At 34.6% G+C, this 72,089-nt stretch overlaps 1 long non-coding RNA gene across 2 annotated transcripts; it reads left to right on the forward strand.

Moving 5' to 3' along the window:
* The first annotated feature begins 6,891 nt into the window (after positions 1-6,891).
* On the forward strand, positions 6,892-58,906 carry LOC105471081 (uncharacterized). 2 transcript variants are annotated; one of them, XR_980960.2, is made up of 4 exons: positions 6,892-7,504; positions 14,960-15,119; positions 53,332-53,427; positions 58,633-58,906. It is a non-coding gene; the product is annotated as an uncharacterized lncRNA (long non-coding RNA). The 2 variants fall into 2 exon arrangements; XR_011624251.1 differs by lacking the exons at positions 53,332-53,427; positions 58,633-58,906 and adding an exon at positions 52,575-52,669 and having other exon boundaries at positions 6,896-7,504.
* The last annotated feature ends 13,183 nt before the right edge of the window (positions 58,907-72,089 follow it).

A 72,089-nucleotide genomic window follows, 5' to 3' on the forward strand; every position in this document is an offset into this window, starting at 1 on the left:
GTAAAGGTGTCCTATACCATTAAGTGTCGCCATAAAGAACAACCAGCAAGCAATTCAGTGAAGGGAAATTGTTACGAATAGATTTCTTGCTGCATTCCAATCATATTCTTTTCAAAATCTGGCTTTATGGATTTTAAAGACATCCTGAGGGGGCACTCTTTTCCTTTTGTCCCACTGAAATATCATCATTAAACTCCTCTAAAAATGGTTTCTGATATGATTCTGCTTTCCAGCTGAGGCAACATTTTCTACAAGTAATAACAAAACAACTGAACTGAGTAAAAGCAAACTGGGCCAATAGGAATGTCAATCCTGATGGGACCAAAGGGAGCCCTGTGTTAACTTCTGAAGTATCTGAACTTTTCTGAACCAGTTGGTTTTTACTGAAATTGGAAATGTTCTTTTACTTTCAAATCCCTGCCAGAAGGGGCTGCTATGGTAGACTTCTCTAGCTATTTTTCTTCTTTTTCAGAAGAATTCAAGACAGGAGATGTCAATGTGTGTGCTTAAGCATAAAAGTGATCATTTTTAAACCAGTGGTGGGAAAGTAGTTCGCCAGGGGGGAGCTAAGTGTTGAAATCTGGCATCAATCCAGCAGAGTTGGACCAATAGATCACAGATAACTATACAGTGTATGACAGTGAGTTGCTCTTGCTTAAAATGAAAAAAAAAAAAAAAAAAATGGAAAGTATTGAGAATTGAGGCAGGAGATTTTTCAAAAGGTACACTACCCTGCTCTATTGACTTAAGCCAGCCATAAGGAAATTCAAAAACAATTTAGAGAATAGAGTGCAACTACCTCTGTGAAGATCACTCTTCATGTGAAAACATAGGTGGATGGGGAATATTCCAATATGAAATATTGTCTGGCATGTGTGTTTGTTTACCTTAAGGCTTTAGCAGATACTAGATTGCATTCTAAAAGTTTGGTGAATTTAAGCTGAACAGGCTGTTTATGTCATGCAGAAGCAGCAACAATGACACTCTGGAACAGGAAGTAGAAGTAAACAGCCAAGTGTTTTTCTCTTGGGGGAAAGTTAATACAAACAGAAATCCAATCCTTGCACCAGGATCATGGTGAGCTGTGCTTCTGTATAACTGTGGCTAAAAGCTCCAGCTGATGTGCTTTTCAGATCAGGTAACACATGTAAGCTGCTTGATATTCAAAAGTGATTATCACAATATTTGACTTAAGGAATCATTTTCAAGCGAGAAATCAGAAGGGGATTCTGAAAACAATTTGCTTCCTCTTTTAAAACATAACTGAATGATCATGACTGGAAGTGGAATTTAAAGCTCTAAATATTTGAATTTAGGAAAACACATTCCCCCAAAAATATATCTCTTAAGGTTAATCTTTAACTAAAATAGGTAGAAAACCAAAAAGCAACACTAAAACTATTATATATAAGTATTGTATATATTATATATAAAACATATATGATACATGTTTCCCATAGGTCTCCTCGAGTAGATAGAATCAAGAGAGTCAAAAGTTGAATTTTTAATTCTCATATGATAGGTGACAGATATTTTCTCTTTCTCATCTTCCTTAAGATGAAATCAGAGTGCATTTAATCATAAACATTGCTTCTCTTTACTTTGCACCATATTGATTGTTTTGAACCATGTCTTCTCAAGTATTCATTTATTCACTCAGCATGTGCTTGGTAACCATTGTGCATGATATTGAGCTTGGTCCTGAGGTAATAATAACTGGAATTCTGGTCCTAACTCTTGAGAAAGTAAAAATCAAATGTGTGAACAAACCTAAATATAACTAAGGAAGAAGAAATTGGGTTCTCAGAAACCTTGCCCATGAAACTACAGGGCATTGTTTAGGTAGTGTTTAGGGCAGTCATGGGCATTTTTTTCATTGCTAAGTTGGACCTTGGGTAGATGATTTAGAGCCCTAAGCTCTTTATTTATTTATTTTTCTAATTTTCCAATGCATTTAGAAGCAACCAATCATCTCCCATTATATTTCTTATGTACCCTGATGTTTTTACAGCAGTTACTCCTTGCTTACCTGAAACTTTCCTTCTATTGACATTTAGTTACAGGTGACGACATGTGATCGTTCAAATAACTGTTTTGCCACTGCATGCCATGAGCTACTCATGCTGCCAGGCCCATGGATGTCTCTAAATCTACTTAGATCAGAGACTTCCTTACAGATTCCCATATTAAGGCTCTGTTTCTCTGGAACCATTTCTGGTGCCAAGCTACCTTAAAACTTAATAGTTTAAAATAAGAGCTGTTTTTATATCTTAGAGTTTGCTGAGGTTGACTAGATTAATTTAGGTGTTTGTGCAGCTCTCACCTGGGGACTCCCATGTAGTTCCAGTTATGTGATAGTGAAGAGGGGATTCATCTGTGTGTGAGACTGAAATGTTGGTATAGCTGGGTTTCTTTTCATTCACTCAGTCTCAGGGCTTCCATTGACAGGGGCTCTCCACATGGTATTTCCAGTGGGGGAGCCAGACTTCCTCTGTCGTGGCTTATGAAAGTGGGTCTCCCAAGAGCAAAAAAGGATGCTGATGATTCTCTGAAAGGCACAGCCCAGAACTGGCAAACAATCACCTCTTCCACATTCAGTGAGAGAGGGTACTATGGGAGGATATATTGGGAGATGTAGTTCACTGGAGATCGTTGCTGGAGACTAGGTACCAAAGACCATTTGGAATTTCTGTTTGTGGTTGTTTGGTTAAAAAATTATTATTCTCTGTGTGTGTAATGCCAAAGCCCACCTTTTAATAATTATCATTTAATAACATCTGAATTATAAGCTAAGTTATTGCATCAGTCATGATAGTTTTGCCTCTTAAGTGTACTTTCTCATTTATTCTGGAAATCAAATTGGATTGAAAATGAGACAGATGTTTGAATGTGGCATTTTTAGTCTGAGCAAGTAAGATATCAAATCCTCATAAAAAAAACTCTTATGTTGTGAGAAATAAGATGATATTTGCTATGAGGGAGATAAAGCTTGAAAATGTGATGTTTGTTAGCTACTGTAAGGTCTAAAATGTATTTTCAATAATAGTGACTGTCATCATAAATATTTGTATATGACTCCACAATATCAGAACATATGCAGATAAGAAATGCTAGAGAAATACGTCTTTTGTCTTTATGTGTTTGTTCCTGCCTGAACTTTGATAGTTAACAATATGATAGGAATTTAAGATTACATATTCATTTTTTTTATGTTACAGTCTTACAAATGTTCTGTCCTGTGTCCTGTATAGCCATATTCGTATCTCTAATTGCCATAATTTTGAAATTCCTAATAGACGGAAAAATTTTACCTTTACTCTGGCTTTCCATTCCCACGTTATGCGTGTTATGGGCTATAGCTATAGTTTTTTACTTACCAGAATTTGTTTTCTGAAATGCAAACTACACATCTGACTATGTCCACAATTCTGTCCACTCATATTTTCTTCTAAGTTTCCTGGCCTATTCATAAGTTGGTCTTTCATAGAGGTAAAAGTTAAATCCAGACTTTTTAATTACCTTCTTTTCCCCTTCAAAGAAAAGTGGGCCGGGTGCGGTCACTCACGCTTGTAATCCCAGAACTTTGGGAGACCAAGGAGGGCAGATAACCTGAGATTGGTAGTTCGAGACCAGCCTGACCAACAGGCAGAAACCCCGTCTCTACTAAAAATACAAAATTAGCCAGGCATGGTGGCGCATGCCTGTAATCCCAGCTACTCGGGAGGTTGAGGCAGGAGAAGTGATTGAACCTAGGATTAGAGGTTGCAGTGAGCCGAGGTCGTGCCTTTGCACTCCAGCCTCGACAATAAGAGCAAAACTCTGTCTCAAAAAAAAAAGAAGTAAAGTGTACTAAACCAAGTATTCAAAGTAAATTTTTATCAAATAAAAGTTCTGTCTTCAGCAAAATGACAAATATACCTGGTGATCAAATAGCTTACACACCAATCTCTATATATCCCAATATGAAAAATATTTCTTTATTCTCAGAATGGCTAGAAAATAAATTGTGTATACTCTTCAATAATACACTACTTTCATTTATTTATTAGTTTGGAGAAGAGGTAATGCCTACTCAGGTTCTGCAGCCCAAGGTTCTTTAGAGGCGCCACTTCTATTGCTCCATTTTGTTTTATTTATTTTGTATCCTTAATGTCCCAGTCTCATTTAGATCCTGAGGCAAAATAGAACATAATGTACTGTATAACAAGTACAATTAAACGCTTAAGCTTTACACTGCATTGTTTAAGTACCAACACGTGTTAATTCACATTTAGATGAAATATCCCTATGTCAAATCTTATATGGGGAATATTTCAGACACCAGGATTTTATTGGAAAGAGAAATTCAACATGCATTGAAAAATGTCCAGGTGTTAAAATAGCCATTTAAAGTAACCAAATGGAGATCTTACACCTACAAAAACATTGTTCTTACTTAAAATTTTTGTTTGTTTGATTCATAATGAAAGGAGAGAAACTGTCAAGTAAATCCACTGTAAGTCATTTTTACTCTCATTTACATTGACTTTTACTTTGCTTAATTCGCATTGCCACTTAGCCATATCAGCTATCCTAGATATGTGAAGTAAATTATTTTCCAATAAACTAAATGGTACCCAGAGAAAAATGTTTACTTTACATGCATGAGACATTAATCCCAGAGTTTATTGATGTTTACTACAATGCTATTTCAAGTGTCCTTCTTGTTAGCAAATGACTTTTCAAAAATCATCTATTAGTTTTTTTTCTTTACCACAAAATTCTGCAGTGTAAAGCTGATTTTCCTTTTCCATGTAGATTTTAGTTTGCTCTACCTCAGCAAATTCAATTTCTAAATGGATTGCATTAACATATTCATTAATATGTAGGACCAGAATAGGGCTTTGGTTTTTTATTAGATTTTTTTTTGAAAGAAGAAAGTGAATATTCAAATTATATAAGATGGTCACAAAAACCATGGGCTTATAATTCCTCTAGCCAAGACAAGGAGGAAGGATGAGAAAAATAAATTGAGCAACTGTTTGAAAAGGATAATTTAGAGGTCTGATAATATGAAATAGCTGCAATCATTTTCAAAACATGCATAGGCAAACACCGCAGCCAAGGATTATAGCCAGGATTGCATTCTTCTAGAATCCACAGGGAGGTAATACAAGGGTGATAATGAATTCTTGTCTTTAAAAAAAAAAAAAATCTACTTCCTGCTGTTTCTCTACATGAGTAGGGCAAGACAAACAAAGGCAAGTTTTGAAAGGATAAATTTAAAAAAATATATTTTCAGTCAAGTAAAACAATAGATTTGTGTTCCCTTTTGGTAAACAATTAAAATAATTTTTCAAAGTATGCTCACAAATTTAACTATTTTATAAGCATTAATTTTCCTTCACTGTAAAGTCTATAAACAATCCCAACAGAAGGCAAGAAAACAACAGGATTAGAAAATAAAGTTTTTCAAAAAGGAAAGAGTATTTATAATAAAAACTATTGTCTACAAACAGTTCAGCTTTTTGCAGAGGAAACTTTCTCTATGTGGGATCCAAAAAGGAGCTAAAATGTTTTATTTTTTTAAGAAAGTGTTTTATTGGTCAGTTAATTTGTTGTTTGATCTGTACCAGCTATATGTTCAGCCTATACTCTTCCCTAAATTTCAGCCCTTTCACATTCCCCCCAGATAGCCTATGCTTTAACTTTAATATGTCACAAACTGTCCTTTTAATAAGCCATCTCTCCTTACCTTCTGTCTACTTTTCCTTCTATAGAACTATCAAACTTGGCAATAACCCTCTCTTTGGACCTGGGAAAACCTGATCAGCCCTTGTCTAACAGCACCCCAACTAATCCCTGTCTCCAAGCAATGCCTCTCCTTAAAATCCCTTTGAAGTTGGCTCATCTTTCTATCCCTCGTACCCCTTCTATTGCTATATTTAAGCTATTATTGCATGTTCCAAATAGCCCAAATTTTATTACTCACAGATAAATAAGCTTGGTATGTTGATGTGTATTTTTAAATGAGGTATCCCCATAAAAACTCTACAATATAATGGAATTCTAGAGGCTTCCTCAGATCCTAGTTTGGTTTTTTAAATTGATTTGTTTGACAAGAATGCTTTATAGGTATTAGTTTGGGTTTTGTTGTTTGTTTGTTTTCTTTTTTTGAGAGGGAATCTCGCTCTGTTGCCCATGGTGGAGTCCAGTGGCAAAATCTTGGCTCAGTGCAACCGCCTCCTCCCAGGTTCAACCAATTCTCCTGCCTCAGCCTCCCTAGTAGCTGAAACTACAGGCGTGTGCCACCATGCCTGGCTAATTTTTTTGGTATTTTTAGTAGAGATGGTGTTTCACCATATTGGTCAGGCTAGTCTCGAACTCCTGACCTCAAGTGATTCACCCACCGCAGCCTCCCAAAGTGCTGGGATTACAGGCGTGAGCCAGTGTTACTTTGTATTATCTTAAATTTTGAAATAAGCTGATTAACAGAAAATTCACGGTTCTCTACTCCAACCAAACTCCAGTGTGCCAGTATCTGATAGACTGAAGAGGAAGTCAGTGTCTATCAAAAATGCAGATAGCACAATTAGTATTTAATACCACCTGAATAATTGAATAGATTAATGTTCATCCCATTTCGAATATGTTTATGTGGAAGTATATATAATATAGTTATCATTATATTGTCATAATAAAAGCAAAACATATTGAGAGCTTATAATGTGCCAGTGATATTCCATGCTTTCAAGCTTTATCTTATTTAATTCTCAAGCTAACTTTATAAAATGGTTACTATTGAATTAGGAGACCTGCATGACTTGTTTTCTTTTTTCCTTTCCTTTTTATTTTTTTTTTATTTTTTTTTTTTTGAGACGGAGTCTCACTCTGTCGCCCAGGCTGGAGTGCAGTGGCCGGATCTCAGCTCACTGCAAGCTCCGTCTCCTGGGTTTACGCCATTCTCCTCCCTCAGCCTCCCTAGTAGCTGGGACGACAGGCACCCGCCACCATGCCTGGCTAATTTTTTGTATTTTTAGTGGAGACGTGGTTTGACCGTGTTAGCCAGGATGGTCTTGATCGTGATCCCCCCGTCTCAGCCTCCCAAAGTGCTGGAATTACAGGTGTGAGCCACCACACCCGGCCCTGCATGACTTGTTTCCTTGTCACAAACCTGCTGACCAAAGTAGGATCTGGTCCAGACAGGATAATGTGAATAAATCTGCTGAACCCAGCAGATGGCAAGGAAAATGATCCCCAGCTGCCCTCCTTGCATATTACCATAAGACACTTCCACCAATGCCATGACAGTTTACAAATGACATGGCAATGACCTGGAAGCTACTGGCCCTTTCCATGGCAATGACCTGGAAGTTACTGCCCCTTTCCTAGAAAGTTCTAAACAACTCACCCCTCAATTTGCATTAACACGTGCCTGATTTTGCATTAACCGAAAGGGAGCATAAGTGGATTTAAATACAGTTGCCAACAGCCCAAAAATAAGGCTCTGACACGCTGCCTACATGTGAGTCTTGCTCCACAAAGGAGAAGCTTCAGTTCAATAAAAGATTGCTATTTTAACACCAGTAATTTACCCAAGAATCCTCCCAGACTAAGCCCCCATATTTTAGTACTAGCCAGCCTGCCTGTGTCTCTACTGTCATTTTCTGTTTTATGGTTGAGGAACCTAAGACCTAAAGTGGTTCAATCATTTTCCCAGGATGAATTGCTGAATGAAACTGTAGCTAGAACTTAAGGTTTTGTTTTTCTCTGTAGCCTATAGCTTTGTTATTAGTGGCACTGCATCCTCATCATCAATATTTGATTCTTATTTATTGCTTATTAAAGCTCATTGTTACCTTTGGATTTTAACAAAGTTAGGTCCTTTCACAATATCAAATCACAGGTCTTGAAAAATGGAGACAAAATCTTTAATTGCTCTCCTTGGGTTAATCAGAAAATAAAATAACAAAGCTCTCTAGAAAACAAAACAAAAATCAAACAGAGAGATTATAATTGTTTTATTCCCAAGACTACATGTTTTTCTTCTACCATGAAAAACGTATCTGCTCTTTGAGAAACTGTGGACAAGTTTGCCACACTGTGGATGAGCACATATGCTATCCTGCGATGCTGTAAAATTAAACTGTGAGATGGAATTATCTTGTCTGCAGCTGTTAACTTTTTAAGCAGCATTAGAAAATTGTGTCAAAACAATACTGTATGTATTTATAATACATATCATAATAAACAATTTCTTCTGTTTCTATCTAAAAGTAAGCATATAGTCAAAGAAGGAGAAGTAGAAAACAAAACTGTTATCCTTGGAATTGTATTAAATTTTAATAGAACACTGTCAATTGGCTGAATAGAACTGAAAGTAAAAGATTTGGAATAAATTTATCTTACACCCATGTAACATTAAAAAGAAATGTACAATAAATATAATAGGTAGGTAACATCAGATGTGTCTCATTTCTTATATAAGATAATTGAACAGTCATTGGACAATTTTTGTTTGTTGGGCAATGTTCCAGAAAATTCAGAAATTGATTTATTTAATTTATGTTCTTTTAAAAAGTACTTAACTTTATTGTTGCCATATTACAGACGAAGCAGCTAACACTCCGATTCTGTAATCTTCAAAAAATCCAGTATATTTTCAGTGCTACAGCAAAGTTTCCAAGTCTGGTTTTATGACTCCAAAATTATTGCTCATTCCATCTTACTGATTGTGTTGCAGGCTATAAAATGAACCAAATATATAAAAATCCAAAAATAAAATTCAAAAAAAAGACATTTTATTCAATATTATTGCTGTAGTTGTTCCTTAGCACCAAAAGTTTAATTGTTTTAAGTAGTAAATAGGTAAATAAATCTAGCTAGACGTTCTGGGCATTTAAGTAGTGGAAACAACATTGGCCACTTTGAAGAATTTTAAAAACTACTGCGCCGTTTTGAATGTAGAGGTTTTAAGTGTCATCTTCTGGTCTTATGTTTGAAAGAGAAACATCTTCAAGCTTATGTTTGAAAGAGAACAAGCAGTATCCAATCCTGTGGCCAATTAATATTCAGCTGACACCTTTACCACACCTGCCACCTGCACCCTCTAACCAACTGTCTGGAAAAGTATGCCTTCATGTTATCAAATCGCCCCCACTCAGACATTGCAACCTCATGTGCGGGAACCTCGCTGTCAAATTAGAATTTTTTTTTGTTATTGTTGTTAATTTTTGTCAAAATTCATCTTTTCTGATAAAAGCACAATCTCCCAGACCCAAAATAAATGTGACCTTTTCTGATCTTTCTTTTTCTTTTTATTCGTTGTCTAAAAATCCCATTGACAGATCTTGAAAGAAAACTTCAGGGTAGATGTTTACACATGAACTCACTTCTTTAGTATTTCCCAAGCAAGATTCATAAATCAAATATCAGCTGACCCTTTGACTCAAATCCTGATATATTTTTTTTAATCTGTGAAATTTCTTTCCCTTACTGATGACACTTTGTCTTCAGCTGCTTTGCAGATTCTTTTTGGGGGTCAGATAGACAGGCAGGCAAATGCAGCAACTCCCTTTGCTCTATTCTAAACTATCAAGAAGTATCCAAAAGCTGCCTCCCGACCTTCAGAATAAATGGACACTGTTCTCTGTCTAAAGATAAAGGTAATCAAATTCCAAATTAGCTACATCAATTTTAAGAACAAATTAAAGTGTCTATAGGGGTAATCATTTCTATAATATGGAAAATACTTATTGGCTCAGACCTTATAAAGTTTGTTACTTCTACAATCGTAAGAATTCAGTTTTCAGTAAATGTCATTCTTCCACTGATCTGCCAAGCAACTCTCATATATATATTTATTACTTAGGTAGTATAAATTTTTTTCTTATAATAGCTACAGTGATAATTGAATTAAATCAAGTGATTAAAATCTGCTTTTCAGCTTTGGCTTCCTGTCAACTCCATGAGGGCACCAATAATGCTTTGGCACCTTTCAAAGGCCATTCCATTTGCAGGGTTTACTTCTATTGCTGGATATATTACTTTGTCCACCAGGTTCTAGAATGACTAGTCATGCTAATAGAGATTTTCAGAATATCAGCTCTTGAAACCTATAAAAAATCTTCAGAGTGTTATTCAGAGCATTAACATAGCATATCCCAAAGGAGGCTTTAACTGAGAGTATAAGCCTTTGTTATAAGAAGAAAGAAAGAAACAAAAAACCCCAGAAAATTGGTTTTCGAACATGGATAAGTGAAAATACCACTTTAACTACCATATCGATTAAAGTTAATAACTTCATCTGGTGTCCGCCCTCTGTTTTTGAGATAGGGTCTTATCCTGTTACTGAGACTGGAGTGCAGTGCCATAATTCTAGCTCACTGCAGCCTCAAACTCCTAGGCTCAAGTGATCCTCCTGCCTCAGTGTCCTGAGTAGCTAGAACTACAGATGTGCACCATTATGTCCAGATAATTTTTAAAAATTTTTTTGTAGATCTGGGATTCTCACCATGTTGTCCAGGCTTGTGTCAAACCCCTGGCCTCAAGTGATCCTCCTTCCTCAGAGTCCCAAAGCCACGTATATTACAGGCATGAGCCACTGCACCTGGCAATGCCCATTTTTTGACCATTCAGAATGTTTGGCATTTCTCAATATGAGAAACCTTTAATGTCTGCAAGCTATTTTGCATTAAATATCTATTAATTACAAAACTGAAAATATTGAATTGTGTTTCTGTATGTATATTATTTCATTTAATCAGCATTTAGACCTTGTAAGTTAGAAAGGAAAGGTATTATAGGTCATTTTACAGGTGAAATGGTTAAGGTACTACAAATTTAGGTGACTTTTCCAAAATCACACAACTGTACCAAATTACAAAAATGGGAGGTTTTGGAGCCAGATTCAGAGCACAGTCTTCTAATTCAATTCGTCTATTCAATAAAAAGCCAGAGATCTGTATTTCTTCTCTCACACCTGCTAATTTTAAATGGCTTCTGGAAAGACTGAATAAATTACCTAATTTTCATTGCTTCTGTTTCTCAACTGGAAAACTTTTAAGTAATTTTATTTATACAGTGAGAATTAGAGTGAAAAGATGGTGGCAAAAAGAAAAGGAAATATTTGTGTTGAAACTCAGTGATTTTATGTTTGGGACGACTTTTGAAGGTGTTTGTTTTGATTAATTTGTTTTGATTTTTGTTGTTATTGTTCTTAGTTGGAAAGTCTGTAAGAGTTGAATATGCAATAACTAGATAAATACATAAAGTCTCTGGTTTATTCATTATGCAATGCATCTCAGTGTCTGATACAGTGACTGCAACAGAGTAAGTGCTCATTAAATGGACGCTAAACTGAATTGAACATTTTCTTCCTCATCTGACCAAAGAATCAAAATGCTAAAAGCATGTGTTGTCAAATATTTTACTCAGTTCAATGATTCTGTCATCATGATAAGGAGAATAAAGTTAATGAGGTCAATTAACTAAAATAAAATGTTACACAAACTCCACATAACTTGTAGATTATCTTATGATGATGCAAAGAAACTGTGTTTGTTTTTTGTCCTTTATCATATGAATCCATGGTATGTGCATAGGTAATTAAAATTTGTCCATTTTTCATAATGGGATTTCAAGGCAAAGTATTTTATTCACATCCAGTATGTTTTCTTAGCTCTGAAACATACAATTCTTCACATTTTTACAGCAGTTCAGCACAAATGACACTTGGCAACATCATAATAAGTGGTAAACAACTATTCCAAAAGCCACATTTTAAAAATAAGAGCAGATTTGATACCGAACATTTACCTCTAAGCAGTCTGCATTCTGACAGGACCAGTTTCTCATATTTTCAAACCCTAAGGGATTGTCTCAGTTGAATACATAGGCTAGAGAGTCTGTATTCTGGAATCAGCACCACAGAAAAATATTGTAGTTGATACATGACATGACTGAAGCCCCACTGAAATCTTAATTTTTTAGTGTCTTGAGCTTTCAAATTCAGTTTTCTTTTTCTCTCATATTCTGATTATTGATTTTTCTAAGGATAATGAAGTCCTCTGAAGCTGGAAATGAAATTTAACTTGGGAGTATTTTTACTTATCACTTATTAAGAGTGGTTACGTAATTCCTAAAATATTTGGCTTTGCCTGTCAAACATGAAAAATTGAGAGTTGTGGTTAATGACATCTGTTTCACAGGTATCATACCCTTATGGGAGAAGTAGTTTATGCTTCTGGACATTGTTCTCAGAGTGCCTCTCAATACTAAATTACAAGCACTATGGACTTTTAGAAGAATAAGAAGGCAATTTATTCTCTTTTACATGCAGCCTAGACTGGTGTTTAAAATCAAGGCTGCCAACATAGCATTGTGTGGTGTTTCTTTAATGAGGGTGTTACTGGACCAGAAACACAGCTGAGACATTTAGATTTATTTTATGGCAGTCCTGAGAAACCATCTAGTCCTAATCAGAATAATTTACCCATAAACGACTTCTGACAGAGCTCCGTAAGAAAAGCAGATCTGAAATTCTTAATCTCCCAAAGCTGCAAATCCCAAGAAGAGACACATGTACCTTTGTTCAATATGTTTGTAAATTAACATATCAGTTAAATAGGTATAAACAGAATATATTTTATTAAACTTCCTCCACAATAGGATAAATAAAACTTTAGTTGGCTTTTCATTTTGATCTTCTAGTTTTAGGGATCTTAATCTTAATCAATATCCAGATGTCCAAAATACACTCATTTTTCAGTCTCTCCCACTAAATGTAAACTGTATTTAAACTATATTTGCTCAATGTGGGACATAGTTTCCAAATTGTCCAATTGCCATCCAATTTTTAAATAACAAATTTAATAAAAGTAATTGTTTTACTCTGAAAAATTCTGTGGTCTTTTTATGTTCTTTTTATTAAAAATTATAGTTTAATTATTAACTTGCATATCTCAGAAACTCTGAGTTCACATGTTTTTAACAATCAATCAAAAAATCAGGATAAGCAAAAAGATCTTTGATTCCAAAATAGACAAGAAAAGGAGAAAAAATTATTTCCAGAAGGTATGAATTGGATGGAAAGTGATGATGATAAATTTTACCTGGTCACTTTAATGGTGATGCTATGATAATAATTCTTTACTAGAGTTCACAAATTAAGTGGCTATAAAGTTTTTAGGATAATCTTTTGTAATTTAATAAATTGTGCATATTCTTTTAAAATATTGTTTTCAAATATTCTACATATGGCATATTTGTTAAATTAGAAAATAAGTTATTAATCTTTTTCTACCTTGTTATTTGATAAGAGACAACTGATCAACAATTTAGCATATGATTGGACGATGCGATTTTCAACAGGCGTAATGAACAATACTTCATCTTTTTTAAAAACCAAGAGGTTTTCCAATGCAGCACTTCACAATGAACTGACATTTGGCAGTGAACAACCTTTCTAAAGTTCAGGAACTGCATTAAAAAGAGAATTATAAAGGGCATCATTAGAATTTAGGTAGAAAACTGTTACTGAGCATTTCAATTACAAAGCTACCTGACTGGCAGTAAGAAATAATGGACACAAATTAGGACTATTGACTGTTTCTTAACTTCTTACTCAACTGGCCTGAGGAGTTACTGCTTTGGATAGTGTCATAAATTCTGTAATGTTCAGAAATTTTACTTGCCTGATTATCATCACTTTCTGACTGTGACCCTTCTAAAGAACTTTTGTTGGTGCAAAAATTATAGACCCAAAACATTCACCTTATTAGCCTAACTACAGTTCTACTTAGCATTTTCTCCACCTTTCTCTCTGCTGTAGACATACCTCATTTATTTAAATTTTACACAGTAGTTAGAGACCAAGAAAATAAGGAGGAATGCTCATTCCATAAAATGTGATACTTCTAATTAGTCTGCTGAGACATTTGGAATATGCAGAAAGCTGTGAATGTGGTATTAAATCACATTTTTATTACCCAGAAATTAATGTTTACCATGTGTATGCAAAGGTGTTAAGGATCTAAAGAGTAAATTTCAAAGATACTAATAGGTATTTTTTAATAGTATAATTCACATGCATAGTTTTTTTCCCTTTTAAAAAATTGAATAACGCATTTTGCTTTTCTTACTTTAACTTGATTTTCAATTTAATTTTATTTTGTGCTCTACTGTTCAAAAAACAGACTTTTGACTTAATTGTTGTTGTTTTTGTTGCTCTGATAAAATATTTCCTGTTGCTTCAGATAGTTTAAATGAGCTAGAAATAAATAAACTCTAAATAACAAAGAGGGCATCTTTGAGGCCAACACTTTATTTAGCTCACTAACAGAGATAGCTTTATAGATTTAAATAGTATTTGGCTGTCACATTTACTCATAAGAACTGATAAATTTGTAATAGCTGACAGACAGAAATTGATTTATGAGTTTGCAGGAACGTAACGAAACCAATGGAAATGGCTTTATTAAAATTCTGCAATTTTTCACTCAGACCAGGTTGCCATAATAAATGTGAGAATAGGTTTGATTTCATTCAGAATTAATGTAGTTTGAAATTGAAATGAGTCTCACTTCCTGCCTCCAGGAGGTCTGCTGACATTTCTCACGTTGCTTTAGAGAGTGTGCATGACAAATAGAATGCGTGTGCATATATGTGTACCCATGTATACATTATATACAGCAAAAGGACAATTAATAAAGTAATGATGTGTCCAACGCAAAGAATATTGTGGAGGTAAAACCCATACAATTTAGATAATGTCCATTTGGTAAGATTATGAAGTTTAGAATATAAGTTTAGAGTAAGATTATAAGTTTAGAATATCAATAGTTATTGATTCTATTTTAGCTGGTGAGCTTGGTTAAGAATAAATATTTGTTAATTAGATTATCTTAGACCTTTCTCACTCTTGCTCTCATTTGAACTATTCCTTATCTCAGAAATTGCCAATACCCTATTCATGTTGCAGAAAAATATCAACGTTATTCCAAAATAAGGATCGCAAAATGAAATGGAATCAATCCTAGCATTACCAACATATAGTGAAGTTTAAATAACTTCAACTTCATAGAGAAAATTCAAAGCAAGGGAAGAAACAGCATTCAGCATGAAATAATAACCCTTTTTAGGTGAGTTCTGTTTGGAAAATTAATTTCACCTTGTAGTATTGAGGGCTATATATATCTTTTCTAAAGTGAAGTTCTCAGCCATATATTCCAAGAAGTCTACAAAAATCTGGAATTTGGTACTCAGAATAAAGTAGTTAAAATCATTATTGTATATAATGTGGCAGTTGAAGTTCTATACTACTCTCTCATTTCCTTCCCCAGTAGTGCCCATGAGGCTTTTATAAAGGTCATCTGGTTTGAATTCAGTCAAATTTAAATTGATAGTCCAATTCACTGATGGATCTTTCAGCAGAACAAATCCGGTCACCAATTCATGTGGTGACAGACTTTATGGTTCCATTCAGAACAATTAGCTTTTATTCTTTGGCTGGCACTAGGTTTATATATGATATGAGCCTGGACTGTATCGCTGTGATACCTAGAAAAGTCAAATTTTTATTACTTGAGAGCCCTTTTATTAGCACTGACTACCACAAGTACCGAGAGAAACTGAGTACATATCTATTCTAATGAATGCCCAAAAGTTCTGAAACACCAAAGATAGTCTAAAATAAAATGTCTACATTGTTTATATAAATAAATAAAGATATACCATATAATTGTTTAAAATATAATCCATGGAAGTGTAACATTATTTTCAAAAACCATAGATTAAGTTAAAGTAACTCTGGGCTCAAAGTAAATTCCAAGGACAACTACGCAAAACAAAAAGGAACAGAAAAAAATAGAAAAAATAAGGCATCTGAGATTAATACTGGTGACCTAGAAGTGAATGGGAGGTACATCAGACTATTCAGACAAAAGAATAATCAGAGGCAATGATTATCTTATCATTTGACAAATGGAGGGATTCTTTCGAAGTGTAGTACTTTACGTGATAATTCTAGGACTGCATAAAAGAAAGCAAATAATATTTAATTTAGGAGAACAGTGGTCACTTTATATCAATTATTTAACTTTGGTATTCAAAACAACTTTAATTCAACAAATAATCTACTTAAAAATACTCTTTTGTTTTTCCCATGTAGTTTAGAAGAAAACTAAACTATTTAGGTTCTTAATTATGTATGAAAAATCCCTTCACAGCAGTAGCTAGATGAATATTTGATTGAATAATAGGAGAAGGCATGTGTACACCAGAGTCCAGAAATCTCTGAGGTCACTTAAATTCTACCTAACGCACTCTGTCCTCTGTTCCCAAAAAGATTCCTGTCTCTCCCAAATGCAAAATACAATCATCCTTTCCTAAGCTTTCCAAGAATCTCATTCCATTACAGGGTCAGCTCAAGTCTAACATTTCATCATTTATTAAATCTAAATTTCACCATTTAACATTTAAATGCCCAAAATTAGGACTGATTAGACCCCAAATTATAATCCATCCTCGGTCACATTTTCTTTATATCTGTGGACCTGTGAAACTGAAGATAAAATAATGCACCTAAATTATGTGCCCTTGCAACAACAGTGGAACTGGCATAGGTTAAAGTTATAGACATTCTATTTCAAAAAAGATAAAAGTGCAAAGTAAAAGGAGTCACTGGCCCAAAGCAATTTTGAAATCCAGTTAGGCCAGAGTTCCTTGATCCAGCTTCAAGACCTGCGACCAATCCTTTATGGCTCTCAGCGTCATAATCGAGGCTCTTGATTTCACGTTCTGAATCATCCTTCTGTAGTCATTAAAGGTAGCAAGCACTTGCAGTTAAGCAGTTTCATCAGCCTGCTTCTAAGCAGTAGAATTTCAGATACATGATAGCTTCTTTTCATTTCCTACTTTCTCTGTCCTTTTCAGTCCAACCTGGATGTATTTTTGTTGATATAATTTTCTCAAGAAATACATCAGTCTTCTGGGAATTGTCCTGGATTTCCTGATTTCCCCCTATTAAACAAAAGCCACAGCTATAAATCATCTTTTGGAGATTACCTCCTCTTTTTTTTTTTTCCCCCTGCTCCTGCTGCAATGGTCAGGGGACAACTCTTAAGCTTCCTACAGGTGATCTAGTCTGTTTGAGAGGATCTGTAAGGCATACTCTTAATCTATTAAAATTTCCTTTCCTGTGACTGATTTTTTTCCTTTCTAAGCTTTTGGCAAACAATTATACGGCTACACCCTTGTCTTTTACTCTATGCCATGTTTTGGAAGCAATATCTTAATTTTAGAATCTTCCACCATATGGATAGGCTACACATTTCCCAAATCATCGAATCCTTTTTTAATTTGGGAAGGCAGTCTGATGTGTTTCAGTCTTTGGACCCTGTTTTGCCCATGTAAGTATAGGAGGTGAGCTTGGAACTCAACCAAGAGATAGAGTCCTCACATCCTATACTGGACTTATGACCTTGTGTGGGAATATCTCTCCCTCTTTCAGATTCTGCATGTGCTTACACAGCATCTGGCCAACCCCTCTACTATATCTTTTCCTGCAGGGGACACTTGATTAACAATTGATTTTGTTTAACGTGTTTTTTCCATCAGTTTTGTCTCTCCTCTCACATTTTACCATAAGTAACAAGAAGAAATGAGAAAAACCTTTTGCACCTTGCTTGAAACTTCCTCTCTCTCTCTCTTTCTTTCTCTCTCTCTCCTGCCAACACATAAGACATGCCTGGCTTCCCTTTTGCCTTCCATCATGATTATAAGTTTCCAGAGGCCTCCATAGCCATACAGGATAGTGACTCAATTAAACTTCTTTTCTTTATAAATTACCCAATCTCAGGTAGTTCTTTATAGCAGTACGAAAATGGACTAATACCTCCCCTTCAATAAAAAGAAAACAACTCTGTGTTACTTCTTGAACACCTTGTTTATAACTGCATTGCACAGTAATTCACAAACTAATTCATGTGTCAGCGTCACCTGAGGTCTTGTTAGAACACTGATTTCTGGGCCCCATCCTCTACTTTCTGAATCAGTAGGTTTGAGATGCAACTTGAGAATATACATTTTTAATAAGCTCCCAGGTGATGCTGATGCTGCAATTTGAGAAACAAACTTTGAGAAACTTTGGATCATGGCCTTTACATTATTTGTCTTAAAATTCACATATCAATATGCATATATTATTTTTCCTGATCATGTTGTATTATAAATATCTAGGGAATGGGTTAGACTCTTACTCTTCATCTTAAATCTCATCGTGTCTAGAAAAGGGTTTTACGTAGTAGGTGCCCATTCAAAAATTGACTGATTATCACTACACATGAAGTGATTCAATAAAAGGGATAAGAATCTATTCTGGTAAACAAGAGTTCTTTTCCATACATTTTGAAATCAGTGTATTTTTGCCAACTGTCTCATACAATTTTCTCATTTTATGAACCATGTGACTTTCATGAAATCTTCTTAGCAAAACATATTACTACTTATTTTTTAAAATCATGAAATTTGTGTAGCCAAAAATGTGTCGTTAAACTTAGTGAAAAATGTGAAATGATAGGTAAGAGGAAAATAATAATAAAATAAACACAAACATAATCACACCAACCAGTATCCAAAGTAAATCTTACAAATCCCAGATATGGCATAAATGTTTTGGCATTAGATATCAAAGGGCAATAGTGCCCTTTGAAAAAAGCAGTCCAATTAATGATGTCTCAGGTGCTGTGCTATGCTCTGCAGACAGCCAATGGAAAGTTAAATTTTTTCCTCCCAGGCAGGGATGATTTATTCCATGTTGATTTTATTTGACAGCAGGTGCCTGGTCTGCATTACACTATTTTTTTCCCTCCTGCTTCTGAAAACCTTCCCTGAACAAAGCTGGATAGCCAAAACCTGGGCATAGCACCTGTTAAAGTAATGAAATCAAGAGAATAATGGTCCCAAATTTAGGATACCTATAAAATGACAGGAAAAATCCATTTAGAATACAGCCAAAATAGCCACATAGGTATGATGTCAGTTTTATAGAGGTAAAGAATGAGATACTTAGGATATTGTGAAGGTTAAGTAGTGACTAATTAAAGAAAGTGTTTTAATAAACCATATAGAGAATATCTCTAAATTACTGAAACCAGAATGATTTTTAGGTTCATTATGAAAGTTTTAACTCCTTGATTCATACTCTAAATAGTTTTATTACATTTCTTTTGTAAAATTACAAACGCACAAAAATGTTATTTTCTGAAAATTTTTCCAAAACCACATTCTTCGATTTAGAGCTTTAGACTCTTACAGTACCATTCAAGAACCGTTCAATTTGTTCTTTTACAATTACACCTAAATATTGATTTAGTGAGCATAATCATTTTAGGACACCTGTAGTTAAACTCATGTTTTCTTTTCTAGTTAGTACAATTTTATTTGGGAATTAAGCCTCAAAGGACTTTCTATAATTTGAAAGACAGACTTAACATTCAAATGCAGAATTTTCCCCCCATTTTAAATCCCACCCAAGACCATTCTAATGGCTCCAGCTGTGATAGAATAGTCTGGATTCTAATCACCAACAGCTTATAGTCATAGTCACGGACAGCTGAATCCATTTATACTGCACATGTAGTGTTGCTTCTCTATTTCTCTATTCTGATTTTCTGGCTCTAGGGAAACTATAACCTTTTACGACCTACAGCCTTTCCCTCTACTCTTTGACCAGTCAATATCTTTAATAACTTCAAATGTTTTTACTCTTTTACCCTAGATATTGAAAACAGATATGATTTCTATTGTTTTAATTATGTCATCTATTCTTTTCTATAATCCAGGTTCTAATACCTATCAACACCCCAGGAGTTAACAGTACTTTGCTATTAGCCTTCTGAAAGAAAACCCCAACTTACTCTATTTCATCCCATACCTTGACCCTGAATGTTGCATTGATTGGATTTTTTTTATTCTTCATTAAACTGACATGTTGATCCCTGATAGTCTCCGAAGTTTAGCTGTAATAGAGGTGTCAAATCCATATCTCCCTCTGTGAAGTTTTTTTTTTTTTTAAATTGATAGCTGTAAATTGATTTTGGATAAAGTCCAATCTCCCCACACTATTTTTTTTTTTTAATACAGAAATAGCTAACGCTTAAACCTCAGATGAGTGTGATGGCTTGTAATTTCCTATTATATAATTTTCAGCCACATGATGTATGTTAGGCTTCTCTCCTCTATTCTACCCCCTCCACCCCTGCAACCAGACTCATCTACTTTAGAGTTCATAGGCTGCCACCAAATAAATGGTGTGCAGTCGAGTGATGAACAGTGCTGAGAATCAAAATGAACAAGATGTCCCAAGTTATGTGGATTGTTTCAACATATGTCTCTAGGCAAGACAATTGCCATTTTGCAAAGAAGATAGAGATGCCTTTTAGAATCACATCAAACCTAATTCCCATTCCAATAGGTAAGAGACATTTTTAACACTCAACTCAAAGTAAACTTGAATTGTTGTTCAATTGATTTTTTTCCTGTGTGATTTTGCATACCAAAAGTTAATAAGTGATTTTTTAAAAGCTTTTACAAAAATTAACGCTCAATAAAACAAGATGTCAAACCGTATCCAACTTAATCATATTTATAATCCTCTGCAAACCTCACTCACGTTGCAAAGTGTGGATTTGCCTAAGATTAGATTAATCCCTGTTTACACATATCACATAATTCTATCTCTTTCACCCCAAGGGACACCACAGAGAATTTCTGAGACATGAATGAGCATGCTAATTTTATTCCAAATAAAGTGTAAGGACCTAACAAATGTTCATTATGATAACAGTAGAATACAGAAATACCACTCACCAGTCACCTATTACTCTCAGCCAGACATGTAATTTCATTGACAATCCTGGTTTCAGACGTACAGTCTTAGGTAATTTCATGGGCACATTCTCTATCTCATGACTTCTGAATTTTAAGAAAATATGATTAAATTTGTCAGGATTTACAATATCATTTTAAGGAAATAAATTCATTAATTTATGGTAGATGATAAAATACTACCTCTTAATATAAAGACTACATATAAACACATATTTTTCTCTAAATTTGAAATAACAATTGGTAAATTATTCAGGGAAAAATCAGTAAAAGATTGTTGAGCCCTCTATGAGATGACTAGAAAGGAAAAAAAAAGTTAACATTCCAGAAATGTTTTGAATTCTTAACACAATATCGTGATATTATGTTATCTTTATCATACAGATTATTTAAATGTACATTCATAAGAAGGATACATTTTCATATATGAAAGAGCTGGAAAGTGATAAATTCGTAATTCAAAACCAGGTTCCTGTGACTTCAATAGCTGGGTTTTCTTTCGGTTATATTTTCTTTTTAATGTTAACTGCTCCTGGGAAAATAAGAATAACTATAAAAACCTTACATAGTCTGTAAGGTTATGTATTTAATATTAATTAATTATAAATATCTCTTTTATTGTCATTAAATTGTTAGTGTGAAATAAATAGCAAGTTAACATGTCATAATGTCAGTACATTTATCTAAATGTAGGTAAAGCTAGCTTTAGATTTTGTTGTTTGAGGACAAAATCACTGTATTGTATCACAGCATGAAAGAAAGAAAAATGGTCCTGAGTTGTGATTTGAAAATAAAACAAATTACAGAAATCGGATTGTCATTGTTGTTGCTTTATGAATGAATGGAGCCATTTTGTGATGCTTATTGAAGAGCTGATCTGTCCCTTCCATCTCTTTATTGGATATTTCAAATATACCTGGATGTTTTGGGAGTTATCAGTCTTTTTTTCTTTTTATTATTACTATTATTTTAATTTTTGTTGGTACATATTAGGTATTATTTATGGGGTACATTAGATATTTGGAAATGGGCATGCAATGTGAAATAAGCACATAATGTAGAATGAGGTGTCTATTCCCTCAAGCATTTATCCTTTGAGTTACAAACAGCCCAATTACACTCTTTATTTTAAAATGTACAATTAAGTTATTATTCACTATAGTCACTCTGTTGTGCTATCTAATAGTAGGTCTCATTAATTCTATTTTTTGCATCCATTAGCTATCCCCACCTCCCCACCCCATCCAGCTCTCCCCTTTCCCAGCCTCTGGTAACCACCCTTCTACTCTCTATGTCCATGAGCTGATGATTTTTAGATCCCACGAGTAAGTGAGAACATGTGATGTTTGCCTTTCTGTGCCTGGCTTATTTCACTTAACTTAATGATCTCCAGTGCATATGTGCCACATTTTTTTATCCATTCATCTATTGATGGACACTTAGGTTGCTTCCAAAGCTTAGCTATTATAAATAGTGCTACAACAAACATTGAAGTGCAAGTATCTTTTCAGTATACTGATTTCCTTTCCTTTGGATATATACCCAGCAGTGGGATTGCCTGATCATGTGGTAGCTCAATTTTCAGTTTTCTGAGGAACCTCCAAACTGTTCTCCACAGTGATTGTGCTAATATACATTAAGTTGGGAGAAGTTTGGCTCTGAACTCTGTCCATTCTGTCCCGTATCATTAGGGCTCTAATCCTCATATTTCTAGATCTGCATTCGTAGATCTTTGCACAAGCTGTTAACATCCAAATAAATTGTCCTAGTTACGGCTGTCATTCAATCATAAAGAAACAGTTGGCTGGGTGCAGTGGCTCATACCTGTAATCCTAGCACTTTGGGAGGCTGAGGTGGATGAATCACCTGAGGTCAAGTGTTTGAGGCCAACCTGACCAACATGGCAAAATCCCGTCACTACTGGAAAAACAAAAATTAGCTGAGTGTGGTGGTGGGTGCCTGTAATCCCAGCTGCTCAGGAGGCTGAGGCTGGAAAATTGCTTGAACCCAGGATTCGGAGGTTGCAGTGAGTCAAGATGGCACCATTACACTCCAGCCTGAGTGACAAGAGCTAAACCCCATCAAAAAAAAAAAAAAGGAAACAGCATTTGAGTGCTTAGTAAGATAAAAATTTAGGGATAGGAACTGAGAAGCATGCCAAACATCCCTTTCCCTCCTTCCTGCCATATATACAAATCAATACTAGGGTAAATGGGAGTAAAACCCACCCAAACTTTCTCAAATGGAAGGCTTCTCTATGTTTACCATATTTGGAGACAGAAGGTTACACATTACAGTGCAAGTCGAATGAATGCTGCTTTATTGATTAAGGGCAATTCGTATGATTCACAGCAATGTTGTAAAGAGTCTGAGGGGAATCAGCATTTTGTTCGAAACTATAGTAGCCCAATTTTAAATTTAGCATAGTGAAAATGTGCATGGCTAGCTCAAGTCAAGACCATTATAATCAAAGCAAGAGGTAAAATTACATATTCTCTAAGCAATTTGAACATAATTAAACTAGGGTTTTAGGCTTCATCTATATCTATACTTACATATTTATAACTGTGTGTATATATATAAAGGGAGACTTTAAGGTTTTATATATATAGAGAGAGAGAGTCCAATAGCCTCTGCCCTGCATAAATGTCATTGAATAGTTACAACGACAATAATCATGTTGTTGTTTTAATATTGTATTCAACTTTATCTGTTAGAAGAGTTTTAGATTCACAGCAAAATTGAATGGAACAGGCATGAGCCACCATACTTGATCTTAAATAGGTGTTCTAACCCTTCCTTTGTCTCTTTATTCTCTGGGGGGTGCAAATAATTGTGATGTTAAATTACATTATATTGTTCTAAATGTCACAAAGGCTTTGCTCATTCTTTGTAATCTATTTTCTTTCTTTTTGTCTGACAAAATTATTTCAAAAGACATGTCTTCGAGTTCTGAGATTCTTTCTTCTGCCTGATCTAGTCTATTATTTAACCTTTCAAGTGTATTTTGTATTTCCTTCAAACAATTTCTTAGTTCAAGAGTTTCCATTTGGTTCTTTTAAAAAACATCTATCACTTTGTTAAATTTCTAATTGATATACTGAATTGTTTTGCTGATTTATTTGTATTTTTTTCGGAATTCTCTTATAGCTCACTGAGCTTCTTAAAAATTCATATATTGATTTTTTTTCAAAAATTCCTTTTTTATTAAGAATTTACTGCTAACGAATCATTGTGTTCTTTTGGAAGTGTCATATTTCCTTGCTTTTTAAAATGTTTTCTGTGTCTTTACATTGACATCTGCACATCTAGTATAACAGTTGCTTCTTGTTTCTGAATTTACTTTCATAGAGAACATTTTTCTGAAGATGTATTGGTGGTGTTGGTTGTATAAAGCACTTTGGCTTTAATTCTGGGTGTCTGTACTGGTACAGTCTCTGTAAGATCTATTTAGCTGTAAAGAGTGTTGGTGCTTTCTGTGATTTCCTCAGAGGGTCAGGGTGTGGTTATTATTGAAGGCTATGATAAGGTTGTGCTAGGGACTAGGAAGCCAGGTGGGCCAGTCTTTGGGTCCTGGTGGTTGCAGAGGTGGCCTGAGCTTGCCTATCTTTGTGCCCAAAGGCAGCGCACAGGGGATCTTGTGTTGGTGGTTACCAGTGGACTGATTCTTGGCTCTCCAGGTGGTTTGCATGAATTCTAGTCATGGCAGGGGTGGGCCAAGTGGGTGGGCTGGTGCTCAGATCCCTGGGCAGCCAGCATGGTGTGGGATACAGTAGTTGTAGTGGTAGTATGACTCTCTTGAACCCAAGTGATGCAGGCTGATTTAAGTGGTGGCTGCAGTGTGGGGTCACTGCCCACAACTCCAGATATGCAGCTCTCAGGAGCTCCTGCTCTCTGTGGCACCCCAAATAGGCAGCCCTCCAGTTCACTTGCTAAAGCATCCAGTAGTGGCAGGAGTTAGGTGTTTTGAGGCGGAGGAGAAGTCCTAGTCTGTACTTCTGAGCCTTAGTTCAGAGGCTAATCTTTCACTGGTAGGATAATTTACTCTCTGCTTACAAAACTAGGCACAGAGTTTGTGCAATTGTTGCGGGCAGAGTAACTTCTCATAGTCCCAGACAGAGAGCTCTCAGGCTCTGGGAAGCACATACTTTGGTTTCCTTTTCCCACAGGCTACCATTTTTTAATGCTGCACTGTCCTTTCCACACTGGGTAGTAATCCCTGTGAGCTAGAGTCCTGGGGACATGCAACATCTTTGGGTCTAGCCAGTGCAATGCCACTATAGTCCTCCAGGTAGACACTGGGAAATCTCAGCAGGATCTTCTAGGATGTGGAGACACCAGGGCTGTAGTTCCCGTGGTTGGATGTAATCCTGTGATGGCTATGCTCCACAAATGGTGCCTTGCCACAGCACTCAGGTCTTGGCAAGGGGTTGGGTAACCCTGTATGAGTTCTCTGATGCTATGACCTTGTGTGGTCTCCAAATCACCACCCATGCTAGTATCACAATTCATTAGGTTACAGGAGTCTTCCCATGGTTCAGATTGCAGAAGTCCATAATGGGGATGTGAACCACTGAAACTCCCTCACTGATGCTTTTCACACAATACCAAGCCCCTTCAGGCTCCCAGCCAATCAGCCAAGCTGGCCCCTTGCTTTTTTTCTCCTTCTGTGTCTCGGATGTTTTCCATGATTTTTGTTATTGGTCTCTAGTGTTCCGTCCTAGATGTTCTATTAGAGATATGATTATGCATTTATAATTTTGCTTCTTTTACCTGGGAGGGTGGGTGTCTGATGTCTCTAGTCACCCATCTTGAAATAGAATGGGACAAAGCTTTTTAAAGGAGCCTGAATGTGTCTTTGTCCCTGTTAGTATAATGTGAGAAGGTGGGTGGGGAGACCAACCTACTACCCCCATGTCCATCATACTGCCCTGTGTTTCTTCCTTGATCATCTTTCCTGTTCCAGAGAGGTGGGGCTGAGGTGTCTCCATTTTGACTCAGTTTCATGGTGCATTGAGCTGCAACTTCTTGCTTCTCTGTTAAAATTAAAGTCTGAGTATAAATTTACTTTTTCAAATACTTGGTATTAGAGGTTGATGGGTTAATTAAAGGAGGAGATTCCTAAAATTTGAGAGACAAAATAAATGGGGGACCTGAGAATCTTCTAGAATAAAAAAAAACTTTTTAACATTGGTGTAGGCAATAATTTTTTATATGACCCCAGAAAACACAAACAACAAAAGCAAAAATAAATGGGATTACATTTACTTAATGAGTTTCTGAAAGGCAAGAAAAAGAATGAATAGAATGAAGAGATAACCTACAGAAGGGTAAAAAATATTTTCAAGGTATACATCTGATATGGGATTAATACGCAAAATATAAAAGAAACACAAGCTGTGTAGCTTACATACAACGTATCTAGGTGCCGTTTTTTTACTTGATGTTCTTTCAACTTCCAGCATGGTCTGGTGTCTACCATTAATTTGGGGAGATTCTCAATCATTATTGTTCGAAGTATTTCTTCTGTTGCTTTCTTTCTTTACTCCACTTTTGGTATTCTCATCACACGTACATTACACCTTTTGTAATCGCCCCATAGTTCTTGAATATTCTGTTCCGGTTTGGTTTTTGTTTTCATTCTCTTTTTTTTCTCATTACTTTTTAGTTTTAATGGTTTCTATAAAGATAGCTTCAAGCTAGAGATTTTTCCTTAGTTGTATCCATCTACTTGCAAGCACATTAAAAGCATTCTTCATTTCCATTACATTGTTCTTGCTCTCTCCCATTTCTTTCTGGTTCCTTCTCAGAATTTCCATCTGTCTGCTTACATTGCCCATCGGTTCCTGAACATTGTCTACTTTATCCATTAGAGTGTTTAGCATATTAATCATAGTTGCTTTACATTATTTGATCGTTAATTCCAAAATATCAGGCATGTCTGAGTCTGGTTCCGATGCTGTCTCTCTCTCTTCAAACTGTTTCATTTTGTTTTTCCTTTTACTATGCCTTATAATTTTATTTTGATTGCCACACATAATCCACTGGCAAAAGGAATGGCTGTAAATTGGAATTTAGTAATGTCATGGTAAGGTGTGGGGGAAAGGGAAGCATTTTATAGCCCTATGATTATTTCTTATTCTTATATTGTGTCTATGCCTCTGGACTGTGAATGTCATCATTACTTCTCAGTTACCACCCTCCTTTAGGTACAAAAGGATGGCTAGAGTGCATTGGAATTAGGTTTTCCATTCTCCCCTGTGGAAGAGTAGTGGGACCTAAAATTTGGTATTTCCCTTCCTACACATGAAAGACTAGAGTTGTGTAGACTTGGATAATTCCCTTCCTCCAGATCTGTTAGGCTCTAATAAAACTTAAGTAGGTCAGGCCTTGGTTAAATAGTTTATCCTCAGGGCCACTCTTGTTAAGAAGAACAGAATGCTATAGTTTATTTCCAGATGGGTCATTTTCTGTCACCTGCCAGAAACATAAGGGAATTTTCTCTGCTATTTTTCTGTGCTGTTCAATGTGAGAACCTGGTAGCACTCCAGGAGTTAAAACTCACAAAACTGTCAGGGGTCCCTGATGACTAGGTCACCCTAGAGTTTTTATCTTTTAGTTTTTTCACACCAAGCCTCCAGCATTTATTAGTTACAGTTTAGGTTGTTCTACTAACAGTGATTCCCACAGAGGTTTCTGCTCTAGTAAATTGTGATTCTCTGTTTTTGTCTGTTTATCTCTCTAATTTTGGGGGCAGCCATTTGCCTTGTGATCTCATTTCTCTTAGGGGTCTAAGAAGAAATATTGATTTTTCAATTTTTAAATTTTTTTTTTACATGTTTGTAAAATGGATTGGCAACTTCTAAGCTCCTTATATGACATACCAGAAACAGGAAATCCAATAGCAAGTGCTATTGTATTCATAAATGTAGATTGATTGATAGATAGATGATAGTTAAATGATTCAGACTACACACATTTTACCCTTTTTATTTTATTTAGTCTTTGCTGTACTGTATATATCATTTCCAAGGTTCACTGTAAGATATTTTGTAAGACAGATATCTGTATCCCTTGCAGTGAATAATGTAAGGCCAACAAAAGTAAATTTGGTTGGGGATAAAGGTCTATATTTATATTAAATATAGTTCCAACTAAGTTAAGCATAATTTTCGGTACATTAAAGTAATCATTTATGTGAAAAAAAGACGGAGTTCAAAATACATAGAAGTTTGTCAAGACAGCAATGAGAAAATAAGACAATAAAATAATTTTAACTTGTATTAGTAGAAGTACGTGAATACAAGTATTTGTATTTTATCATTCAAATCTAAAATTCTTCAATTCTGTACATTATCACCTCACAGGAATACAGAACAGGCTGGCCAATGTTAGGAATCAACATAACATCAAATTAGGAGAAAAAATAATTTAGTTTTAATCTTACAGAAGGTGAATAAATTTTTTAATCCAGAGAGTTGAACATTCAATGTGTTGTGAACACTACAAACATTACGTGAAAGCCCATATAAAATTGTTTACACTATTTCTTTTTGCTAATATTTTCATTACTGTTTAATTTAACAGTTATAAAATCTCAATGTCACACAATAATTTGGTTTTATTCTTTTCTTTTTGTAACAAATTTAACAAGAGGAATATTATTCTACATTCTTTGATAGCTAGATATATATACATCTAAATGTATCTTTCTATACCATATCCCTAATTGACAATGTTTTCTAATGATATGCTCAAAATCTATGAATATTATTCAATGAAATTTTCAGGTAAGATAAAGGCATGTTTTTAACTACCCCATTAACTTTAACTTACTTCTATTAGATCAAAATTCATGCTTAAAATGAATTGGAGAAGGTCTTTACATTTTTTAGTAACATAAACTGAAACATGCTTTCCAAAACTTGGGAAAATAATATTTAATGATATGCCACTAAAATGATAGCTATTAAATTTGTGATGCATTAAAAACTGTAAAAAGTATGTTTTCATTGATGTTTATAAATTGATTCTGCCATGTGTACCTGCAAAGTAATTAAAATTTTAAATTACATTCATGTTTTATTAATGCCCTCTATTTAAAGGTTGGAAGAAACAAAGGCAGGTCTATAATAAATGAAAAATGACTAAAAGCAAAATTAAGAGTTACTGTTAAAGAAAATTTGGGATAATTGGCTTGCTACAACAATGGAGTTGGCTATCCTAAAGTATATTGAGCTTTCCATCCTTAAACTTGCTCAAAAATAGGACAGATGACTTGATTCATATTATTTCACATGGGACTTATGGGTAATTTAGGGAGATGTAATACATAATCTTGAATTTTTTTGTATTGTCTCAATATTAATATTCCATGTCTTTATTAAGAAAAAAATTATGGCATAATAAAGAAATAATGCTGAAACATCAGTGGGTTTCAAAAGAGCAGGGTTCTGAGTAACAGTAACTTCATACATCAAGCAAGTAATAGGGCTATCAGAGATTTTATAAACCTGTGTTTTCTGAAGCCTAAGATATTCATACACTCCCTTCCTTGTCCTTTCTTGGCACATATCACATTGTACTCTAACTCACTGTTTATGTATTAATCTCTCTTACTAGACTGTGAGATTCTTATTTCAATAAGGGAATACATTTATATTATTCATTTTTGAATGCCCAGTGTAGCCACTAGTATTTGAAATATGTTAATAGTATTTGTAAATGCATGAAGGTGAAAGCCAGTACAAAATGTATATCTCACCTCACCTGTTCTATAGTCCTAAAATCCTTAATTATTGGGAGGCGCTTATACTGTAGAAAATGAATCAATGTGTTTTCAAATAAAATTTTAGTAAACAAAGTATAATAAAAGCATAAAATTTTAAAATAAATAAATTTAGGGAATTTCAAGTTTTCTAGATTTCATTTATTAAATATTTGTTCTTGTTTACTCCCTTGTGTATTACATTTATTTTTCTCTGATATGTTGAGAATATTACTTACGTTTTCTGTTTTACTTTGTTTATGAAATTTTAATTTTTTTTTATTTTGAAACATTTAGATTTACCAAAAAGTTGCAAAGGTGATGTAGAGAATTCCCACATATTCCATGCATAGTTTGTTATTATGAATATTTTACATTCATATAATACAGTTTTTCACAATAAATAATTATTATTAAATATCATCAAATAAAGTCTACACTTTATTTCCTTAGTTCTTACCTGATAATTTTTAAATTTTTTTTTCCCTAATGTCTGTTTTAGGATACCATATTACATTTCATCCTTGTGTCTCATTAGGCTCCTCTTGGTTATAACATTTTCTAAGGCTTTTTTCTTTTTTATGATGACCAGGCAGTCTTGAGGAGTACTGACCAGAGTTTTGTAAAATGTCCCTCAATTTTGGTTTTTCTGATGTTTATTCTCATGATTATACTGAAATCATAGGTTTTAGCCAGGATGAACACAGAGGTAAAGTAACATTCTATCACATAATTTCAAGAGTACATACTGTCAATATCACTGTTAAATGTTAACTTTGTTTACTTTGGTGAGGTAGTGTTTGTCAGGTTTCTCCACAGACAAAAGGTTTGAAACTGTAGGATTGGGAAAAGGCATACAAACTTCAGCATTTGGGGGTACTTTCCTAAAGAAAACAAATAGGAGGCTGTAAATGCTTGTCCTGGTTATGCAGTAGAATACGTATAACCTTAAGAAATCCACACCCCAAAGAAGGAACAAAACATAAAGTAAATGAAACAATAGAATACAGTCTAAGAAGCCTCGGAAGTTTTAGCTGGGTTGTTTTGTAAGATTGTTTTTCTCCTGAAGACAATTGGTAAAGACTGGAGGCGATGACTCCTACTTCAATTGCAAAAACAGCAGTGCAAGACTTCAAGGTGCACAAAATCCTAAGGAAACATGATACCACCAAAGGAACATACTAAAATCTTGTAAACAATCCCAAAGAAATGAAAATCTATGAATTACCTATGAAACATTCAAAATAATGCTTTAAGGATGCTCAATAAGCTGCCAGAGAACAGAGATAGACAACGTGACAAAATATAAAAACTAACACAAGAACCAAATAAGTTTAATGATGAATAGAAGTCATAAAAAGGGATCAAAACATACATTTTGGAGTTGAATAATACAATGAATGAAATGAAAATGCAATAGAGACTGTAAACAGCAGACTTAATCAAGGAGAAAGAAGAACCTATGAGCTCAAAGACACATCGTTTGAAAATACCCATTCAGAGGAAAAATACAAGAACAAAAAACAATGGAGAAAGCCTGTGGGATTGATGCACACCACCAAGAAAGCTCTATTTCACATAATAGAAGATACAGAAGAAGAAGCAAAACAGAAAGGGGCAGAAAGTTTATATAAATAAAGACTGGCTAAGAATTTTCCAAATCAGGGACAAACGTGGACATTTAGATACATAAAGCTCAAAGATCAAAACTCAAGTTCAGTTAAAAAAAACTTCACCAAAACATATACTCAAACTGTCAAAAATTGAACACAAAGTGGGAATCTTGAAAGCATCAGGAGAAAAGGGGTTCCTTACAATGAGAGCAACTCCATAAGGCTATTAGTAGACTTCTCAGCAGAAAATTTACAAGCCAGGAAAAAGTGAAATGAAATATTTACATTGTGGGCAGATAAACTTGTCAACCAAGAACACTTTACCCTGCAAACTGTCCTATAAAGGAGAAATAATGACTTTTACAGACAAAATCTGAGAAGTTCATTACCACGAGACCCTCATTATATGAAATGCTAAGTAGGGTTCTTCCAGTTGAAATAAAATGACACTAATTAATAACATGAAAACATATAAAATATAAAACTCACTGGCAAAAGTAAGTATAGATTCAAATTCAGAACACTCTAATACTGTCGTGATGGTGCATAAATAAATCGTATCCCTAGTATAAAGGTAAAAAGACAAAAATAATAATAACTATAGCTACACTATTTTTAAATGGATATGAAATATAAAGAGTTGTAAACTGTGACACCAAACCATAAAATATGTAGACAGGTAGAGTAAAAGTGTACAGTTTTTGTATGTGTTTGCAGTTAGGTCATTATCAGCTTAAAATAGGCTAACCATACAATGTTTTATATAAGCGTCATGGTTACCACAAAGCAAAAACCTATAGTAGATACACAAAAAAATCAAGAGAAAGAAAACACACCACTACAGAAAATTATTAATTCACTTGAAAGTAAATGGATTAGATAGTCCAGTCGAAAGACATAAAATAGATATAAAAGAAGACCCATCTATACACTACCTACAATACACTCATTTCAGTTTGAAGACACAACATACACAGAAAAAGTGCAAAAAGCTATTCCATGCAAATAGAAGATAAAAGAAAGCAGAGGTAGCAATACTTATATCAGATAAAAAAGAATTTAAGCCAAAAACTGTGAAAAGACACAAAGGTCATTATTTAATAACAGAAGGATAAATTAATCAAGAAAATACAAGAATTATAAATACATATTTCCCAATATCATAGCACCTAATATATGAAGTAAACATTGAGAGAACTGAAGAGGATAACATGCACCACCACAATAATAGCAGGAGGTTATCAGAGTGAAAAGGAAACCTATAGAAAGAGAAAATATATTTGCACACCATATATCTAAGAAGTGGTTAATCTCCAAAATATATGTGGAACTCCTTCAACTCGATAGTAAAAATCACTTAATTGCCCGATAAAATTTGGTCAGCCAGACATGGGGAAGCATACCTATAATTCCAACTACTCAGAAGGCTGAGGCAAAAAGATCCATTGAGGCCAGGAGTTTAAGGCTGCAGTGTGCTATAATCACACCTATGAATAGCCATTGTACTCCAGCCTGGGAAGCAAAGTGAAACCCTGTCTCTATGGCTCACGCCTGTAATCCCAGCACTTTGGGAGTCCAAGCTGGGTGGATCACGAGGTCAGGAAATCAAGACCATCCTGGCTAACACGGTGAAGCCCCATCTCTACTAAAAATACAAAAAATTAGCCAAGCATGGTGGCACACACCTGTAATCTCAGCAATTTGGGAGGCTAAGGCAGGAGAATTGCTTAAACCTGGGAACAGAGGTTGCAGTAAGCCAAGATCATGCCACTGAACTGCACTTCAGCCTGGGCAACAGAACAAGACTCCATCTCAAAAACAAACAAACAAACAAAAACAAAAACAAAAAACAAATGTAGGGGAGGGGCCAAAGACTTGGATAGACATTTTTACAAAGAAGAAATGCAAATAGCCAATAGGTACATGGGAAAATTCTCAACATCACTAATCATTAGGAAATGCAAATCAAAATCACTAAGAGATATCACCTCACACCTGTAAAAATAACCGTTATCTAAAAGACAAAAGATGACAAGTGTTGGCGAGGGTGTGGAGAAAAGGGAACCCTCATACACTAATGGTGGGAATGAAAAATGGTGCAGCTTCCATAGAAAATACAATGAAAGTGCTTCAAAATTTTAAAAATTGAACTACCATATGATCCAATAATACCAGCTCTGGTATTTACTCAAAGAGTTTGAAATCAGGGTTTGAGATATCAGTGCTCCCATATTTACTGCAACCATGTTCACAGTAGCCAAGATGTGAAAACAACATATGTTGATCAACAGATGAATGAATAAAGAAAATGCGGGGTATACATGCAATGGAACATTATTCAGCTTTAAAAAAGAAGAAAATTCTTAAATATGCAACAACACGTGTAAAACAAAGACATTATGCCAAATGAAATAAACCAGTCTCACAAAGCAAATACTGCATGATTCCACTTATATGGGAGTATCTAAAATTGTTAATTTTATGTAATCAAAGTGTGAACTGGTTATTTCCAGGGGGTGCTGGGGAGGGGAAACACGATGAGTTAAAATCAATATGTGGGGAAAAGAGATATCAACCTGTTACTGTGTCTATGTAGAAAGAAGTAGACATAGGAGACTCCATTTTGTTCTGTATATGAGATGCTGCTAATCTGTGACCCTACCCCCAACCTTGTCCTTGCAAGAGACATGTGCTGCGGTGACTCAAGGTTTAATGGATTTTGGGCTGTGCAGGATGTGTCTTTGTTAAACAAGTGCCTGAAGGCAGCTTGCTGGTTAAAAGTCATCACCATTCTCTTAATTTCAACTACCCAGGGACAAGTACACCGCCAAAGGTCGCAGGGACCTCTGCCTAGGAAAGCTAGGTATTGTCCAAGGTTTCTCCCCATGTGATAGGCTGAAATAATGCTAAAAGGCTTATGGAGATGTTTGCATATGCATCTCAAGGCACAGCATTTTCCTTTAAACTTATTCATGTCACAGAGGTTTTTGTTCATATGTCTTACTGCCGATTTCCTCCCTACAATGATCCTATTTTCCTGCCACTCCCTTATCTTTAAGATGGTAAAGATAATTATCAATAAATACTGAGGGAACTCAGAGACTGGTGCTGGCGTGGGTCCTCTGTAAGCTGAGCGCCGGTCCCCTGGGCCCCCGCTTTTCTTTCTCTATATTTTGTCTCTGTGTCTCGTTTCTTTTCTCAAGTCTCTCGTTCCACCTAACGAGAAACACCCACAGGTGTGGAGGGGCAGGCCACCCCTTCACAATAGACAAAAAATTTCATTCAGCAAGATAAATAATTTCAACACATCTGTACTTATATTCAAAAATACTATATTGTACACTTAAGTGTTTAAAAGGGTAAGTCTTATATTAAGTATTCCCAATAAAAAATTTTTTAAAAAATTTAAAGCATCTTTAAACTGCACTTACATTCTTCAAGTTTGTCCAAGAAACAAATGAACTTGGTATAACATTCTTAACAATTTTATCAGTTGCTAACTTGAAAATTTTTTAGCATGTTAAAATATATAATGACCATTCTTTATAGCTTACTTCTCTTATCACATCAACATCACTCCTTGTGTAATTACATGTTTATTTTGCAAAATACCATTTCAATTAAAAATAATGGCTAGTTGCCAGATTCAAACAGTAGTAATTTATTGTCTTGTTAATTGAACACACAAACCAAGAATAAATTGAAAGGGTGAAATTTAACCTTCCTTGATCTTATTTTATAGGAATAACTTGACCCACAAAGGTAAACTTTAGCAGCTTTCACCGTTAAATAAATAAATAAATAAATAAATAAATAAATAAATAAATGCCTTGGGAATTAATTAAACTGTATGTCACATCTTTTAATATTCAAATAAATAATTTTTCTTCATTCAACACCTGGTTTTACTATTCAATGTATGTGTTCTAGATAAATATATAAACTTTTTTTACATTTGGTATAATATTTTTCACTTGTTTTTGTTTGTTTGTTTGTTTGTTTGAGATAGGATCTCACTCTGTCATCCAGGCTGGAGTGCAGTGGTGCCATCTCAGCTCACTGCAACCTCTACCTCCTGGGTTCAAGAGATTCTCCTGTCTCAGACTCCCCAGTGGTTGGGATTACAGGCACACACCACCATTCCCAGCTAATTTTTGTAGTTTTAGTAGAGACAGGGTTTCGCCATATTGGCCAGGGTGGTCTTGAACTCCTGACCTCAAGTGATCCACCCGCCTCAGCCTCCCAAAGTGCTGGGATTATAGGTGTGAGCCATTGAACCTGACCCATTTGGTATAATCTTTAAATTATGTAATCTCATGTTACATCAAGCCAGTATTTAATCCTGTCTATCTTTAGAGATACATATATTGAGAAAAGAATTAGTACTGGTCATTCAAACCTTTGAGATCTATTCCTCTAGCAGTGCTAAAGAAAACAAAAACAAAAACCAAACAAAACAAAAACAGCACATGTATTCCAAATACTTATTTTCTAATATCCCTTAGAAGGCAATAGGGTTTTTCTCATCACAATGTTTTTTTAACAATTGCCATATTGTGATTATCTAGACAGCAGGTTATATAGTATTAGTTACAATTCCAGTTAAGATTTTGGAAACAAGAGACATATTTACAGACCCTATCCCAGAATGAAGTATTCCAGCCAGTCAGTCATTATTTCAAGAAATATATTGTAGTGTACATTTGTGATTTCTCCCACAGGATCAAGTCCTACTTCCCAGAAATCCTCAGTTTCCATGTTGGGAGCCAGGAAAACTAACTGCACTGGGGGAGCATACAAGCTTGACTAAGCCAATCATATAGCCTATCCCCTAGGTAAACAATTATGCAACCCAAACATGAGTAACTGGTGAGAATCTCAGGACACTTAATGAGAATTATGGAGCAAGCACTCTTTTGTCTGTACTGTAATAATATACGGCCAAGAGACCTAGAAGACCTACAGCCATTTTTGCAACCATGTAGGACACTATTCAATGGATGGAATCAATACATGAAAGAAGTTAGATTTAGAAAAATAAATGAGAGCCTGATATAAAACTTCTGCATCAAATACTACCTGAATGTGAGCAACCTCTGTAAATAGATTACATTAGGGGCATGTAATCCGGAGAGTTCCACAGGGTTCATTCTCAAAAGGGACCCCCCACAGTGGATTTAATGCTCCACTGTTGCTATTTTGAAATTCATAATTATTATCTTTGAAACTGTGTTTGTAAATCAAGTCCTATGGGGCAGTGGAGCATATCCCTGAGCATAGAAGATAACACTCAGCAGCATCTAGCACACATGTGATTTGGCCTAGCACACACGTACATGCCTAGGGCAGTCCAAGAAACTCTGAGGGGGAATCCCAATGAGAAGTTGGATACAAATCTGTACTCAACAGCATCAGCAGAAATAGCAGTGAAGACCACAGTATGAATGGTCTGGCAAGAGAAGGGAGACTCCTCATAGCTGCAGTGCGTGGAAGCTGGCTTGCCCTTTTCTCTAGCCTAGCCCACTGGCATCTGTAAAAATGTTAACTCCAGGGACTGAGATTTAAAACTGTTGACACTCAGGCAATACATTTTGTCAGAAAATTACAATTAACTCAAAGAATATACTTGAACTTTGCAATAAAATATATTGAGACGTTATTCGAATCCTTCAAAGAGTTTGGAATTTCTGGTTTTGAAAACTGCTGCAACATTGCAAAGCAAATATTCAAGGGCTTAGATAAATAGAAATTAAATTTAAAGATAGTCTCATCTGATGGTAAATAACATTATATTCATATAAAGTCTCAGATTAAACAATTATTAATGAGATAATTTTAAAATTAATGTTTGCTTGCAATTGCAGATACAACCGTAGAATGCATAAACAGGCATTTGAATTATTTACAAATTATAACATCACTTTTGGTTTCATGAACAATCTTTACAAGTTAAGAAAATGTCAGAAGACAAAATAAAATGTCATTGTATAAATTTACACTTGAGGCCGGGCGCGATGGCTCACGCCTGTAATCCCAGCACTTTGGGAGGCCGAGGCGGGGGGATCACGAGGTCAGGAGATCAAGACCATCCTGGCTAACACGGCGAAACCCTGTCTCTACTAAAAATACAAAAAATTAGCCAGGCGAGGTGGCGGGCACCTGTACTCCCAGCTACTCCGGAGGCTGAGGCAGGAGAATGGCGTGAACCCGGGAGGCGGAGCTTGCAGTGAGCCGAGATCGCGCCACTGCACTCCAGCCTGGGCCACAGAGCGAGACTCCGTCTCAAAAAAAAAAAAAAAATTTACACTTGAAGTTGAATTCGGAGTTATGGGCAATTGATTTGTATAAAGAATGAAATTCTTTTAGAAAAAAATGTTCCTCAAGAATCATCAGCTCTAGCTATATCAAAATCTATATTTTAAAATAATTTATCAGAATTTTTTTCCTAAGAGATCACAGCCTATAAAGACTCTTAACACCTCCAGAAGCAGTTGAATGAGTTGGAGCTTTCTCTAAATTACAATTATCAAAAATTATTTGCAATCTTGATTTGCCAAGGGCTGTTGACATCAGCTTCAATTATATCAACTGAAAATCAAGCCACTAAAAATACAAATGTTGATAACCTAACAAATGAATTTGCAGAAAAACAAGCCAAGAAAATACTATACTCAAAAAATATATACACTAAAAGCATTATTATTTATTGCATTACATAAAATTATGAAACTTAAATATTGTTAATTTTATAATTTGTAAATTTATATTTTTTATCAATCACTATGACCCCATTATGTATGTAAGCATAAAATATTTGTAATGTAAAGGTGTTTTTGATAGATTTACATGCACACCTTTTCCTGCTTTTTGAACTAGGGACTCTGCCTTTTCTGTTTCCACAAGGCCCTGCGAGTATGTAACCATTCCTCTGTGAACTTTTCAGTTATGTGATCCAGTGTGGTTCAAGTTTTCAGTATTTTCAGTACCCATAAATGAAATCATTATTGTCTCCATATTTACTGATCATTTTCTAGGAATGAGGCATCATGCTAGACATGACGCTATCATGATACTTGAGATCCATAACTTAATGGGAACTCAGAATGCATTGTGTTAGAAAAATAAGTTAAAAAATGATATATTGGCATAAGTATCATATGAGACATATGTTTTGTGTATTTGAAATAGAAAGAAGGTAGCATACAACCCAAACAAGAGTGGTCCATGAAGGCTTTGATGTGGAGCTAATGCCAGTTATGTCAGACCCATTCTATGAGAAATAAGTTGCTTATCTCAGTGGCTTCACACATAAACCTTTATTTTTCACTCATGTAACATATTGGTTGAACAAACAAGTAAGTGAATGACTAGCCGTGTTGCCTTTAAAGTGTATACCTGGAATCCAGGTAGGGAACTACCTTCCCTAGTTAAAAATCATTTACAAATATGGAGAAGTTGAAACTCGTGTATATAAGTTTGGGGTTCATTTGGTTCTTAGAATCTGCGGCCTTATAATTTTCATCAAATTAAGAACATTTTTGGTGATAATTTATTCAAATAAATGTTTTGTTATGGCTTTCCTTTAGAAACTCCAGTTATACATATATTAGCCCATTTCACATTGTCTCACAGGTCTCCTATGTTTCATTATTTCTTTTTTTCCCCTCTATGTTTTTAATTTTGAAGAATTTTTATTGCTATAACTTCAGGTTTGCTAATCTCTCCTTCTGCAATATCTAATCTTCCATTAATCCCTTCAGGTTATTTTTCTTTTTAACCCATCATACTTTTTATTTCTAAAAGTTCCATTTTGGTCTTATTTAGATTTTCTGTTTCCCTCCTCAACATGGTCAACATTTCTCCTATCTTTTAAAATATATTGAATACATTTAAAATAAGAATTGTAATGTCCCTGTCTGCTAACACTTAGATCTATGTCAGTTCTGAGTTTGTTTTGATTGAATGATGTTTTTCCTTTTTATAGGTCATATTTTTCTGCTCTTTTGCATGCCTTACAGCTTTTTAAAATTATATGACAGATATTATAAATTTCACCTTGTTAAGTAATGAATATTTTTGTATTACTGTAAATTTTCTTGAGCTTTGTTCTAGAATACAGTTAACTTATTTGTTGAGAGATACTTTCAGGTCTTACTCTGTAGACTTGCCAGGCAGGACTAAAGCAGCATTTATTTTTGGCAGAATTGTTTCCCACTTCTCAGACCTTTCTGAGTATCTATTTGATGGCACAACTACTATAAAACTGTCCAGTCTGGCTGAGGGGCAGGTGCTCACTCTTCTTATTCTTGTGAGAGCTCTAACTATTGTTTCTTCTCATCTTTTGGAGTGGTTCTTTTTACTGTCTCAAGTAGTTTCCTTGAAAACATCTGCTGATCAATACTCCGCTGAAGATTAGAGGAGAACCTGTAAATTTCCTCTGCTCTCTCTGTGAACCTCTGCTATCTAGTATTCTGATGTGTGAACTCAACCTGTCTTGGTGTCCTCAGAATCTCAGCCCCATTTCCTCAACTCGGTGAGTGTGCTGGAGTCTACCTGGGTATCCTCTTCCTAAACTGTGACCTGGAAATGGCTTGAAGCCAGTAAGTTGGGGCAGTTAGTGTCTACCTAATTTGCTTCCTGTCTCCTATGACTCAATGCCATTCAATGCCTGATGCCCAATGTTTTGAAAATCATTGTCTCATAGATTCCATCTATATTTTTTGTTGTTTAGGCATGAGAGTAAATCCTGTCCTTGTTATTCCATCTTGGTCATTTGCAGGAGTACAAATTCATGTGTTTAGATTTAAATTTCACATAGAAACTGAAGAAAATGAGATACAGATGAAGGTCTGAATACTTTCATACTAAAACCAAAAAAAAAAAAAAAACAATGAAAAGCCTATAAAATGGACAAAGCAGGAGTGGTCAAGGAAGGAAGAATAAGAAAAATGGAAAGACAAATACCAAAGGCTTAAGGTAGAATCAAGAATACAGTAGTAGTAATCAGTGATGCCAAATACCTCAGAAAAGTCAGAACTGGGCAAGAAAAGGAAGTGAGACAGTGTCCTCAGAACATCCTTGGGGTCTTGAGTTACAAAATGTTTGGTAATCAAGTGGAAGTGAATGTTTGCTTATACTTTGTATGTGACCACCTATATAGAATAACACCACCAATATAGAATAAATAGTCTTTCAAAAACTTTAACCATAAACTAAGTTTTCATTTTTGTTTTCCATACGGATAAGGTGGGGAAACTAGCAACTGCTCATCTGCTGGAAGAAAAGAGCCAAGCTATAAGATAGTGTTAAAGATAAAAACAGAAAAGCACATTTCCCAAAAAAAAAGAGTAGGCATCACTTCTGTTCATGCACAAGGAGTCTGAAAGGAGAAAGACCAGAACTGGTACAGACACATATATCTTCATAGCATCAAGAGGAAGGGGGAATGAATATATGAGGTGTGGGCAAATCATTTCTAGCTTTCTAGTATCTAATATCTGCAGTATCTAATATCCCATTCATCCCTCTGGTTATTTTTTTTCACACATTATAGTTTTCATTTCTAACTACCTTTCTACTTTCTGTGAAGTGGGAAGGTTATTTGCTGAAGAAATGCTAAAGTAGAATGAAGGCCACATGGAAAGTGACAAAAATGTGAGAATATACATCCAAGGAAGGGGTGAAAAACCTGGTGATGGCCAAACAACAAATTCTAGGAACAGTGAAGGTATTGCTTGGTTTAAGATATGAACTGTAAATCTGAAGTAAAATTCCATGACAGTGGTAGTTTTTTTGTTTTGTTTTTGTTTTCCCATCACTATGACACTTGTAAGGCATAGAAACAGAAACGGGTGTTATGAATGGAATCAAAGTTGAAATCTTGCAAGTGTATGTGGAAGAGAAAACAGGCAAGATTATGGTGACAGCCCAAGGAGTTGAGGGTGGAAAAGGGAAGAAAGATAAGAAAGGCTTAGCTGGGTCAGGGAGAAAAGGCACAGGACTGGAAATCGGGATGAGTGTGGGATGAACAAATTCAATATGAGTAAGCTGGTAAGAAATAGGAACTCAGAGAATAGGAAGTTTTGTGTAAGAGTCAAGTAATGAACTGACTCTAAGATTTCACAACTGAAAGAGTGTCAGTGATGACTAGCTCTACTGAGGAACTTTAGGTGTGGGTTGATGCTGAAGTAGGATGGAGATCATGCTTTCCTCATGAAAATCAAATTGCTAAGGTGCTGACTTCAACTTGCCAACAGCCCTTGTGGCTCCCACTGTAACTTGAGAGACCAGAAAGAGGGAGGCACATCTTAAGTTAGTTGCCAAATTCTCAAAAGCATGTAAGGAAGTGTTGGCTAAGAGTAGTGAGGAATATGAGAAAACAATATCAACTATTCAAATAAGCGGCCTGTTGGTCAAGAGCAGAAGGCACATTCCTATTCTCACTCCCAGAATTAAGCATGTGGAGAATGAGAGAATGGGTGGACTTCTTTAAAAAGGACAGTAACAGAAACAGCTTCTTAGAGATCTTTCCACTTAATTTCATGTATTGTATGTGTATACCTAATTGTTTCAACTTCAAAAAGTATTTTCTGACTTTGTCTCTGAACTCTGGGGAGAAACTTATTTAATTAAATCACACAGAGAACCCTAATAGGCTATCTACTGAAACAGGAGGAAAAGCATCTAGTCACATTAGTCAATGAGGGCAGTGTGGATGGCAGTTAGGAAAATCAGTTGGATAATAAGCACCCAAATCTCCCTGTGGATCTATCTGAAAAGCAGTGCTGCGAAAGGCAGGTTGCTGTCAGGGAGGCATCCAACTCTAAAGACAGTCTACCAAGGAATCTTTATTCAGAGGTTACTATGTTTTATTTGTTTTCATAAATATGAGATTTTAAATAAAGAGATATTACTTAAGTTGAAATGAATACCAACATCTCAACATTACTTGATGTTCCTGTGAGGCACATCCTAAATGCTAAGAATAGCTTTCTTTCCCCTTTCCTGTCTCTTCTTTCCTCCCTCCTCTCTCTCTCTCTCTCTTTCTCTCTCTCTCTCTCTCTCTCTTGCTCTCTCTCTCAATGGGCTTGCAATAAGAGCAGTGACAGAGGGCAAGGCTCTGGGAATAGAGAGACTAGCACTTGGGGTTTAATGCTTAGCATCTCTATCTTGAAAATCTTAATACTTTTATCTTTGAATTTGTGTGTTGCTGGTGAAGCTCTTTAGAAAACAGAGCATACCCACAGGTACTTGGAACCTCTGCTCACTAGCAGTTCCATCTCCCGCCACTTCCTCTGGACATATTCTTGGTCTCTCCCTCCCCTCTCCTTCCCAGGGTCTGCTGCTGTCCTGGGTCACCAGCTGGAGCCTGAGAAGGAGCATCTGGAGGGTGGGTAAGGGGTGCTCACCCTGTGCAGTCCTGGGGAGGGGCACAATGGGACTTGGTGGAGGTCATTCTTTACCCACCACTGATATGTTTAACTAGTGCTCACCCTCCAGAACAGAAGTTGAATATTCTTTGGAGCTGTTGGTCCACCCGAGTTGTTAGTCCACTTAAGTTGTGGCCCAGCTTGATGTTCCTGCCCTCTATAAAATAGAGTTTGTTGGTCTGGCAGCTTGAGGGAGAGGGGAAACACCAACTGGGGGCCCGTGCAAGCCTGCTTAGTTATAGGACAGGGCCCTCAGTTGCCTGTGAATATCTGCAATGGCCCCACAGGTATCCCCAAGCCTGAGGAAGAATGAGATATATATATATATTGTTTTTTTTTTTTTCAGGTTAAGAGAGACTTCAAAAGAAAGAAAAAAAGCGTTATATTTTAGTACATTTACCAGTACTTGTTTTCTACTACTTAAAGGGGAGCCTGGCATTGTCATTATGCACTGAGCCCCACAAAGTATATAGCCACTCTTTCACAGAGTTATCAACATAGAAGATTTTAACAGTCAAAGCCATTCACATGCATTTGGCAGATTCTGTGGAAAGCTCATAAGAACATTTCTATCTTCTTTTATAGGTAAATGCCCTCTCCCTTTACATGGATATAGTTCTGTGTCTATTCCTGTCGATGACATTGTGAGGACTAGAGACCAGAAATCACATCAGATGCAACACTTAGAAATTGAATGACATATGTTAAGTATTGCAACTTAATGGTTTCTTTTAAAATCTGTTAGAACTAGTCCCAGGAAAGTTAATTTGAATGGACACATAAAATCTGCCTTCCCTTAATCTGAGTTTCGTTCCAACAGCACAGTCCAACAAGCACCATTTTTGTTCTCTCTTAGCTGGGTCAGGGAGAAAAGGCACAAGACTGGAAACAAGCACCATTGTTCTCTACCTCTTCAAACATCTACTAATGATGAGCTAACGTCATTGAATGTTGCATCTAGTCCAAATTCTGTGCTTTGATGTGTAATCTCATTTAATCATGGAAATCCATATATCGTAGAAATTATCCTTATTTCTATTTCACATATGAAGAAATACCTCAAATGGTTTATGTAACATCACCAGCAATGAAGTGTGATGAAGTTAAGATTTACATATGGCCCATATTTGGCAATACAATAATTGGCAGGTTGGTCATGTCCTAATACACAGAAAATTCTTAATTTGAAAGTAATGCTGGGATTTAAAATTCCCATCTAATTTTTAGTTCATATATATGATTTCAAAAATTAAAAACCTATCTATCCTTTCAAATAATGTTTTAACTGATTTAAATCAGAAGATCCCCCCCAGGCTTTTTTCCAGCTTTACAATTGACAAATAAAGGTTGTATATATTCAAAGTATAAAATGTGAAGAGTTCATATATGTATACATTGTGCAATGACGACCACAATAAAATTAATCAACACATCTATCATCACCCATAACCACCCATAGTTACCATTTTGCATGTGGGGGATGGAGGTAAAGAAAATCTGCTCTCATCAAATTTCAAGTAAACAATACAAAATTATTAACTGTAATTACTATGCTTACATTAGATTTTCTATAACTTACTAATCTTATAATTGAAATTTTGTATTTTCCCCCAGTATTATTCAATATAACTTGTTTTGATATTTTGAATAAAGCTTTTATCACCCTTTATAACATTTATCAACTGATTTGCAAATAATGTGATTTTTATGCATGATATTATAAGGTATTAAAACATAAATTGTGTTTTAAAGGGATTTTTGTTCACAGTATAGTTGAAAATTTTCATTTTAGGCATTCTTTTCTTTCATACAGTATTCTGTGTTATAACACATATTCAGCAAATGTGCCCAATTAAAATTATATTTTACATAGTAAATATCTTTTTTAAAGATTCCACTTGCAATTCATTTATTAAATCTAAAAAAAGAAATCAGTTCATTCAGAACTGAAATAATATAACTGGTTATTTTATTCATAGATTATCAAAAAAAAAATCTTACTAACTTTTCAAGGAACTTTAAAAAAAATTGTTGTCATTTTAGTTAGAGGGGATTATGATTGTTTGTCTTCCACCTGCTTTTATTAAGGGATCTAAAGATTTCATGCAGATTACAGAAAGAACCCAAATGTGTTATCAATAAATGTGGTTAAACAGAAAAAAAAAAAAAAAAAAAAAAAAAAAAAAAAAACTTCCACAGATGAAGGGAAAAAATGTTCATCTATCTTTGAAAAAGCGCTTTGTTTCTAGAATTTTACTATTGGTTCAGACTAGAATATATGTGCTCCCAACTGAAGAAAGGAAAAAACTTAAGTGGTAATTGCTGAAGCAGAGAGACCATTTAGATCAAAGAGATATTGTTTAAAGGTCTAAAGATAAAGTATATTTTTATTGTAGCTTTTAGCTTGCTTCAAGATCTATTGCCTTTAAGGTTGAAAAAAACACTCCAAAGGGGGCAATAATGATTCCAAATACAGACATTATACTCTACTGATGATGTCCTTTCCCATCCTCCTGTAAGTGGTTTTCTGTTACTGATGTACACCAGACTACACTGTGTACCTTTCTCTATGAATAATGAAAGCAGCCATAAGCACAAGAACTATAAGGGAACTGCTGTAAACAGATACTTCTGTTTCATTACCACTGTTTTATTAACAAATTACTTCCATTAAACAGATTACGAGGTTGCAAAAAGCAATCCAGAATGAAATAGTTCAGTCCTAAATTTCATTTTATAATGAATTGAAGTGATTTGCCTGCAGTAGGTTCAGTTCCTCATTGTTTTGTGACTGCATGAGTCCATTTTATATCTTGAATTGTGAGTGTGCCCTCTCCAAAAGGACTTTATGAATCACCTTTCCTGGGGGGAAAGGATGTTTCCAATTAAGTGAAATATACACATCTCACCTCCTAATGTGAAAAGGGATGTGCTATATAGAATATATCTCACATTAGAACAATGTGCTCCACAGCCCCATGTTTTCTACTATGGTTATTCTATAATCCAATAGTTTGTGAGAAAACTATTGGCTTTTCAGCAGTCACAACTCCAAAACTTATGATTAGCATCACTTTAATCTTAAACCAGTACTTCACTTTTGAAAACTGAAACTTTAACCCTCTAAATTTCTTGGAAGATCTCTAAAGTGTTCTGTTTCAAACAATTTTAAGAGAAGGGAACAAACTATGGAAATCGGCTCTTACGTCTCAGAGCCTATAGATATTTAGGGGGGTTGTTTGGTATACAATCTTATTTTTTAGGATCTAATGAGAAGAGGCTACAGTTATATTTGTTTTACTGTTGGAACTTTGACAAATGTTGGTAATGTATCAGTCGTGAAGGACTGAGACGTAACAGCCGATTTGAGGTAGGTTTGGTCTGTGGAAACCAGAAATCTGATCATCACAGTTGCTGAAAGAATCTCCTGCTGCAGGAAAAGCGCTCACACCAATATCTTCAGCTGCCCAGGCTCAGAAAATAAGGGAGATTTCCTAGAATTGGTTTCCATTGGAATGAGTGCTAGATATAGAGTTGAATACACTTTTTTAAAAAATACTCATTTGAAGTTAAACCTCTATCTGTTCCTCAAAAGTTCCCGTATTTGCATACTATTGTGTTTAAACTTCCTTTGCATTATATATTTAAAAGACTTCATAAACAAGGTTCTGCCAATTGGACATTTTAAATGCTAACTTTAAAAATGTAATTAAATCCTGCAAAATACCAATATTATTTTTTAAATTTAGTTCTTTCATGATTGAGAATGTTTTGCATATTTCCAAAATAATGCAGTTGTTTTCTTCTTAGACACTCCAAATATTCATAAGAATTACTTCAAAAAACAGGGGAAATCAAAAAATAATTAAACAAAAGAAATTAGTCATGCTTTTACATTTATTTTTTAAATACTCATTTGAAGTTAAACCTCTGTCTGTTCCTCAAAAGTTCCCGTATTTGCATACTATTGGGTTTAAACTTCCTTTGCATTGTATATTTAAAAGACTTCATAAACAAGGTTCTGCCAATTGGACATTTTACATGCTAACTTTAAAAATGTAATTAAATCCTGCAAAATATCAATATTATTTTTTAAATTTAGTTCTTTCATGATTGAGAATGTTTTGCATATTTCCAAAATAATGCTGTTGTTTTCTTCTTAGACACTCCAAATATTCATAAGAATTACTTCAAAAAACAGGAGAAATCAAAAAATAATTAAAAGAAACTACTCATTCTTTTACATTTCTTTTTTAAAATACTTATTTGTTTTAGAAAATAGGTATTTTATGTTTATATGGTCGTCTCTTTTTTTCCCAAAAAAAATGTATCATTTTAAAAGGAGAATTCTCGGTAATAAAGCAGAATTATAAAATCTACTTCCCTCAATATTACATAAAATGAAAAAAAATAGTAACATCCAAGCAAAAATCTCCAACAACTATAAGCAAAGTTAGAATTAAAATTTCATGTCATAATCTTTAAAAGTAGTTTGACCAAGGTAAGAAATAAAACCTACTGCGGCCGGGCGCGGTGGCTCACGCCTGTAATCCCAGCACTTTGGAAGGCCGAGGCGGGCGGATCACGAGGTCAGAAGATCGAGACCCTACACCCTCCTTGCTAACACGGTGAAACCCCGTCTCTACTAAAAATACACAAATTAGCCGGGCATGGTGGCGGGCGCCTGTAGTCCCAGCTACTAGAGAAGCTGAGACACAAGAATCGCTTGAACCCGGGAAGAGGAGCTTGCAGTGAGCCGAGATCGCGCCACTGCACTCCAGCGTGGTGACAGATCGAGACTCTGTGTCAAAAAACAAACAAACAAACAAAAACCTACTGCATCAATGTTTATGTTATAACACCTTGATGTCATTTTGGGCAAGAATGTGAGTCAAGAAAATCTCCAAACTTCTCAATAGTATCAAATTCGAAAATAAATTGATAAACGTAGTTACTAGAAGTCTAGGAAAAGCAGCGGTTCAAACCTTTCAGAATAAACTCTCCTAGCCATTTTTCAAGTGCTGCAAGAGGAACCGTAGGGAATGATTCAAGACCCCGAGTCTTCTGCCTAGGGATCCTGATATACTACTGCCTAAGTAGAGAGAACCCTGGCTCATAACATTAAATAAACGAAAGTTAAGCAGTGCTCAGGATACCCAATGCAGGAAAGAGTTGCCACAAAACTCTTTCTTCAAAGTGAAACAAAAAGCCCATATCTCAAATCACAAAGGTAGTTGAATGTGGAGGAAAATAGCTTTCAGAGAGGGCACTCAAGGAGTCAAGGAGAATTGATTCACAGGATGCAACAACAAACAAGGGTTTTGGCACAGTTAACCATATTCATGAACAAGATGAATAGAAAATGCATGGGAAATTAGCAAGCATAGCAAGGAAAGAGATAAAGGAAATGCATGTCACTTTTATTTAAACGTCAAAGACCCCAACCTGAAAGAGAACTCAATGCAAGGGACAAACGAAAAAAAAAAAAGATATCTCTTTGCCTCACAATCAAGAAAAAACAGTGAGCTTATAGCTAAAAGGATCAATACAAAACTTATAGAAATAAAAACTAAAATAGAAACATTGTGTTCGACTAGCCATGTCTGAAAAAATCAAAGTATTTATGTAAAAAAGGCTTCCACTGGGGAAAAAGCAGGTAATCCAACAAATGAAACAAACATTTAAATAAAAGTATGTATGAATATTAAAATGGTACACGACATTTAAAAAAATATGACGTAGAATAAGAGACATCAAAATATATTGCGATTATACTATTGAAGTAGAAAAATGAAAAATTCTTCAGGGTCCATGCAGAAAATATCAAGTCACTCGTGGAGATGAGTGGTAGGTTTAGTCACATTGGCCATAGATTTTTTCATAACGAATTGCAGACACAAGTGAACGAATTATCTATAGATCTGAAGAGAATATATTATAACACAATAATACTATAAACAGCTTTTGTTGGCTTACATATGACAAAACAAAAATGTTCTCAAAATATAATGAATTCGAAGAATCTGTATAAATCTGTATACTAAGAGACCAATAATGATGTGCTCTGAATGTGTTATTTCCGGATAGAGATAGATTTTGGTTACTTTATTTGACTCTTTTCATTGCTTCTTAAAATAATGTTGACATATTAGTTTGTATAAAATAATTAAATGATTCTTCTGAAAAGTTTAAAATGTTATTTCAATGATTAGTATTCATTTTAGGGCTATAATTCAATTTTTATAGTTCATATTTCATTTGTTTCTCAGGCTTTTTTGCTGTCAATCATATTATGATGAATATCTTTATCCTATATATAAAACTTTGTGTCACTGATTATTTCTAGGAACTGATTCTAAAAATTGCTATTTCAAAGAATAATATTTTCAGATAATAATGAATTGCTTTACAGAGATATTGTTCTCATTTACCCTTCTATTAAAAGTGAAATTCCCTGTTTAGCTTATTATTATGATTTTCATCATTCCTGAATGTTTGTGAATTACTGTTAATAAGTCAGTTTGATTTTAATAGCATTTATAATTAAAATTAAATATTTTTAATTTTTATTTTCAGGTCATATTCCTTATGTTGTCTTCTCACATCCACTTTCTATCACTAGAATGCTTTTGATAGATTAAAGATACCAATTTTTAGTTATATTCCTTATAATGTTCCTAGTTCTTCATTTACATTCAATTTTAGTAACATTCTTCAGTACCATTTATTTTTATTTAGTGATATATTAAATTTCTGTTATATTTTTAATCATTTCATTTTTTTCCTATCCACAAATTAGTTCAATATTGACCTGTATTTTATTCAGTTTTCCATTAATATTTTCATTTTATAACTTTGATACTTTAATCAACTTGAAATTTATTTTGAGATACAAGATAAGAAGAAATCCTAATACAACTGTTTATAAGAAATAATCTTTTCCTCAGTACAGTATTTTGGACAATAACTTTATTTTTTCATAATTATTCCTGGAAATTAATTTTTCCAGATAGCTTGGCAAAAACTTTGGTAAGAGACAAAATCAGTACCACGGAGTTTTACTTTGTTTTGTGTAAACTAATAAAATATTTAGAAAGAATTGATTTTTTAAAATCTAAGGTTAAACTGTGATTATTCATATATTTAAATTTAATTGATAACTGTAAAATTTTTGTAATTTATTATTATATAATTAGTTTTTTTCTATAATTATTCCAATGTCATTTTTGTGACTTTTTGGAGGAACAATTGTAAACACAATTATTTTTCCATCTTTGATGACATAATTTATTTTGAGTATTTATAGTCAAAAAAATACTGAACTTATATAAATAACAAGTAGTGACTAAGGCTTTATGTAATGTCTATATATCCATTAGATATAATAGATATCTATATATTATCTATATATTGTATATTTTACATAAAGTTTTAGATATCTTCAACCTCACCCTTTTCCTTGAAATAATTGGAAACAGAACTGTAATTCTATTTCATCATTCACTGATCAGAATTGCCAGAACAATTATGAATGTTTCTGGTAAAAGAAAGTAAGATCATTTTATTATTAAGTTGAATTAAAATGAACAAGGATGTAGGTTATTTATTATTCACTATATTCATGGAATCTCTCTTATCCTAAAATAGCTAAGTTTTTAATTACAGAATAATTGAAATCTTCTAAAATGCCATTACAAAAATATAAATATGTTTACAAAATTTTCATTTGGAATGACTTGCTTCATATTACATATTCTCAAATATTAAATCACCTTTGTCATATTAGAACTAACTTTACTTATTATTTCTATAATGTACTGCTGAATTATATTGTTAATTTTTTTAAAAATTGAATAAATATTAGGAATAATCTGTCATTTTCTTTTTATGTGTTTTGGAAATGGTTAAGAGAAGAATTTTGTTAGTTTGAAAACATGAGAATTTATTATTTTGTGTTTTCTGCAGTTGTTTACACAGTATGATGATTTTTCTGATAGTTGAAATGTTTTGAGAATTTATCAGTTAACTCTTTAGAAAAATGTAAATAATTTGTATCTGCTCAGATATAGATTCATTTGAGATTTTAAAATAATAACCCAGATAGCAGTTAAATTTATGTTTAATTTTGGATATATACCTTCTTCCCATACCTAATATTTTAATATATTTCGTGTTCTCTCTCTCTTTGATGTCTGTGTGTGTATCCAATGATACAAGGATTAAATTGAATTAATTCTATGTTTCTATTTTTTTATTTATCAGTTTCTGCATTTATATTATTTTGCTCAAAATTGTTTTTGTATGCTATTTTAAACAGTGTAATAGAATTTGTAGTTTTCTCTTTTTGGACTTTTTGTTCTAATTAATAATATGAATCATTTGGTATATTTGAACAGTTTCAAAGTGCAACGTTCACATGTAATGTTTATTAAACAGTTTGGATTAATATTTCCATAAACCATATTAAACCAAATTTCCTCCTTAAACCATACACTACGTTTAAAGGATCCAAGGTGTCCAGGCGTGGTGGCTCAGGCCTGTAATCCCAGCACTTTGGGATGCCGTGGCGGGCGGATCATGAGGTCAGGAGATCGAGACCATCCTGGCTAACATGGTGTAACCCCATCTAAACTAAAAATACAAAAAATTAGCTGGGCACCTGTAGTCCCAGCTACTAGGGAGGCTGAGACAGGAAAATGGCCTGAACCCAGGAGGTGGAGCTTGCAGTGAGCAGAGATTGGACCACTGCACTCCAGCCTGGAGACAGAGTGAGAATCCATCTCAAAATAAATAAATAAATAAATAAAAAGGATCCAAGGCATATATGATTGAATTAATCAAATCCGTAAGTCACAATACATTAGTATCATTACTCCATGAATGCCCTTCTTTTCCTTTATTTTATTTACTTTTAAATAATGTAATGAACATATGGCAACTCAGCATGTGACACAAGAATTAAACGATCACCATTAACTTATGTGAGATTTTCTTCTATGTGCTTTTTTTCTATTCAACTGCCCTTCCTCCCAATATGTGTGTGTGCGCTTGCGTATTTACATACAACTGAACAACAAATTGTATATGTTACCTATTTTCAAATTTTATATAAAGGTGATCATACTGCATGTGACCTTCCATCCAATACTATTATAATAAGATTGCCTATGTTATTACAATAACTATAATTCATTCATTATGTTTTCTGATACATATTCTATTGTATGATTGTAATGCAATGTATTTATGTATTTATCATATTCTTGGGATTCATGATGTTTTAAATTTTCTCTGTTCAAAAAAATACTTTTCTGAACCTTAATTGTACATGTTCCTTGTAGACTTCTGAAAGAGTTACTCTTGGATAAATACTTAGGACTTGAACTGTTAGGGTTATAGGGGAAGCAAAAGCTCATTTTTACAAAACAATGCCAAATTGTTTTCCATACTGATTGTTCCAATTTATGCTCCTGCCAGCATAATGGACCTCTGTGATCCACATCACCTGTAAAATTCAGTATAGTCAGATTTAATTTCTGCCTTTTGAATGGGACTGAAATAATATCTCATAGTTATCTTGAATTATACTTTTATTCTTACTAATGAGTTCAGCACATCTTCATATCTTTATTGGCCATTTGTATTACTTTTCTTACAAAATATCTGATTATGTCCGAATATTATTTCTATTCTTTTCACTTGTTTTCTGATGGTTCCATAAGAGTTCTCATATATTTTGAAATGAATGCTTTGTTGTCTATGTACGTTGCAACCATTTTATGTCAGTTTGTGTTTTGTCTTTTCATTTTCTCTGAAATGCATTTTCATGACCTAAAGTTCTTAATTTTTATATAGTCAAATTTGTCAATCTTTTATGTATGGTTGCTTCCTTGTTTCTAGTTAATGAAATCCACATTTTCCAACTCTTCTTATGGATAGTCACTTCTTTGCCCCAAAACCTGCCATGCCATATCCGTCCTAAAGCAAAATTCCTCGTAAGTATGGGGTCTATTTTGTGATTATTCTCTTCTATTGGTGATTGCCTATCTCTGAATGACCCCAACACAGTCTTTAATATTTTGGTTTTATAAAAGGCTTCTTATCTACTTTTCTTCCCTCTTTTCTTTTTCTGGAGAAGGTTCATGTTTTTGATCCTTTGCACTTCCATGTACATTTTAGAAACAGTTTATTGTTTCAAGAAGCTTGTTTGAGGTAGTTTGACTCTAGATTTAGGAAGTTTGACACATTTAAAATATTAAGTATGTCTATGCATGAACATTAAATACCTCTCAAGTTATATAAATCTTCATGTAAAGGTTATTCTGCATGGTAATTTTTGTGAATGCTAACGGTTAGCATTATTTAAAGCTTTTATTAATTTACAGTTATTTTTTAATATTGTTGCAACAAAGATCTACATTTTAGGATTTATTGATTATTTTCTCTACCATTTTTTGGTGATAGATTTTTTTTCTGTAAATATAATATAGATATATTTGATGGCTTTGTATAAACATATATAAACATACTTATATTAAAATTATTTATATGACAAAAATAATTAATTACCTGTTTTTAAACTCCGTTGATTTGTAAAATATTGATGATGCTTTAAAGAATCCCACTAAACTCTTTATCTGTGTTTCATTGTTTGCAGCATTTTTATGTGTCATGAAGCTATCTTGTTTCAAGAAAAAAATATTAATAATTTTTCAGCTTCATTGAAGATTGTATTCACTTCTATTGATATAAGGTAAACATTTCTTTTTTGGTTTAATATTTTATGCTTCGAATTGTTGTTTAAGAAGAATTCACTCTCTGTTCTTATTTTTCTAGTGATAACCTTATATCCTTGACCAGCCTTTCATTTTAACTCTTTCTGATATATACTGCAAACAGAGGTTGTCGGATTGTTATTGAAGATGTATTTTTAGGATTATATCTAGATTGTTAGCTTTTTGGAAGGAAGAACTGTCCTTTAGATGTTTTTGTCTCCCCTGAACAATCTCTACATTGTTCTGAATATTAGAGAAAGCCTTTAGAATTTTGATCTATTAATCCTGAAATAGCATATTTTATGAATTGTCCATGTAAAAGGTTATAGTTTAAAATTCTTGGGACCTTTTATCTTAGATATTAGTTTGCTATCACACTACCATTTAACCTGTCTGTCTCACATTGTCTCTAAGTGAAAAAGAAGGAACATTGTGTTTCTTCATCAGGAAAACAGTCAGAAGTTCTCAGAGTAAAGGCACTTAGTGAAATGCTGGTTAACACTATTATGTCTTCCATAAAACTTAGCACAGGTGCTACCAGTTTTTCACAAAATAAATTTCCAGAGCCCAGACAATACTTACTGATAGTAGAGGTCACAGTTTAAATTTTTGCTGAGATGGCATTAAAGCTTCACCTGATTCAAATCTAGCCAAGAACCAGAGAAATAAACGAATTGGTTAAGTCTGCTCAAGGTGACAAGCTGCCGGCTGGCAGACAAAACATTTAGAAACCAGGCTGAAAATGCTACATCTAATTTTACTTAGGATGTAAGAAGAGATCCAGAAGACTGGTCTGTTTACTGGCAATGAAACATGTATTCCCACGCTTAATTCTCAGATCATCTGGGAGGAGGAGGGCTTGTAGAGGAAGAAGGCAGCTCGTTTCCATGGATGTTTACCAAATTATTATAAAATTGTGTGTGATATAATGTAAAGTTTGACACAGAGAATGTCATATTTTTGTTACAGAAGTAAACATTGTTATTTAAAGTTTCTAACAGGAAAGAAAGCAAATATTTAGCATTGTAAATTATAAGATCGTATGTACATTTTTTTCTAACAACTTTCTATTAGAGTATCCAGAAGGTTCAGAGGTATATTTCTTTCCATTGTTCATATGCTATGCATGTGAACACATCTCATACATTCTGGTGGTAGAATAAGAATATGCTGCAAATAGAGAGGGCAGTAAAAAGTCTACAAGTTCTGGTGGCTTCACAAGGGCAATCTAAACTCTTCCAGGGAAAGGCCCATGACATAAAGTCTTGCTATACAGACAATGGTAAATCTTTCCACTTAGCTTTCTATTTTCTTTCAGGCTTTGATTAGCAGGTCATGTAATTATTTATTCATTTTTGGAGTTGTGTGGCCTCTAGTGGTATGTAGAAATATCATACGATGAATATTACAAACCTGAACATGTCTATCTCACAAGACTGAGAATTCTAAAAGATGCTGAGTATTATTTTAACTTAAAACAATTAGATATACATTACTTTGACTTCATAGGCTGTTCTTATTTGATAGTTTCAGATTTTGGTATCCTGTCAGATCTAAAGTTGCTGTTATCCCTCTCTGTATATTTGTTAGAAAATTATGTGAAAATAATTGTTCTGGTTTTCTTCATATTGTTTCTTAAATTTTTCCCAGGTATCAGTGCCAATATTTAGAATTTATAAGAAGATGTTTTCCTTGAATAATAAAAATTATTTTTAAGAGCATAATCAATTTTTAAAATTTTGCTTAAGAATTTTCTAGGCATTTTGCCTTTAACTCAAAATTTAGATGTAATTTATAATAGATTTTTTAGATTACCTATTTTTTACCGAAAATTCTGAGGCTTCTATTTACAAGCCTTAATACCAGATCTGACAGAATTAATGTGCTGATGGAGAGATAGCAAAATTAATGTCACTATATTGTGTTCAGTATGGAAAATGTCCACTCACTTCTTGGTCTATAATCTCTATATGTTGAAAGATCTTAAATGGCAGGGTAATTAAGCTTGTGAATCAATTTACTAATATGTTCATCAAGAAATATTGAACTAGCTAGTTCATATCTTCAAAATACATTACTGTTTCAACTTCATTCTGTATTTTAGTAAATTGGAACTGTTCCCTATTCTGATAAAGAAAAAATAGTATTGATTCTAAGGGGGACTCCAACAAATAGGAAAAATGTATATCTTGCCACAATAGGCAGTTTGGCATTAGTGTCTTTCGACATGTGGCACTAAACGCAGTACAGGGATTACCATTGGGACTGCCAAAAATTTTTTTCTGTGACATTCTTCTTTTCTATTTTAAAACCTTATGGATTCCAAGCCTTAAAAAAAAACACTGAAAGCAGATGGTAATATGTTCCACAGTTAAAGTATTTTCAAATTTATTACGAAGTATTCACCTGCTGCTGGAGCTATTCACTTGACTACAGATTTCAAAGACATTTCTCAATTCATCATGTTTACTAATACAATTCCCCTCAGGTTTTAATGAAGGAGTTTATAACTAGAGATTAGAAGATAAAGACAATGCTGTATTTAGTGAGAAACATGAGGTGATAAGAAAATACAAACTAGGTGTCTACTGATGCCCTTTGCAAGAAAAGATTATTCTGCAGCTTTATCACACTTAAACTTTACAGGTTAGCTGAAGAAAATGAAGCATAGAAATATGTGAGCTATTTACTGGCAGTTATTGAAAATGGGTTTTTGATTTAATTGCCAACTGAAAATTCAGAAACAAAATAAAACCCTTTCATGGCCATCAGCAAATACGACTTTCTAAATAAGAATAATGAATATTGCCTACATAAATGATCCCCATGTTAATTCATCCAAGATCTTTTAGAGCCAGAATATAACTATTTTAATAGAATTCTGATACTCTAACATTAAAAAGTCACTTGTATACACACATAAAACCATATTATATAAAAGCCTGAGAAAAACTGCATTCCCATGCTGAAATTGACAAGGCGAGAGTGAATACTCTTTGAAAGAGCAAAATTCTTCACAGTTGCCAAAATCCCACAATTCTAATATTACCAAAGTATTTAGTGATGGGGAAAATTGAACTCTATTTGTTTGGAAAAAGTTTCTGGGTTGAAAAGGAATGATAAGAAGGATATACTCCGAGGAAAGTGTTTATATATTGGGGCATATTTTTATGTCAATAGAGCAAGAGGTCATGTTTGAGTTTCAATTTCATTTTATTCTTTTATCCATCAATATTTTTGGCCATGTTGCTTCTTTTAATATCGCATTATTGGTATTTTCAAGTATGGATACAATTATAGAAATTAGTATGATGAATTCTCACATATACAACATCCGTCTTCAACCATATTAATACCTTGTATTCTTTATTTGTTAAGGTCAAGACACAAAAAGTGTGGTTAAATAGGCACAATATGAGACTAGCATCAGAAATTTATAAGCCTTTTAGGGCAATGCTTAGCAATCACACCCCTCTACCCCAGCCAAATACAACTAGGTCAAACACTCAAATACAGATTTTAGCTTTGTTCACAGGAGGGTGTTAAAGCTGAAAGGCAGGTTAGTTACTAATTTATTAAAACTTAAATACTAAAAATACTAAGAATTTTAGCCTTTATTTGCCTGCTACTATATACTTTCTCTTATCCTTCTGTTTCCACAATTGAAAAATGTATAAAGACAAGTGAACAAGTAGACAGATGTGTATATACACACACACAAGTGCTGTGATAAACCAATATTTATACACGTGTAAATACTAATATATAGCAAACTAATACATATCAGTTTATAATTTTTATATGTATAAACTATATAGAGAGTAAACTGTTATTTTTATCTGTGTAAATAAACATGTTTATATGTTTAAATATATTTATATAAGAGTAAAATTGTTATATTTCTAAAACAATAGAATCATTTATTTATATTTATATGTTTATATATGTTTATTTACATGGATATGATATCAGTTTACTATAGCACTTGGTAAAAGTTTTAAAAATAAAATATTCTTAATACCAGAAAATTTGTATTTAGGATACAAGCACCAAAGCTTGACTTTCTGCCAACCATTATACTACAGAGAAGTCCTCAAACTCACAGCCTTCATTTGCAGACCTTTAGAAAAGAAAAGAGGAGGCCGGGCGCGGTGGCTCGTGCCTATAATCCCAGCACTTTGGGAGGCCAAGGCGGGTGGATCACGAGGTCAGGAGTTCAAGACCAGCCTGGCCAAGATGGCGAAACCCTGTCTCTAATAAAAACACAAAAAACATTAGCCGGTCGTGGCGGTGGACGCCTGTAATCCCAGCTACTCTGGAGGCTGAGGCAGAGAACTGCTTGAACTCAGGAGGCGGAGGTTGCAGTGAGCCAAGATCATGCCACTGCACTCCAGCCTGGGCGACACAGCCAGACTACGTCTAGTTTTGGTCAATATCTCCTTAGAGTTACTTCTGGATTTAGTAACTCAGTGAAATTCAATTAAAATTCAAAGTTACTTGAAATGCTTGCAAAGTTGGAGGTAATATCTCTAAATAATCTCTAAATATCTCTAAATATGTAGAGATTTTTATTTATAAATATTACTTTCAACTTGCTGTTTTATATAGTTTTAAAAAATCATTTCCATGCAGGGTAGCGTGAGTAGATCTCCCAGTTTTCTTGTGAAGAGCTTACCTGTCACATGTTTATCTCAATGTGGAATAATATCAGAAAGAACAAAAGACAAGGTCTTTGTTATGAATGGCCATATCTGCTGCCTCAGTGGAAGAAATTCTAAGATGAACCTCTGTGTTTTGATACTTCTGTATAGCCTTGAAGTAAACTTTTTTTTTTTCGTAAACGTTTCTTGTTTGACAAAGTTCAGCTTGACTTTCTAAATAAGATTAATGCTTATGGTCGACACAGATTATTCTGATGTCAGTCAATGCTCTGTTCTTTCCTCGGTTACTAAAACAATATTGGTACCGGCAGGTATAAAACACACTTTCCAACACAGGCAGACAGTGAGTTCTGTTTGGAATCTGAATTCAAATTAGGTCTCATATTAATTGCAAATGGTAAAAAACATTTGATTTAGTTTTCTAATTAAGATTAATGATGGTGGTTTGAAGAGCTGATACTAAGACCCTGGCATTAACAGCAATCATTTGTCAACTGTGGCAAACACGCTTTTCTTTTGAAGTCCTTTTTAGCCCAGAATAAGAGCTGGCAAGAAGGTGGTGTTGAGAGGTGCAGAAGATGCTATAGCAGCATTTCTGAAGACTGAACCACAAATATATGGGACACACAACTTCTCAGAAAACACCATTGATTCAGAAAGCACATATCCATCCAAAACCTGCTCTCCAGAAAAAGAGCTCAGTATTATGAAAAACAAGGGACTCCATGTTCTTAAATGAGATTGTATTAAAAGTTACAAATAACTGGTAAAAACAAGTGTTTCCTATTAAAGTGCTTCTGGATATCTGTTGATTATGAGTGAGATGATTTACTTAGAGTGCACAGCCAGAGCACAGACACACCATCTGGAGTTACTAACAGAGAAACCCATAAAATCATCGATGTATTACATGACTTACTGTCAGGCCTCCATGGAGTAGGTATCATCAGATTCTAAAGCTTCACATTTGGATCACTTTAGAACTTGCTTAAGACAAAACATGTTTCATTCAAAAAAGCCCCTCTTTTTGGATTGTGTTGTGTATACTCTGAAAAAGAATTTCTCCGAGCTAGATGAAAGAAAATCTGGGGAAACTGCAACCAGTTTTTTTTTCTCTCAGCTGCTTTGTCAGTTTTAGACAACCGCAGAAATTATACAGTGGATTTTGTTCCACAATCAGTAACATACGTCATGTCTGAAAATATAGACCTCTTTGGAAAGATGATTGCTTGGTGCTCGTAGGATTTTGAGGTGGTGGTTAACGTTTTTTTTTTTTTTTTTTTTTACAATTATAGAAACACAAGAGAGCTTTTGTGTGCCAAGACATACATGTTCTTTAGGCAAACAAAAGTGGAAAATTTTAGCACGTTTCACATTAATAGAAACAGAATAGAATTTGCTTGAGTTCTATTTGTGAATGGCATTATTTATACAGCTGTGAATTGTATTGAAACACGACAATGTGAGAAAAATCTACATTCATTGAATTAACCAGCTGACTTCTGTTTTTTTAAATGCATACTCATCGTAAAATCTAAAACATCTTTTTTTTTTTTAAATATTGAAGGCTTTTAGAAAATGTTTCAATCTTGTTTTATTATGGTATAACTGCTTTTGAAATGAATTGTATACCTTGACTAATTGTATATCTTGACTTTCACACTTCAAAGGAAAGATACAATTCATTGTATACCTTAACATATCTTTCCTTTCAAATGTGAAGAGCTTTTTCTTCTCTAGCCCTAAATAAGGGAAGAATCATACTCTCCAACTCTAAAGTATCTCCTTAAATGTATTGGCTAGAGAGGATTTACGGGTCATTATCTGAAAATCATTCCCACAGCACATCCAGATTTATCATTCTCACAACATATCCAGTTTTATTTATCTTTCTGAAATGGAGAAAACATTATTTCTCAACATTTAAATTATTTTAATTTTGCAGATATTATTAACATGTTGTGATCAAAATCCAGTATTCCTGTAATCATTGCCAGTGCTGCCCTCAGGTCTGTATACTGAATGGGCTTCTTCAGTTTCTGCCAATGGCAAAAAAAAAAAAAAGTAAACAAGTGTACTATGCAACAGTTAAGAGCACACAGAAGTGAGCTATCTCCATCACTGTCATCTCTCATCTGTCAAAAAAACAAAACAAAACAAAAAAGCGGATAGGCCGGGCAGAGTGGCTCACGCCTGTAATCCCAACACTTTGGGAGGCCGAGGCAGGCGGATCATGAGGTCCAGAGATCGAGACCGTCTGGCCAACATGGTGAAACCCCGTCTCCACTAAAAATACAAAAATTAGCTGTGTGTGGTGGCGGGCACCTGTAGTCCCAGCTACTCAGGAGGCCGAGGCAGGAGAATCGCTTGAATTCAGGAGGCAAAGGGTACAGTGATACAAGATCACACCACTGCACTCCAACGTGGCAACAAAGCGAGACTCCATCTCAAAAAAAAAAAAAAAAAAAGTGGATAGTCTTGAGTTTCTAAATAATACCAAATTTTCTACTCATAAATTGCTGACTTTTTATATAGGTCACTGGCCAAACTCAGTTGACCTACTGACTTGTTTTTCCTTATCATTTTTTTTCACCCTTATAGGATCTTTCCTTATAGGCATTTGACCTTATCAAGTCTTCCAAGACAGGTGGGATTTTCTGTTATATTTTATTTCCTTATCCAAAGTATCCCAAGTTCTGTAGTCTATAAACTGATATTGGTATTCGTTTTCTATTAATGCTGTAACAAAAATTTCCACAAACTTATTAGCTTAAAGCAACACACATTTATTATCTTATGTTTACATAAATCACAAGTCCAGCATGGGGTCTTATCATGCTGAAATAAAGGTTTTGGCAGGATTGCAACTTTTTTTGTTGTGGGCTCTAGGGAAAATTTTGTTTTCTAGCCTTTTCCAGCATTTAGATGCCACCCACATTCTTCCATTGTCAAAGCCAAGAATGTCACATGTCTCTGACCCTTTCTTTCTTCCATTATCATATCTCTTTCTCTGACCATAGCCAGAAAAGGTTGTCTGCACTTAAAGACTCATGTGACTAGATGGGCCCAGTGAATAATATAGGATAATCTTCTAGTCTCAAGGTCCTAACTTTAAATTACATCTGCAAAACACTTTTGCCAGATAAGTAACATATTCGCAGGCTCTGGGCATAAGGGCGTGGACAACTTTTGGGGTAATCATTATGCCTGTCACAACACTTGAATAATTCTAAATCTAATTTCCTATAACTTGATTGTCTAATCCTCAGATCACTATGTAATAGTGGGGGTTCAGACTTGGTAGAAGAACTGGAAGACATTTGAGGAGGATCAGTATATACATATATGGCCCTAAAATGCATACTTTTCAGAGGATGAATAAATTAATTGCTTTAATATGTTAATAAAAGAAAATTAGTGCTGTACCCCATTATTTTAATTATGTGCTTCCAACCAGCAGCTCAACCAGTTACAGATACATGTCTTGTCCCTATCTCTTCAGTTCCTAGTATAAATGGAACAGTATGTAATCACCTTTAACGCCAAGACCCTACTTCTCACTCAAGTCTCATGTCTGTTTTGCTGCATGCTTTGACATAATTTTTTCATTCTTATATTCTGGTGCTTTCATAGAATTTTAGACCCGCTATTTTTTCTAATTAGTAATGTCTGTTCTCCACAGGTTTGTTCTTCAGTCTGGCTGAGTGATCTTAAACTTAATGTCTGAATAATTGCCTTCTAGGCAGTATCTGTATGTCGTTTCCACTTAAGACTGCACATATAGTTACAAACTTCAATTCTGTTTTTGTCTTTTTAATCATGAAGTCTCCCCTCCAGAAAACAAATGTCATTCTTACATTATGACAGTTTGAAGAGGGTTTAAAAAAGAGATTATTTATAAAAGTTGCATCACACTACAAAGAGACTGAGATAACCCAGGCCTAGTAAAGGCCGAATTGTAATCACCCTTGGTAGGTCCAAAGGAACAAAAAGAAGAAATGATGACCAGAATATAGTCAGCTCTCTGTATCTGCATGTTCCTCATCTGCAGTTTCAACCAACTATGGATAAAGAAAAAAATAATAATATTTTTTTTTTCTTTGAGATGGAGTCTCATTCTTTTTGCCCAGGCTGGAGTGCAGTGGTGCAATCTTGGCTCACTGCAACCTCTGCCTCCCAGGTTCAAGCGATTCTCCTGCCTCAGCCTCCTGAGTAGCTAGGACTAGAGGTGCATGCCACCATGCCAGGCTTATTTTTTGTATTTTTAGTAGAAACAGGGTTTCATCTTGTTAGTCAGGATGGTCTAGCTCTCCTGACCTAGTGGTCCTCCCAAAGTGCTGGGATTACAGGTGTGAGCCACCACACCCGGCCAGAAAATATTTTTAAAAACCCAATAAAAATAACAATGCCACAATAAAAAAAAAAATATATATATATATATATAGTAGAGTATAACTACTTACAGAGCATTTACATCATAATGGGTAATTTAAATAATCTAGAGAAGACTTAAAGGAGGATGTGTGTAGATTATAAGCAAATACCACTTTATATAAGGAACTGAAAGTTTCGGTATCTGCAGTGAGGCAGCGGGGAGTAGTGGTTCTAGAACCAACTTCTTGCAAACACTAAGGGGCAACTCTAGAAAGAGCATGAAAATGAGCTAAAATAATCACCTCCATGCTAAGGTAGATAAAATTAATACTGCACCCAGGGATTTGTCAAGATAAATAGAAAGAAGAAATTGAAGATGTTGACGGCAATACCTATTGAGGTCATGTGTTGATGAGGAATTTAGCAGAATAAGAAAGTTATAGTGTATAAAATATAGTCTACATCATTAGGTAAAGAGCTGCCAAGAAGAAGAAAACGGAAAAGACATATAATTCTACCATCTTTTCTCCAGCTGTGCAAGTGCTACATATCTGAAAGATGCCACTAAATGCTGGTTGAGAACTCTAGCAAAAGGATGTAGTGAGTTTTGCTAGAGTCTGGCTGCATATGTTAATAAAAGAAGCTTAAGTAACTCAAAGTGTAACTGCACGGAAAAGGCGCTCAACTTTGCTGACATATAATACACGGATTGAGTTACAGTCATAATGTGACAGTTAAAGTTACAAGGAAGGTAATGAATAATTCAATTAAGTTTAATTTATATCCTCAAGTTACAGGGCTAGGCACTGTTCTAGATATCAAGATTTTTAAGTCCATGCCATTAAGTTTAATGGCAAAGAAAACATATGTTTGCCAAAACAGTACTAGAAAGAGTAGGAAATGCAAATTCCCAAAGGAAAGTACAGATAAAGTACTATGTGCATTGGGAAGTGGGGTGGTTAGGGAAAGGAATTATCATATTGATCTGTGGGGATGAGAAGCTATGTCACGAATAAGAAATCTGCATTTTCTCTGCATCCCCAGCTCTGGTCATAAGACCTGCTACATAGGTGTATGTGAACTATAGTTTGACTGCCTAACTGAATGAGGTAGAGGTTGAGGCAAAATATAAGAAAGCATCCAAATACATAAATGAGGAGCAGTAACACGCATCAGGGCACCCAAGAAGGGAATTGTGAGTGTGTTTTGGAGAGTAATAAATTGTACTTTAACAGCAACATACATTGTGTAGGGACAAGGATGCCAGGTGTGTGGTTCTGCACTTTATGATGTTCAGCTGTGCTCTTCTCCACAAACCTTGTGCCCTGGTGTGCAGGGTGTGTCCATTCAGAGGAAGGAGGCTTTTTCTTCTCACAAGGGCAACCACGTGCTCCAGCCCAGATTTGTGCCTTCAGGTTTATATGTTCCTAGAATTGGCAGATACATCTTTTGGCCTTTTTAAAATTCGTACAGCTGCTAGTGGTGACTTTGTGTGAGAAGGTAATGAGGAATTAATCTTAAAATTAATTGAAGCCACGTAGCAAAAGATCTTGAGTATTCCTAGAAGATGTCTTCATAGGTCAGGAAGCAGTGAATGACTAATCAGAGAGCATTTTTAGCAGAGGAGGCCATTGTTGAAGCTCTAAATAGGAGAAGATAAGAATGGTGAAAATAGGTAGAGGAGCAGGTCATAGAGTTTTGACTTAGTATAAGAGAACAGTATATTTCTTAGATTAGACCCAGAGATTGTGATAACTCTGTGATGAACAAGTTTGGTCAAATGTGGATCTACATCTGCATTGCACATCATCTACACGTGAAATGAATATTTATGACTAATAGGAAAAAATCACTTCTCTATATATACATTTTATATAAATAAGACAGAAAGTTGTACAATAAAGCAAACATATTAATAAGACATTTTCTATAAACCTTGTACTGGCCAGCTTGGCTTTCAGGAGTATAAGGATGAATAAAACATAGTGCCTGCTATGGAGAATGAGAATAATTAACATACTAATATGTATCTTCTCTTGATGTTTCCGGAAACTGACTATTTTAAATTACATGTTTCCATATTGATGGCAAGGTGAGAGTATCTTTTACTACATTCTGTTTTTGCCTAGTTTCACTACTTTTTCATTTTTACACAAGAAAAAATTCAGTTCCAAATTGTGTAACAATACTTTTTATGAGATTTAAAGTTATATCTAAAAAAAAAAAACTTTTAAGTGTATATGCAGACATAAGAAAAACTCATGCATATGTTACTCCTGATTCATAGACTGGACCACCTTTAGCCTTTAGCTTACCACATTATTAATAAAAAGGCCAAATTAAAGGATATGCATATTTAAGATATATGTCAGTCACTACATTTTTCAGCAGGTATCAAAAGTATTTTTTATTTGAATATTATTTGTAATCAATTTATATCCATTTCATATTGATAACCTCTGTTGGCATCTGAAACAAAGTCAGAATTTCATTGAAAACAATTGGAATAAAGAGAGCTCAGTTCAGGATGAGAATAGATCAGGGCATAATTCAAATTTTTGGTAGGAAGGAAAAGTTAGATATTTTTTATTTGTCCCTCCCAATTTGCTGTTCACATTTTTCCTGTTTCCAAGCCAGAAGTCTCATCTGTGTGATCACAGCAGTTGACTTTCTGGCTTCCAGTACAGTTTAGTCATGGAAAGGGTTTTTATTCTCCAAACTTCCTCTTTGCAGGGTCACCTTGATTTGGCCATATTCCAATATGGGGCCTCTCCATTGACTTTCACCTTAAGTACAATCACCTCTCACATCCACCAGAGATTGGTTGCATAACCTTTCACAGATAACAAAATCTGCAGATGTCAGATCTCCCAGTCAATCCTCTGTATTCAAGAATTCTGCACCTATGGATACAGAGCCCATGGATATGGAGAGCCACCTGTATATAATACATTGTACAATGTGTATAGATACAAAATATATACAGAGAGAGACACATTAGAATATATATAATATATGTATATGAATACATTCTCTCTAAATATATATTGTTTGGTGAGTGATTAAGTGACCAGTTATGAGCAGATGTTGATAAAGATTAAGGGAGAGAAAAAAATTAGGAAGATAATTCTAGAGCTAAATATGTCAAAAAATAGGAATTCCCAACCAACTCGTTTTTAGTCCATCCTCAAACTCATTCCCAGAGAGTATAATCAGTCCAACTGAGCAATAATCCCTCATTAGGAATCTACACAATTTTATTACTAGAATCTGTTATCATTCCTTTTTCCGGGAGGAATACCGAAGGAGATAACAGATATACTAAATTCTCCAATTTCAAATCATTTTTGGCAATTAGTAGGGAAGAAGGTACAAATAAATCACAGTAACTTAATCCCCCCACCTTTTTTTCAATCACCTTCTAGCTTAACTACTCCCACAGTGGCTTGTCCATATTCAATTGATTCAAATGTGCCCCACTCCCCTCCACCCATTTCTACTTCCCTATACATTGGTCTTTATCCTTGATATTATTTAAATGGCTTATGGAAAAGTCCTACATAGTGACTGGAAATTGGAGAAAATTATTGAACATCTGTGCTTCATTTTCTACTTCCCCATCTGTAAAACTTGATGTCATAATATTTATCCAGTACCGCACAGAAGTGATATAAGAATTTATTCATGTTGGTAAGGAACACGGAGAAGTAGGGCACAGCAGAAGTATAAAATGCTGTCATTATTTCCTGACAGTCAGGTCAAGCTCTATAAATAATATGGTCAGGCTCTGAGAACCATATTATGGTCTATAATGACTTGCAGGTGGGCCTCAGTCAAGAGACTTGGAGCTCTCATTTGAAAGTGTCGTGTCACTGAGGCTGTGTAAATGTCATCATGCACATTTTGTGGTGGTAGCCTTTCAACTCCATAACTCTGAAAATTAAGATTCTACTATCCCAAAACCAATGAGAATGTACTGTGGTAAGGATACAAACTCCATTTTATTTTATTTTTCTTCAACATAGACTTAATGGAGAACAATTATCCTAAAGGTTCATTACTTCATTCAACACCTATTTATTGTGCACTTTCTTCATTCTCTTCCTTTTCTAATGACAGCATACAAGAAAATCATTTAAACTGAAACCTCTAAAACCACTTAATCAAATCTTACCTACAAAATGGAATTTGTGGCCGGGCACACTGGTTCTTGTCTGTAATCCCAGCACTTTGGGAGGCCAAGGCAGGTGGATCACCTGAGGTCGGGAGTTCAAGACCAGCCCGGCCAACATGGTGAAAACCCGTCTCTACTAAAAATACATAAATTAGCTGGGCATGGTGGTGGGTGCCTGTAGTCTCAGCTACTCAGGAGGGTGAAGCAAGAGAGTTGCTTGAACCCGGGAGGCAGAGGTTGCAATGAGCCGAGATTGTGCCACTGCACTCCAGCCTGGGCAAAGAGCGAGACTCTGTCTCAAAAAAAAAAAAAAAAAGTTAATAGAGCATCTATTTTAAAGTATATGAGCTAACATGTATATGTATAATTTAAACTTCAAGATGAGAATCACTCACTGTGGAAAATGTTCTTAGATGGCATTTAATTTACATTGTGAGTAAAGAAATATTACGTTTATAAAATTCGAGTCACAAGTTTCAAAACAATCAAGCTTTGAGTTATTACGTTTACAACATTATTTTATGTATTTATGATCCTTTATCCTAATAGTAGATTTCCTTTAACAACTTGGGTTATGAAACAAAAGCTATAAAGTAAAGCAAAGTTTAAAATTTTTCTCAAAAGTACATAGTAAGTTAATGAATTTATGATGCAATCTGTCAATTGAAATTGATTTGACTAGTTTTGTAGATTTGAAGGAATAATCCTCATTGCTACACTTAACAACGAGACTACAGAAATGAAAGTTTTCCTTCTCTAGATATTGACACTGATGACTAAATTAAATATGCAAAGTTAGAGTAAAACAATCATAAAAGTAAAGTTGAAGAAAACCATGAAGAAAGAAAATTTTGGTGACTGATATGAATAAGTTTTATTTTTTATTTATTTTATAAAATGGTCTAACATTGTCAGTTATTGTATTAATGACTGAATATTCGTCATTGGAAAGATTTTTCAAACTGCTCAACAAAACTACCATTAAGTCACAGAAAATGAACAACACAATACTGTGTTTCAAATGTGTCTGGTATCTTTCAAGGGAATAGATTACAAGTCTTGTCTTGGGACTAAATAAATTACATACCATAGGCCTTCGATATATTCTCAGATGCTTTGACATGTGGTTATTACATCATCTGCCTTCAAGGTGAAAGCAGAGGCTGAGGAGGAGCTTTGAATCATGTAATTATAGTAGTCATTTGCCACTTCCTGGGTCAGCAAAGTAATATGAAGTATCTCCTGCTCTCTAAGTAGATCAAAGGTCACTTGGTGTTTTCATAATTTTAGCTAAACGACGTCCCTGCCACTAGAACCAAAGTTTATACTTTCAGATCCCCTGACAAACAATAGGCTAACATATGTGAGAACATTTATCAAATTGAGCATCATCCTAGAATGACCCCTTTTAAGAAAGCTTTCTTCAAGGTATTTATAGCAGAGGTCATTGTTAGATTACCTGTGACTCAGAGTATTATATCAATATGGAACTTCTGGAAAATCCTGAAGACTTAGGGGCAGAGGCTGTGTCTTTCATATGCTCATTAAACAAAGCTACAGTGACCTCTCAGACTACCTCTATACCTGCCATATCCTGCACTATTCTCCCTTGCCTCTTCTGCAGAGAGGGACAGCAATTGTTGTAGGTGCTAGAGAGACTGGTGAGCCAACACTAGAACCCCTCACCAGGGAAAAATAGAAAAACAAGTCCCGTTGGCTTGCCTATATCAAAATATTTTTCTCCAGTGCAGGTGTCCACATTTTACTTGACACTTTACTCCACAGAACTACAAGGCAGGAGTTAAATAGAGAAAGAAAATCTCCTCCCTTCTGCCACATACACATACACACCCACACACACACACACACACACAAACACACACACTTTAACTCCTACCACTACCCTATTCTTTCCTTTATTCTCAGTCCAGTTTTATCCCCGATCTCTTCCTATAGAGAGAAGGAATTATCTGATGAACCACCTCAGAAAAAGGAGATCTTAACATTCCTTAAAGCTATTTACATTTGCACTTTAAAAGAACGTTCAAAATAACTAAAAATTAACTTTTTCCACAAAGGTTGGAAAAATATGAATTACTAACAATATCTCAAGCATTGTGAATTTATTCCTTCAAACAATCACTGAATACTCACTCTGTCTGAGTATTGAAAGACACTGGAGGATACAACAGTGAGCTTAAAAAGACACACTCATTGCCCTCAGAAAGCTTCTAGTCTAAGATGGGATATGGAAATTTATCACAATCCCCCCACTACAAATGAGACAACAGCTGTGAAAGAGAGTTTCTATGAAGCTATGGGACTGAAACAGGGAGAATGTGGAAGCCTATCCTAAAATGGGAAGACTGAGCTGAAATCTGAAAAATTAAGAGGCAAATAAATAAAAATGCGTGTAACTCATGGACTTGGAAAAAAACATTTCTGTGGAAGTGTAGAGTAGGGGAGACCTTTGTACATGATGACGTCAGAGATCAGATTATTCGCATAGTGTGGCCATGTAGGTTCATCATACAAACCAAGGCACATTTGAAAATGAAACAGGTTCTTACTAATAACAACAGGCACAGCTGGGGAAGGTACCAAGTAACTCAGGTACCTATAGTTGCCCTCATTATAGACCACCTTGAAGTTTCAGCTTTTATCTTAAAGGCAAAGGAGTGTCCCTAAAAAAATTTAGCAGAAATAAATCAGGTTTGAACTTGCATGATACTCTGGCTGCACTTGAAGAATGGATAGGAGGTAAAAAATATATATATATATGACAGCCGTTTGTTCTAGGATGAGGGCATTTAAGGCAGTGAGGAATGGTGTTGAGGGAGAAAAAAGTAACAGAGTAACTCCTGAGATTCTGTCTCATAACTGGGTAGATAGTAATCACATTTATTAAATAAGAAACCTAAAAGAACCAGCTTCAGGCTAGGGTTAGGCATAGAAGAAGGATGCCCATTCCAATTTTAGAGTTTAGGATGCCTTTGCGAGAAGAAATCATGTAAAATGAGTTAAAAATAAAGTATTTTGCAGATGAGAAATTCAGAGCAAGAGATAGAAATCTGTAAGTTATTTGCATATCAATGGTAATTGAAGCCATGCTCATAGATACTGCCTGGAGAGAGTTCAAATAGAAGAAGAGAAGAGAAAAAATAATGAAGCCTTCAGGTATTCCAGCTTTTAGAATGGATGAGTATAGGAGAATGCTACTGCAAAAGACTAAAAAAGAGTTACTTATGAGGTACAGGAAAACTAGCAGAGAATGATGCTTTGGAAGCAAAGGTAAGAGAGTAGCTGAGAAAGGAAACAGCAGTAATGAGAACTGACATAGGTCAAGTGAGGTGAGGACTGAAAAAATGTTATTTATTTATCAAAATGGGGCTTAAGGGGATGCATTTGGTAAATGAATACCTCTTCCTTCATTTACTCTCTGGGTACCCTAGAGAAAGCCACATAAACTCTCTTCATCAGTTTCCCCATCTATAAAACGAGGATAAGGATGCCAACCTACTGAAAGGACTATTTTGAGCAGTGCTTATCACAGTGTGCCCTGTGGACATGTGGGGATCCCAGAGGTATTTTCAGGAGCTTTGTGAAGTCAAAACTGCTTCCATAATAATGTTTAGACATTATTTGCCCTTTTCCCTGTGTTGATTCTCACAAACCATGGTAGTAACCCTAAAATGTATTATCATTGTATTTCTCTTATAATCCATTTGCAGTTTAAAAAAAAAAAAAAAAAGCCATTTTCCTTTAAGGAGGTTATTGGTGAATCACTAAATAGTAAAAGTATTAATTTTATTATATCTTCATATTTTGTGTTGTATAATGACATGTGCAAACCCTGCCAAGACATTCATATCTCAGTAAACCTACATTTTCCAAGTAATGCATGATGTTCCAAAATTGTACATGGGTAAAAATATTCATTCAATGTGCAAAATGTTCCAATGGATTCAAATGCAACAGACTATGAAAAATGTATTGACATGATTTCAGACTCAACGTTGGAAATAACCTTTAGTTTATTGAAATTATCCTTCATTTTCCAACTAGATATCTAAATGAAGCTGGAATTCTTCATATGCTTTCTGAAAACTTCAAAATTACAACAGATTGAATGCAAAGGAAGATAGGGAAGTGTAGTTGTTTTCTATTAAACCAAGCATTACAAATATCTGAAAAATATTAAACAGTATAACTCTTTTCATGACATTGCTTTTATGTTGGAAATATTTTATTTTTATTTAAAATGTTATTTAGGTTAGCACGTAATGGATTCATCATTATGGTTGTTAAAAATTAGTAAATAAATAGTTTAAATTGTCTTAATTTTATTTTCTAATGTGAAACACAAATAACAAAAAAACCCTACATAAACAGAAGCTGTTTGTTTCTTCAGTAGTTTCATAAGTATAAAAGAATTCTGAGACTAAAAACTTTGAGAATCGCTGGTTTGGAGGATTTTGCTAAGTATGGGTTAATTCTTGTGAGGTACTTAAAACTGCTTCAAAATTCTATATATGTATGTTGATAAAATGAAAGATAGGTAGATAGGCAATTAGAGAGACAGAAACACAATCATTGATTAAACCAGCTAATCTGTTTTGCACAAATATTGAGGATGGTAACATATATAGAAGAGAGAGAGGAATATTTTGGAAACACAAACATCACCCATAGTCAAAGCAATTTTCTACCTCCTCTAGAATTTGAGCCTGTATGAAAACACTGATGTGTTATTTCATTTGCTATCATGTAGATGTGTCCTGATGCCTCTTGTAAAGAGAAAACAGGAGAAAAAAAAATCAATGCAAGAAAAACCAAAGACTTGATAGGGCAGTGTGATAAAGACAGAAGCTTCAATGAGAATTCCGTAAGATAAGTCAGTGTTTCCGAGAACGAAAAGCACTCTGAGAAACAGAACGCAGACACTTCATTTTAAAATAAAGTCTCCTAATCTGATTTTCTCTGTGAGAGAAATCAGTTTCTTCTCTTTATCCTAGCAGAGTCCTTGAATGTACCTGCTGTTTATAGCTATAAAGTAAGTCACATAGACAAAAAGCCTCTTTCTCATTTCTATGAGTCGAGGGTTGATCTTTTCATCTGAAAATCCATCAGTAGATACTAAAGAAATTTGAAAACCTGTGAAAAGAAAATGGCTCATGGTGCATGATAAATGCATTTATGGAAGCATTTAAATATATTCAAATTATGTATTTGGCAGTCTGGAGCTCTAACACCCCATGTCTTCTGTGGGTAGGGGTGAGGAAAGGGCAGAAGAGAGTGGTCCTTAATCTTTTGTGAGAAAGAGAGTCACTAGTTCTTTGAGAATCTAGAAATCTGTGGACAGTTGCCCCAGAAGAAGATGGAGGGACATAGTTTTTTAACATAGTTTCAAGGACTTTCACACCCTACCTAA

Source organism: Macaca nemestrina, chromosome 6 (assembly GCF_043159975.1).
Source record: "Macaca nemestrina isolate mMacNem1 chromosome 6, mMacNem.hap1, whole genome shotgun sequence".
Classification (NCBI taxonomy): domain Eukaryota; kingdom Metazoa; phylum Chordata; class Mammalia; order Primates; family Cercopithecidae; genus Macaca; species Macaca nemestrina.